Here is a 72,089-nt window from a genome sequence, read left to right as displayed (position 1 = left end):
TATATTTATCCGACGTTTCGACACGGGGATGGTGTCTTCATCAGGGGAAAATACGATATTTGTAGACTAGGAACAAATATCGTATTTTTCCTTTGATGAAGACACCATCCCCGTGTCGAAACGTCGAATAAATATACATCTTGTTTCTATAATTCAAGACGGCGTAGCCGTCCTTAATATCGAAATTTTTTATTTATTTGTTTTTTTTTATTCTTGGTCTGTGGGATTAGAAATTCTACAATCTTACAAATTAGTGATTGTAAAATTTTCTAACAATTCTGTATAAGAACCTATCTAAACCTGTATAAGAACTGGGCATATGCGATCATGCCACTTGCTTAGAATGGATAATATTGCCAATCAACGTTTCAAAGAAAACATAGCGATGAAAAATGACGTTCGATGAATTTTTTGAACAGTTCTAAATTGACACACCAGTGGACACTTTGATAAAGATGAAACATAAGAATCTTTTGAAGAAAAATGTTCATCATAACATCGAATGGGATGATGAGCAAAACACTGAACTACCTGAAAAAGCTAGTTTTTTTCTGACCCTTTTATGATAGTTTGCTAAATTATTGCACTTAATTTTACTTTAATCAACATAAGGTCAAAGAAGTTCAAAAAGCTAAGACAATCAGGCTTTCGTTCTGTGTGGTAAACTAGTTTCTACGACTAATGGTTAATGAGATACATGAAGAAAATTTTGATCTGAAATTAAAACATAGAATTTTGAATAACTCACTTAGCAGTGATTTCCGGAACCAATTTTCCATGGGCACTTTTTCGTGTCTTAGGATGCCCTAACTTCCCCCAAAATATGGACACTCAGGAAACAAACACCCTGAATGTTCGCTCCAAAAATAAATATTTGTTAGGAGGCCCAGCGAGCTAACCTAACATAACGGTCTGCATCACTAGCTAACGTAGGGGAGATGTGTCCTGTGAAATAAATTATTTGAACCTATTAGATTATGATTTTAGGATTGTTACTGCATTATAAACGAAACGAAATAAATTGAATGGTAACAAATCGCTGCACTATGTTGGTTCATTTGATAAGCATTGTTGTAACAGCTCTGCAAACTCAAAACAGTCAGTGCGAACGGTCAGGTTTTTTCCTCAATCTCGAGGCTTTTTTGCGAGCTAATGCACTCTAGGCGAATTATCGGGCTGATTGAACAATATCCACTTTGTTTTCGTCGGCGAGGCGCCCAGCGAAGAGTAAATTATTGCTCATGTGAAGTAGTGCCATTTTTTTGAAGCCTATTTATCAAGATAATTGTGCACGTTTTGATTGGATGATGTCATACCAGTCATTCCGGTTTCGCTGCTGCTCATTGTGAATTGTGAATTTGGTTGGATATGGACCAAACATACAAGAAATACATCAGCCTCGTTGCCGAGCTGCAACTGCACCGATTATGTTGGACGCAGACGGAAAGTCTTGCGTAACTGACTGTCGTTCCCAATAAATCATTTATGTGCGCTCCGACGCAGCTGACACGATCAGATAATATTCAAATTTCGGACCTGATTCGTGGTTCACAACGTGCGAAATGTTAGCTTCGAGTCGGTGAACCATACGCATGCGGTATGATTGGATTGATTCTCAAGTTTTTACTCGCATACCTACAGAGAAGCAAGAGTCACAACATAAAGAAGTGCTTCCTTTTCCCTGTGGCAGTTCCTTCCGTTGGTCGCACCAAGTTCTTTGACCGTGACTTTAACGTTCAACTTCCTCACGAAGTACAACGGAGGACGATGACTGTTTGTGTAGCCGACCGACCTCGCCAAAGCAGCAGCGAATCAGAACTGACACTTTGTTTTCTTGCTGTGTCGCTAATAGAGGGAGGAATTCGTGATGTTGTATTTGGGGCTCCGGACAACGGCCGCTGCGACTCAATTCAGGTAGCTGACTTAAGCGATTAGTCTTGTTTGGGTCCCCGCTCCTCGCGACTGATTCCGTGATGCTTCCTTTTCCTGCCACTTTCAGGCACGAAGACCTAAATGAGTCATTAGCAACGATCTCCTCCACTGCATGAGTCTGGTTTAGTTTTAAGACGTAGTGACATTAGCGGAAAAGATCATGTATGTGAAAGATCTACATCAAGACCCTAGGATACGAGTTTGCCAGGCGAACTTTCACGATTATCGTAAAAAAATATGACCACACGATGTCATCTGATTTCGCGAAGGAATGCTATATTTGTGGCTCTCGTGTGATTTGCTTCAACGATGCACTATTTGCTGACGATGATAATAAGCTGACATAATGACATGAAAGCTCATTACTTCGATTATGGCCTATTCTTGAGCGGTCAAAACGATTTGACAGCAAGTCAATATGGTGCGAAAAATTTAAACCCATATTTCCAAATGTCGCTAATTTAACCATGTCGAAGCCAAGACGGGGAATACCTTTATTATTTTTTTGTAACTTTGAATTGTAACAAATTAAAAAGTTATTGAAATTGGTCAGAAATGTAAATTTCCCTGCGTTAAGGAAGAGTCGAAAATTATATTAAGTTTTAAATAGATATTTATGCAACCAGTTGTTCAAGAACTATATTTTCTGCCATGAATTGCACATTTATGAAACGAAAATAGGCTTTTATTTGATTTCTTGGATTTGCAATGCTTCTGTTTAAAACACTTGATTGAAAATTTATATAGAAAATAATATACAGACAATAAACCCCATTCGATTTTGATAACATTCAGTTTTGACAACTTTCGATTTTGGCAACAAAGCCATTCGATTTTGACAACACATAAATGCATAAAGGGAAGATCCATTAATTACGTAACGGAAAAATTGAACTTTTTCAACCCCCCCTCCCCCCTATGTCACACTTTTTGTATGAAGCTTCTGAAAATTTTGTATGGATCGTCACACTTTACTCAACCCCCCCTCCCCCCTCTAAGCGTTACGTAATTTGTGGACGTTTCCAAATCTCATAATCCACGTAAAAAAACTGGTTAAAAAACCGACGTCAAAAATAGCGATATTTTTTTAAAGGTAAAACGCTTTGATTTAATAATCCGCTTAAAAAAGTGTTTAAATAAGGGGCCAGAGTAAACGCGACGTGCGATGCGTCACGACAGTGAAATTTGACAGCCTGTTGATAATGATTGTTATTCTTTAACGTGAGTCGCGTCGGATCGCTTGTCGTGTTTACTCTGGCTCTCAGGAAGAAATGTGAACCTGGAACCTCCCTAATGAATTGCACATTGTTAGATAGGAAGATGTAGGACCCTTCCTTTTCTATGCTGGTCTAGGAAATTTTCGGGTTGGAAATTATGTCGATTTCCCTGGGCATCATCGTGTTAGCCTCCTGTTATACGAATGCACAATAAGTAACCTGACGTAGAAACCTCGCAGTTAATAACTGTGGAGTGCTTAACGAACACTGAACTGCAAGGCGGCAATGTTCCAAATAGGGAGATCAAAAACAAGCCTGAGAGCACCGGTGCTACATCCGACTAATTCGTTACGTTATATGGATTGATCCAATTTGATATTCAATATAAATCGAGTAACATATCACGATTTAGTCAACACTGCATGTGCACATTCGTTTTTAAGCCAGGAATGGGAATTATAACCCGACTTTTTTGTTTTTATTTTTATTTTTTAATTTTTAATTACAGAGACTTGTAGCCGTGGGCTGGCTCATCAGTAACACACATAAGGCAAAACACCAATTAATGCATAAATCAAACACATATCCAAAAACAATTCATAAACAATGCACAGATTGTGTCAAACCTAGCCGCATTTAAGGCCCATAAAACAAATAATAGTTTGTCCCATTTCACAATTAATGGTGCGTGCTGCAAGAGCAGCACAAGTCATCATTGTTTCCCTGCTTTAAACTTTATTATTATTTAAAATTCAAAACTCTAATTTCATTCAATTCCAAATTTTATTTATAATTCAAATAAAATACATCAAAATTAGCAACGTTAAGTATCATCATTATGCATTGTAAACAAAAATGGCCAATGACAACGACCAAACCCGGAAAACTATAGCGTCGCTTGAGGTCAACTGACAGGAAAAAAGACTCTCAAAGTGGAAATGTGAATGAATTCCATATCAACAACGGGGCCCATTTATCACCATAAAAATTACGACGGCTCTCTTAGTAGAAGCAACAGCCGCAACATAAACACATTAAAACAGTGGGCATCTGAACCGTGAGAGCATCCATCATCACTATTCGCTACTCTGCTGGACTATCAGATGAAGGCGGTTGCTGGTGCGGTCGCTTGAGATTGAAGTGCACAAAAAGTATAGTTCCCAAAATGATAAGTAGAAACGGCACGGTCTAGCTTCAGCCCGGGACTATATTGGAGATCAGAGTCAACGAACGTGCTGCTCGCTGTATCTGTAGTTGCAGGCAGTAGTGTGCGCACTTGCAAAGCAGGACCCACGGAAGAGATTATTTTTATTTACAAAAGTAATGATTCATCCAACAAATAACGTAGTGCCGCGCTATTTTCGATACTTTTTGGGCATGGCATGTTGATGTAATACTTGAAAGCTGTTGAGAGCTACAGAGGATGATGATTAATACATTATCTACTTGCGTTATAATCTTTAAGGTATACGAATCGTACGTAAATAAGGTTCGTTTTTGCCTTTCTCGTATACTCAGTATACGGTAAAGGCTATATGATCGCTCCAAAAACAAACTTTTTATAGAAGGCCCGGAGACCCATAGTGTTATATACCAATCGACTCAGTTCGACGAATTGAGGTGATGTCTGTGTGTGTGTGTGTGTGTGTGTGTGTGTGTGTGTGTGTGTGTGTGTGTGTGTGTGTGTGTGTGTGTGTGTGCAAAACTACTCAAAAATGTCACTCATTTTTCGGGCACTTATCCTCAACCGATTTGCTCGCAACAAGTTGCATTCGACGCAGGATCCTGTCCCATTGTTTCCTATTTGAAATTGGCCAGATCAAACTATGGGATCGAAAGTTATGGCCAAAATACAAATTCATACAAAAAAATCGCGTAAAAAATGTCACTCATTTTTCGGGCACTTATCCTCAACCGATTTGCTTGCAACAAGTTGCATTCGACGCAGAATCTTGTCCCATTGTTTCCTATTTGAAATTGGCCAGATCGGACTATGGGATCGAAAGTTATGGCCAAAATACAAATTCATACAAAAAAATCGCGTAAAAAATGTCAATCATTTTTCGGGCACTTATCCTCAACTGATTTGCTTGCAACAAGTTGCATTCGACGCAGAATCCTGTCTCATTGTTTCCTATTTGAAATTGGCCAGATCGGACTATGGGATCGAAAGTTATGGCCAAAACACAAATTCATACGAAAAAATCGCGTAAAAAATGTCACTCATTTTTCGGGCACTTATTTTCAACCGATTTGCTCGCAACAAGTTGCATTCGACGCAGAATCTTGTCCCATTATTTCCTATTTGAAATTGGCCAGATCGGACTATGGGATCGAAAGTTATGGTCAAAATACAAATTCATACGAAAAAATCGCGTAAAAAATGTCACTCATTTTTCGGGCACTTATCCTCAACCGATTTGCTTGCAACAAGTTGCATTCGACGCAGAATCTTGTCCCATTGTTTCCTATTTGAAATTGGCTAGATCGGACTATGGGATCGAAAGTTATGGCCAAAACACAAATTCATACGAAAAAATCGCGTAAAAAATGTCACTCATTTTTCAGGCACTTATCCTCAACCGATTTGCTTGCAACAAGTTGCATTCGACGCAGAATCTTGTCCCATTGTTTCCTATTTGAAATTGGCCAGATCGGACTATGGGATCGAAAGTTATGGCCAAAATACAAATTCATACGAAAAGAATCGCGTAAATGTCACTCATTTTTCGGGCACTTATCTTCAACCGATTTGCTCGCAACAAGTTACATTCGACGCAGAATCCTGTCCCATTGTTTCCTATTTGAAATTGGCCAGATCGGACTATGGGATCGAAAGTTATGGCCAAAACACAAATTCATACGAAAAAATCGCGTAGAAAATGTCACTCATTTTTCGGGCACTTATCTTCAACCGGTTTGCTCGCAACAAGTTGCATTCGACGCAGAATCTTGTCCCATTGTTTCCTATTTGAAATTAGCCAGATCGGACTATGGGATCGAAAGTTATGGCCAAAATACAAATTCATACGAAAAAATCGCGTAAAAAATGTCACTCATTTTTCGGGCACTCATTCTCAACCGATTTGCTTGCAACAAGTTGCATTCGACGCAGAATCTTGTCCCATTATTTCCTATTTGAAATTGGCCAGATCGGACTATGGGATCGAAAGTTATGGTCAAAATACAAATTCATACGAAAAAATCGCGTAAAAAATGTCACTCATTTTTCGGGCACTTATCCTCAACCGATTTGCTTGCAACAAGTTGCATTCGACGCAGAATCTTGTCCCATTGTTTCCTATTTGAAATTGGCTAGATCGGACTATGGGATCGAAAGTTATGGCCAAAACACAAATTCATACGAAAAAATCGCGTAAAAAATGTCACTCATTTTTCAGGCACTTATCCTCAACCGATTTGCTTGCAACAAGTTGCATTCGACGCAGAATCTTGTCCCATTGTTTCCTATTTGAAATTGGCCAGATCGGACTATGGGATCGAAAGTTATGGCCAAAATACAAATTCATACGAAAAAATCGCGTAAATGTCACTCATTTTTCGGGCATTTATCTTCAACCGATTTGCTCGCAACAAGTTACATTCGACGCAGAATCCTGTCCCATTGTTTCCTATTTGAAATTGGCCAGATCGGACTATGGGATCGAAAGTTATGGCCAAAACACAAATTCATACGAAAAAATCGCGTAGAAAATGTCGCTCATTTTTCGGGCACTTATCTTCAACCGGTTTGCTCGCAACAAGTTGCATTCGACGCAGAATCTTGTCCCATTGTTTCCTATTTGAAATTAGCCAGATCGGACGATAGGATCGAAAGTTATGGCCAAAATACAAATTCATACGAAAAATCGCGTAAAAATGTCACTCATTTTCGGGCACTCATTCTCAACCGATTTGCTTGCAACAAGTTGCATTCGACGCAGAATCTTGTCCCATTATTTCCTATTTGAAATTGGCCAGATCGGACTATGGGATCGAAAGTTATGGTCAAAATACAAATTCATACGAAAAATCGCGTAAAAATGTCACTCATTTTTCGGGCACTTATCCTCAACCGATTTGCTTGCAACAAGTTGCATTCGACGCAGAATCTTGTCCCATTGTTTCCTATTTGAAATTGGCTAGATCGGACTATGGGATCGAAAGTTATGGCCAAAACACAAATTCATACGAAAAAATCGCGTAAAAAATGTCACTCATTTTTCAGGCACTTATCCTCAACCGATTTGCTTGCAACAAGTTGCATTCGACGCAGAATCTTGTCCCATTGTTTCCTATTTGAAATTGGCCAGATCGGACTATGGGATCGAAAGTTATGGCCAAAACACAAATTCATACGAAAAAATCGCGTAGAAAATGTCGCTCATTTTTCGGGCACTTATCTTCAACCGGTTTGCTCGCAACAAGTTGCATTCGACGCAGAATCTTGTCCCATTGTTTCCTATTTGAAATTAGCCAGATCGGACTATGGGATCGAAAGTTATGGCCAAAATACAAATTCATACGAAAAAATCGCGTAAAAAATGTCACTCATTTTTCGGGCACTTATTCTCAACCGATTTGCTTGCAACAAGTTGCATTCGACGCAGAATCCTGTCCCGTTGTTTCCTATTGAAAATTGGCCATATCGGACTATGGGATCGAAAGTTATACCATTTTTTATGGAAAAATCGCTAAAAAAACACACTCATTTTTCGGGCACTTTTCCTCAACCGATTTGCAGTAACCATATAGGGCACTGCACGGGCTGCTTTGTCTCTTTCTCGCTGCATAAAAATTAGAAAACAACAAGGCCAGTAAACGTCAAATCTTATGAAGAACGAAAGAGAAAGAGATTTTTCCGTGCAGTGCCCTATTGTGACTGAATCTGGTCATATATAAGTTACTGTGATTGATGTGCAATATATGTGCTTCTCAGGTCGCTCGCAACAGATTGCATTCGACGCAGAATCTTGTCCCATTGTTTCCTATGGAAACTTGGCCGGATCGTACAATTGGGTCAAAAGTTATGGCGAAAATACTAATTTTAAAACTACAAAATAAAATGCCATTTTTTGCTCTTATGCTCATCCGATTTGTTTGCAACAAATTGCGTTTGGCGATAATTTTTTTTATGGATATAAACAAATATGAAAAATAAGACCAATCCACATATTGGTGTTATTTGAGATTTTTCCAAACCTTTTGAACGAACGAGAAAGGCACCATCACCGCTAGGTGGATTAATCTGGGTTTTCATTATTGATATTTCACACCAGAGAATAGTGTTGAGTCGCAAGATGAATAAATATTGCCTTACACGGATCTGTAAACAGTGTCTCCAACTATAATCAAGCGAGAACCTGGCAAGTCTGCTTCTCGTTTTTTGTTTTGGTTGCACTTGTTTCAGGATACGAAAAAGTTGTTAAGAAAGTTATTTTGAGCGACTTCGAGTCGAGTCAAGTACGAGACACTGAACGCGGCCTTACTGTTGAGGTCGAAATACGTATCTGTCAAGATACAATTAAGTGGTGAAATTCAATGGGATTGTACAAATTCGTCTTATGACAAACGAAAAAGTTATTTTCTTGATTTCAAAACCAAATTTTCAAAACGACTAATCTGCTTTTATAATGTCGATTTGACGAATCTGATAGCACCGGTAGTTGCGGATTTCACGGATTGGAATTTGATTAATTAGTAACAGCCTTGTAAATCTCCTATCCTATGATTATTGTGGAGAAGGAGAGGTAAAGACGGTATGTGAATAACAAAGATCACATACTAATATTCCTTTCCTTTTCAATACTGTCTGGAGGGTGCTGTAATAGATTTTTGTGATTATTGATTCGCTGAGATTTTCCCAGTAAGAATGACTGACATAACCATCCCCAGTCAGCTATTGATACATTGCGCAATTTCAATGATTCTGTTCAAACACTGATTAGCAAATAAGGAAAGCTTAGCTGTTTAGTCAAGAGGAATTTGATGAAGTGCCTATTTTAATTCCTCAACAGTTGAAGAGGTGCAAAATTAACCTGATTTGCATCCAGTGCAATATTCGAAATATTCCACCATCAACTAGACATGTTGTGAAATTCCTACATTTTTATGAAGTTTGTTACGGTTGGTTTTATTTTGTTCGAATAGTTTAAATATTCGATCGAGTCTGTATCGTTTGTGCTATATTGTGTCTGTTTTATTTGTTGATTCGATGTCTGGATTCAAGAAGTAATCCTGAAAGTAGGCAATAAAATGTTTAGTTGTTATTTGTCCCAAGATTGTTCCAGACACAGACATCGAATCGTTCATGCCAAATGGCATTAATTGATTCGAGGTGCCTAAATAGAGTTAGAATGCTATACAAAGGCTCAGCTCTGAATACAGCAAACTAATTGGAACCGATCGGCGTGAAAATTTGTATGCGTCGGTTTCTGGAGCCAGGGAAGGTTCATAAGATAGTACAAGACCCCTCCCCCATTCAAATGAAACATCAATTTCTTCATAATTCGAGAATAAATCAATTTTAGGCGAAACGAAGTTCGTCGGGTCAGCTAGTACGCAATACAAATATATTTGCGGGATTTGGCTGATGGATCAAAATCTCATATGAAACCTCATCATTTCCCGTAATGGGCACCACCTACAGTATGTTCCATAAAAAAATGCGAAAGTTTTCAATACTTATTTTTGGGTAGCTTTAAACATTTTTTTACTGTTTTAATGCATGTGTATAATCATCTGACTGTTTACTCTGAGCTGAGACGATGTAAACAAAACAGTGGTTCGCGTGTAATAAAGTTAAAAAAATGTAGGTAAAGGAGGTTGTGACTAGTTTGCTGCTTGCCCAAAAGCCCGTAAAAGAAATTGCAACGATTGTGGGATGCCACTTGGCTACCGTTTACCGTATCCAACGTTCACTCCTTGATGGACCACGTCCACGGAAGCCGGGATCAGTGAGAGACAAAGTGAGGCGAAATCCTATCAGATCGATCCGAAAATTGGCTAAGGAAGCCAATATTTCGAAAACTACTATGCAACGGTTGGTCCATGATGACTTAAAATGTTCGTCTAGAGCAAGAGTAAAGCGCCACCTTCTAACGGACCGAATCAAACAACTACGGCTGGAGCGCTCGAAACGTTTGGTGTCAGTATTAAAATAGAAGCATACCATCATCGTATTCTCCGATGAGAAAATGTTCACCATCGATCCCGTATCTAACACACGTACAGACAGATTTATTTCGCCGAAGAAGATTGAGGATGTTCCAGAGATGGTGAAATTCAAGTTCGCAACCAAACATCCGGCCGGAGTTATGGTTTTTGGTTCAGTTGCGTCCAATGGCTTGAAAATGCCTCCAGTATTTATCAAAACTGGATTAAAAGTTAATACCGAGGTTTACATGAACATTTTGAAGGACCACGTTCTGCCATGGATGAAAGCCAACTTCGGAACACACCAACACGTCATTTTCCAACAAGACGGAGCACCGTGTCATACCTCAAAAAAGACTCAAGCGTGGCTGAAGGAAAACATGGAATTTTGGCCAAAGGACATTTGGCCTCCTAGCAGCCCGGACTTGAATCCTTTGGATTACTCAATATGGGCATAAGTTCAGGCTAAGGCCTCTGAACGTTCTCACCCCAGTGTTAGCACCCTGAAAGCTTTCATTACCAAGGCATGGAACTCGATGACTGACTCATACATTCAAAAGGTATGCTCTCGATTTCGTCCCCTTTTGGAGAAAGTGATCGAGAAGAATGGTGGACATATTGAGTAATGTAATCATGAAAAGCTTAATAAACGAATTCCTAAATAAAATTGTGTTTTTTTTTATTTTCCCTGAAAAAAAAACTTATTTGAAACTGAGGTATGGATTTTCGCTTTTTTTTGTGGGACATACAGTAGCCGTCTCTCTCAGGGCACCAGGAGAGAACGTGCATTATTTTAATTTGTTATTTGTTTCATGTTAATTGTTTATATTTATGTTTGTATAGAAAATTGTAACTATTGCGTTCAACGTGGGACTCGACGAAAACGTTGTTACACTGCCGCCCAACGTAGGGTGCCAGTGTAACAAATTTATTTTATACAAACATAAATGTACGCAATCAACAAGAAACAAATAACAAATTAAAATAATGCACGTTCTCTCGTGGTGCCCTGAGAGAGACGGCTAGGTGGTGCCCACTACGGGAAATGACGAGGTTTCATATAAGATTTTGGTCCATCAGCCAAATCCCGCAAATATATTTGTATTGCGTATTGCGCATTTTGTCTACAGCAATTAGTTTGCTGTCAGTCATAGCTGAGCCTTTGTATAGGATTCTTAACCCTATTTGGAACAAACTTGGGACAAATCACAACTCACAACTAAACATTTTATTGCCTACTTTCAGGCTTTTCTCTTGAGTCCAGACACAGAATCAACAAATTAAACAGACACAATATAGCACAAACGATACAGACTCGATCGAATATTTACAACTATTCGAACAAAATAAAACCAACCGTAACAAGTTTGTGCACACTTGCACAGTCTAGTACACGCTGAAACGTTTGATCACCCAAATCACTTCAAATGTCAAGAAAGAGTTGCACAGTGCACAAGGTTTTTTTTTCGATGCCTAATGTCTTAAAAATGCATGAAATGTCGGGACAACACCAGATATCGACGTTTCATGCATTTCAAGTTCCAAAAACTTTTAAATTCCCAAAACGTATTTTTTCCTCAAAAATTTTTTTTTCGAGCTCACACCAGTTCTCAACTTTTCATGCATTTCTAAGACATAAGGCAAAAAAATTTTTTTTTGATTTCGAAAAAAATTTTAAGTTCCAAAAATGTTTAAAGTCCCAAAAAGTCTTTTTATTTTTTATTTTTCGAGATAACGAGATAAGATCTCGACGTTTCATGCATTTCTAAGACATTTGGCATCACAAAAAATTTCGATTTCGAGTTTTTACCGCACCCTCTCTCTCCTTTTGGGAATTTTTCGTGTTTCAAAACAGTTAAAATTTGACCGCTTTGATTGAGCTGAAATTTTGCATAGGGACTTTTTCCGAGGAGATGAAACTTTTGAGCACTATCCCTTTTTTGAAATTCGAAAAGTCGATTTTCATTGGCACCCTAGTGCACATGTACTGCGAAGGTTTGCTCGCACTGTGGAACAAAAAGGTCTTCGATCGATAATGTTTTTTCCTCGTCCCACTCGGTCAGCCGCGGTGTTAAATAACATTATTATGAGCCGATGATGATGGTGATTTTTCGTTGATGGTTTTGTGAGCATCCATCATTGGGATTACAGTGGAAGCGCGTATTGTGTACGAATCACAAACTCCACAGTGCGCGGTCGGTCGTTGTTTTATGAGTCAATTAATGCCGCTGGTCTTATCTCATTGGTTTGTGCTGATGGCACCAACCAACTTATTTGGAAGGTGAAACCGAGATGTTGTAGCCTATGGCGGCGGTGTAGTTGCGATGCACTTTTTCTTTTACGTCTGCTGCCACTGCAGTTGGTGTCATTAGGAAATGGATATTAATCGTCATCGGACTCTCACTTTTACCGTGGGCATTGCAGTTCGGTCGTAGCAGCAGACCGAAGCTCACGATTGATGGTGGTGTCAATTTCATCGCCTTCTCTTACCTCGTTGCCCGTTGGGATCTTTCGCTATTAATAAACCTGTGTTCACTACTTCCTCGAAAGTGATATGCCCTAATTCATGATCAAAATGATTGGGCAGCTTCTGATGATCTTTGGTTATCTGGTCATCTATCAAATCTGAATCTCACTGTTACCTTCACAAACCTTCGTTATTCATTGCTTTGATCTGTTGTGGCATCAGTAGCTTGATCGATGACATTTTGCTTATTTTCAATTTTTCAAATGAATAAAAGAAGTAATATATTTTTTCTTTTCTTTACAGGTATGTTTTGGCAACAAAATGAAGGAATGTAGGCAGTAAAGGTTCGATACTAGTTATTACTAACACGGAATTGTCTTACACTCAACCGATGATTGTTAGATTTCCTAACAATGCTGTAAGATACACCGGGGCAAATTGAAACGATGTTTTCAAAGTTAAATTTTGAAGCGCTGTAAAAAAATCAACTTTTGATAAATTTTGAATCAGTTTGCGATGTTTACTAAGTTGGACCGAAGATTACTCATAAAAAATAAGCAACCTTGCCAAACTTCTTGAAAAATATTTTGTTTTCAGAAATTATTTTTTCATATGCATCGTTTCAACTTAGAACAGTGTAGTTTTCCCTTCAGGGGCCTGCAGTCAGCCTGTGAGCAGCTCTTCCCTTGGCACCGACCACTTTGATGCGACTTGGATCCAAACAAAAGTTTCGTCGATATTGTAGATTCTCTCTGGAGGAACGTTACGGGTAACCTCTTTGAGTAGCTGAAAATATTCGGAGATTACGAACGGGTCAGCAGCTCGTTTCCTGGCAACTTCGACCGACTGTGGCTTTTTGTGGGATAGTCCGTGCCGTCGTTTGAAATTCAGAAAGTAGTCGTCACCTGGAATGTCGTCCTTGAAAGGCGTCTTGATAGAGTTTTTCTTCAAAAACTGAGCCATATCAAAAATGATTTCCTTTTTGCTAAGACCGTATCCCCACTTCTCCATAGTTTTGATACAAGATGCCATCCTTGCTTCCACTTCGAAGGGAATGGCAATAGATCTGTCTCTGGAGCTGCTTTTAATTCCGCTCAGCCCTTTGATGTGCCGGAACAAAGTAGGTTTGGGTATGTTTGTAGAAACGAGCCGATTCTGCTAGTGACATTCGGTGGTCCCGCACGGCAGCTGCAGCGTCATTCAGTGCTTCCTTAGAATATGTGGACAACGTTTTACGGATGTATTTACGAACCATGTTGAATTCTGGATTGAAATATTACTTTTAATTGCAAGAATGACGTTTTGATTCGTTGTTTCAACTTGCCCCGTATTACTCATTTCTATTTGCCCCGATAGGATGAAAATTCGGAGCAATTTGAAACGCATAAAATCTAAGGAATTAACCATTTCTTCCATCGATTTTTCATAAGCATTAAGCTTATATAACATTGAATGATGACTTATCGTGAAAATTTGATGAAAAATCACTTCCAAACAATAATAAAAGACTTATTTCATTGGCAAACTTAAAAGGTGGGTTGAATTTTACAAAGGACTAAAAGTAAACAATGGCAGGAAGTGGGTTTAGTAGTTGCAATCTTCCGGGAATGACAGTCAAAAGGTGCGTTTAGGGGATCCGTATGTTTAAAAAAAATAACCAGAGCATTCGGCCATTTCCGGTGTAAATTACAGCTTCCGTTTCAACTTACCCCGCATTTCAACTTGCCCCGGTGTACCTTATAAGTACCTACCAAAACCTGTATAAGAACTGGGCATATACGAAAATGCTAGATTCTTATGCAAATAATGTATGAGACCTTACAATTTTGCAAGCTTTTTTAACAATATTTGTTTGTGAGCTTTGTATCGACCCGTACCGCTGGGTAGACACCTTTACGTGGTGTGTTACGGGGTAAGATCTACCACGGTTACATTGCCAGCTACAGGCAAATCCTGACCCAAGGAATACCTTCCTCATTATCCAACTCCGTGGTACTTATGAGGGTGTCGCTAAGTCGTTGGCCGCTCGTTAAGTAAGTACCACATCATCACTTCCTTCCTTTCCCTAGTTACGGTGAAGATGGGCGTGGCCAGGAGTAGTAATCGTCATGCTTTTGTTATTTTTGTTTAAGACTGGAATCAAGGACCACTCCGCTTCTTGATTTCTGATAGCATTCTAGATGAGGATCTCAAAAGTAAAACATGAGCATCACTAGTGTCCCACCTACGAATTATACCGTAACAATGCTAAATATTTGTTTGTGAGCTTTGTTTAATAATCTAACCATCTTGCATATGCCTAGTTATTATACAGATTTTGGTAGGTTCTTATACAGAATTGTTAGAAAATCTTACAGTCGACTGCAGTCGCTGGTTGAGTGTACGAATAACCAGATATACGAAATAAAATGTTTAACAATCCATAATAATTATGATAATAACAAAGCATTACACTGTGCGCAAGTTTTCCCACTGTTCTCTTTATTGTAATCGGGGATTGTATTCAGAACCTTTCCCTTTTCATTGGCTTGAATTGGTACAAGAATGATTAGATTCGGAGAGTTATGATTCAAACGAAAACCCCTCAAACTTTTGCAATTTGGTGCTGTTTGGAATTTGATTCAATTTTCACAGCGTGTTTGGTCATATCCCGAGCTGGAGAAATTGGCTCAATAACACTTAATTCTGTTATTGATACCATACTATGTTATGAACTAGCCCTGCATACTAAATTCTAATTCAATACCAAATGCATTACAAATTATTATTCGTTAGGTATTGAAATACCTAAACATGTTATGCCTCATGTATTCGGCATATAAGTTTTTGGCATTATTTTTTGGTATTTTACCTCTTATGCAAGGCTAGTTTATACCAATTTCTGTTATCGAGGTCATCGCTCCTGCTCGGGATTAGACACAAAATCTATCTGAAAAAAAAAAACCAATCTTGATAGTTACAATCAGTAGAATAGCCAAATTATCAAGTTCAGTCGTTTCGCCTTTGAATAGAAACAACCCGTCCATTAAAACTTTCCAATACACGTTCTTCATGAAATCGAAATTATGCTTAAGTTAGTGTATTATCAATTGCAATTCAGTAGAAAACCGAAATGGGCGACTAGCGAATATGGATTATTCTCACAATCCATACGTTAAACGTAATTTCGGACTGGTGCGCTGTATAGCGCATCAACAAATGAAAACAGTGCACCACTTCCGAAGTTTGTTTTAGCGTACAGACTGTGAGAAAAATCCAACTTCGCTAGTAGCCCATTTCGATTTTCTACTGAATTGATAATAAAATGATTCAAAACGGTACTTCACGGTAAAAACTCTTAAATAGAGATATTGTCTATTTAATTTCTTTTGTCTATTTATTTTTTACAAGATTTATTCCACCAAAGATTTGATGTTAAAAGTATATTATATGGACGAAGTACGTATCTCCAAACATCCGCGTTGATGCTGTCTAGTGACCACGCGGCTCTCGGACATGACTCGACCACGCCATTTGTCAACACAGACGACGACAGCACAAAACTCGTTCCCCGAACCACGCATAACAATCGTCATCTGCCAATAAAGTCGTCGAGTTCGAGTACCCTGGTGAACTGGTTTGTAAGCGCAAAATTGTATAAGTCCAATAGAAGGTGAAATTTAAGATCCCCCATAAGTGAATCTTGTCGCTTCTTATAATAGCAATGCCTCACAAACAACCGGAACCCGTTTTGTGCGGAGTTGAACCTGTTGGGTGCCGGTGCATGCATGATGCATGCGAGTGCGGCAGATGCAACGTTGCTGCATTTACGCCTCTTCGTCACTCTGTGGTTTCACTTGTGTGCCCAAGCCCTGTTAGGATGATGGTTTCTCTACCGAATATAAAAGTCCTCACTATCAGGGCCCATTGATCAGTTGAAGCTGCTACTGCTGTTATAGCATGACGCGCAAATGACTGGCTAAGCGCGATGAGTTAATGGTCAAATAAGAGAAAAAACCGGCTAATCTTTTCGTGGGCACTTGCTATAACGTCTTCGAAGCCTATAAACAGTGTACTTGCTTGCCGGATATTCCCGCCTTGCGCTACAGGGGCTTGTAGATAAACTTACAAACTTTAAGATCTTTAATCATAAAAACGTTCATGTGAATAGGGTAAAAAATTTCGCATACTCGCGATTTTATCGAAAAATTTGAAGAATTCGTAGATGTTCGTCTATATTTTCCAATAAATTGATTTATAATTGTCCTTCTATGGAAAAGAATATAAAACTTTCTCATTTATACAATGCTATTGTTGATAAACTGATAGAATTAAAAGCAAAACATGCTAGATGTCTAAGTGAAGTAAGTGCAAGGAAGTTTGATATTCATTGATTGAGGAATTCGAATCAACACCACGGTGCACAACATGAAGACCCCTGTTCAACTGCTGCTTATTCCACTAACGATTGGCCAACACTAGAAACTTTAGCGTTGGACACATATTGTAGCTAGCAGATCGGCAGCGCACATATTGTAGATTTTCTGATTTTCCTTTCCGTTGGATCTAGTTTTGCGGAACGAGCTCTCCTCCACGACGATGATCCGCTGATGATCTTGCTGCACAGTTCCGTTCAGTTTCTCCGATTTAGTTTGTTTTGGAACGTAGGTACGGGTCGTCGTTCGTTTGCGTTCGCGTTTCACAAAAAAAAAAAGCATGGAGTCAGAACCTGTCGTGGAGATAGCCCGGAGGCCAGCTTCGTCGCGACTGGATTACCTCAATCTGGGTAGGTCCTCCCTTGAGAGTGCAAATTTGACATATTCGACCATGCAAAGGCCATACCGTCAAGTGCTACACAATGTGTCACTTTTGAAAAGTGCGAATCGGTCGATCAATCAATTCCGCCAACGCGCAATAAATTAGAATGATTTGCGTTCGCGGGTTATGTCGTGTTGATTAATGGGGCTCGTTATGACTTGATCGGGAGTGATTTGCAGTTTTGCATTTGCTAAATTTTCGACTGTTCCACTGACTGACTGACTGGTTCGATCGATTGTGCTGGAATGTGATTATGCCAACAGTTGTCGATTACTGTGCACGGAACCGGTTCCCAACTGGTTCGTTTCATAAACGTCGATATTCGTGGTGTTTAGAGTGTAATCAAAGTGAACGAGAACCGAGATCAACATCACCAATTAGAGAACAAATCTGCTTTATCTGATCTTGTAGGTTGTGCACTTGATCAGACCAGCTCGGTAGTTTGTTAATCCATGAGCATTCCACATAGTGATATTTAGAATTATGAAGTACAGGGATGAATCCATCTTCTGAACTACAGTTTGGGAATATATTTGATATCTATTATCTACTTTCGTGACCACCGTTTTTATTAGCAGTCTATCTTTTGTCATGCTGAAGTGTTTTCATTCGCATTTCCAAAATATTAAAAAAGCTTTATATGGCATGTGTATTATGTAGTGAGCAAATCGAGTATCTTGCCCACTATACCATTACAAAAATTATCCGATCCACCAAATAACTCATTTATATTCTCATGGAATTTAATTGAATTCCTTTCATTTTGATCACATTCCCAACAACAAAATCATATTGATATTCGATCGATATTATCATTTAGTACTACAAAGCGTTGGAGCTTTTCGCTTTAATCGCTTTCCTCTCAGCGATTTGCGATTACTTAATTGCATCAAGTTGGGAACTGTCTCTTCGCATTTATGTCGATTTATATATTCATGATTGTTTGTATTGTATCTAAAATGCAGTTTTATCAATTAACTCATTTTAGGATTTCTTAATGTTTGTTTTATTCTTTATTCAAGTGAATTTTGGTAGGGAGCCAATTATTTACTAGTAAAATGAAATAGCTCGGAAATCAGACAGGCTCCTGAGCAATGGAGGAAAGGGTCGAGACAAGACAACTCCACAGCCCAACCGAGGTTAAACGAGAATAACATGAAAATTAAGCCCAATACTGAGCACAGAACATACTTTAACTACACTTTATAATACTTTTCGGGACTCGTTAACAAAGTAAAATAACCTGGTCGAAAATAACCTGGTTTTCGTGTTATCAGGGCTGGTATTTGGCATCTAAGGGTTGTAGATGGACTTCGTTAGTTGCGCCGAAGAAGACCTTCTTGGTCGATCGATAAGGAGTTTGGAAAGAAGTAACCTCTATCTATAAGTGGATCTCCTTCATGTACTGTTTTATGGAGTAATTTGATTCGCAAATTCCTTCCTTTGTTTTGACCGATCAGTTGTGGATAGGTAAAAAAGGTGGTTCAGAAATTCGGAACATTCTCATGTGAAATCGATCTCGATATCTTCTAAAACTTAAGAAGGAATCAAAAGTATACAATGATGTTAATAGTGTATCAATTCGTAATCGAACCGAACGATGGTACTAACCAAAACGATTCCGGGTAAAGATGGACAGGAAGGCAGGTACTTGGGGAGGATGAAGACCCCCAGCTGACATTTTGGGTAATACAAGTTAACTACTAAGGGCGTGGAAATCATCGGCCTCATCGAGGCACAGTACGAGGCCTTTTCGTGTAGAGTGATGCACAATGGGGTCTTGTCCGACCCTATCCGGGTCGTAGCTGGTGTGAGGCAAGGATGTATTCTATCATCGTTACTGTTCCTCATCGTAATCGACGAGATTCTGGTGAATGCGATTGACCGTGAACCAAACCGCGGGCTGTTATGGCAGCCTATAACCATGGAGCACCTAAACGACTTCGAATTGGCTGATGACGTTGCACTTCTCGCGCAATGGCGCTTTGATATGCAGAGTAAGCTCTACGACCTTGCCGAGCGCTCCTCTTTGGCAGGTTTAGTCATCAACGTCAACAAAACCAAATCCTTGGATGTAAACACGGCGACTCCTTCCAGTTTCACAGTAGCCGGGCAACCAGTAGAGAATGTTGAAAGCTTTCAATATCTTGGTAGCCAAATGGCGTCAGACGGCGGTACCAAGATCAACGTAGGCGCGCGGATCAAGAAAGCAAGGGCTGCCTTTGCGAGTTTAAGAAATATCTGGAAAAACAGGCAGATAAGTGAACGCAACAAAATACGAATTTTCAACATTAACGTGAAATCTGTGCTGTTATACGCTACCGAAACATGGTGTGTATCAGTGGAGAGCACTCAACGGCTGCAGGTGTTTATCAACAGAAGCCTGCCATATATAATTCGGGTCTAGTGGCCTCACAACTGGATCTCAAACAACGAGCTCCATCGTCGTTGTCACCAGAGGCCGATAGCAGAAATTCGGGATCGGATGGCTGGGTCGGCCACACTTTACGTAGGGGCGGAAACAAAATATGTAAACAAGCATTAGACTGGAACCCAGCGGGACAGCGCAGCAGAGGCAGACCCAAAGGCTCATGGCGGCGAAGCCTCAATAAAGAAATAAAAGAAGTCGACCGATATCTAACCTAGCAACACGTTAAAGCGATAGCTGGGCAACGCTCAGGGTGGAGATCTTTCAAATCGTCCCTTTGCACCACCGGAGGTGTACAGGATCCATAAGTAAGTAAAGTAAGGGCGTGGGATTTAGGAAGTTGGTGTAATCAAGCAAAGCCCGTTCTCTTTCAAGAAAAGGACTTAAAACCCGGTTTGGGGTCCCCGAGATTCCCATGTTATTAGAATTTTTAGGTTGTGAGGCAGACCCAAAGGCTCATGGCGGCGAAGCCTCAATAAAGAAATAAAAGAAGTCGACCGATATCTAACCTAGCAACACGTTAAAGCGATAGCTGGGCAACGCTCAGGGTGGAGATCTTTCAAATCGTCCCTTTGCACCACCGGAGGTGTACAGGATCCATAAGTAAGTAAAGTAAGGGCGTGGGATTTAGGAAGTTGGTGTAATCAAGCAAAGCCCGTTCTCTTTCAAGAAAAGGACTTAAAACCCGGTTTGGGATCCCCGAGATTCCCATGTTATTGGAATCCATTTTAGATTTGGGTTTGGGTGGAGAGTCCTCCATGCTTCGGGAACTGGATGAGGGCTGCAAGAATGGTAGGATCGTCTCCTAGTGTATCGCTAATGCTACAAGGAACACGGAAAGGGCCGCTTCCAAAGTTGTGGGAGGCTCTAGTGTGGTCGATACTAAGTCGGAAGGTGCTGATTTTTACCGACTGGCCAAGTCGCTCCAAGGTTGCCAAGTTCCTTTATTTTTCCACAGACTTTCCTAATCCTGGCTGAAGACTTTACTAGTCCATTTTTTCATATCAGGCAGGAAAACGGAGGTGGCAAAAGGCCGACTTCGATACATGACTCCATTCAGTAGGTTCGCTGCGTTATTGCCAAGCCTCCCGCAATGCTCCGGAATCCACAGGAGGATGGATGCTCGCCTCTGATAGCAGCGATCACGCTGGCAGAGTCAGTGAGTACCGGTTGGTCCTACGTCTCTGCAGAAAAAATACTGCATTTCTTTGAGAAACGTTTAGATTGGTCCTGTTAAAAAAATCCTAATTGTGTATGCAGAAGTGCTGTCACCGACCTACGGAATGCGTTTGTGATTTCTTCTCTGTTGAAACGTCTCGAAATAGTGCCGTTAGTGATTGTTGTGGGTGATTGCCAGCTCCTCGCACCTTACCAGTGAAATCTAGCTACTAGGAGGAATCCGACGCTGATTATCGTGCGCAGTATTCGATCCCCTTGAATACAGAGAGGGATCTTGTGTTCACCGGATGTGGCTGCAGTAAACCTGGCGCCTTTGCGGCATATTGTCGCTTGCACGCGATGACATATTCAGTTGTGTGGAAGAAGCAGATCGGACGTATTGTTTGAATGTCGGCGGCAGAATATCTGTTAGAATCCTGTGGTCAAGGCAGGTGAGCTCAAGTTCGTACAGCAGGCCACAGTGCACTATCGCTTGCCCTATACAGGGTCCTGTTGTTTACTCTGTGGGACCGGGAGAACGTCTGTACCATGTTGACCCGTGTATGGCAGATGAACTTCACGGACCGAAAATGGGGCAGGAACGCCAAACCCCAAGAACCATGACGATCTTCCGGTTGGGAATAAGTTGCTCACCAAGCCTGATGCCTTCCTTGACATACGTGCCACGAACGCATGTGTTGGTCAGCAAAAGACCGAAATTAGCCGAAGGTTGGAAGCGTCCCGAATAGGGTGTAACATAACTCTGTCGGTTTCCCGATTTCTCGGATGAGTAATATCCGACCATTTCATGTTCTGTTGAGAATCGGAGATGGTAAGATTTTGAAAGTTCAAATAGATAGAAATAGCCCTCTGCTTTCCGATGATGGAGTTTACTTTTCTCCAGAGTTCGGCAACGGATTGAGACGGGTTTACGACGGAGACTGAGTCAATGAAATCCTTCCATTGTATTCAATTGACCTTATTTTGTTTATATTCCTCTAACGCGCTTACCTTGTTTCGGTCCTCATAAAGTAGTTGTCCGGTCATGGACGGTTAGAGGAGAGCATATACTTTCGCGTGGTGGGTGTTTCAGAGATACTGATTTACAGATACTGAGATACTGATACTGATACAACGTGGTCGGAATATTGGCCTCATCAGCGACAACCTTCCCACTGAAGTATTGCCTGCACGAGCCTCCAGTTGGCTCGTTGGGGGTGTGGACTGTATTCTATGCCTTTCGGCTGAAGGGCCTTCGAGTCCGTACGATAGCGACCAATAAATTATTCCTTTATTCTGCTTGTAGCCTAGAAAAAGGCTGTTTGGTTTGCCTTGTCAAGAAATAAAAAAGCGGTTCTGATTTAACACAATGATGCATTCTACGTGATAGTTTACAACAAACTGAAAACTCTATGAGCGAATGCACATTTCTTATATACAAAATGTTAGGTCATCTCTGCTTCCTGATTGGCCAAGCAATCAGCCCGCCTCATGTATTCCCACTACTCTGGCAGGTAAAGCGTCATTATAATCGACGCGTTCTTGATGGGCTACTATTTATTCACTCTAGCTGCTGGCGTCGAATTCATAACGGAACCTTCCGCTAACGGGACTTTGCGCTTACGGAACTTCGCTGGCCAAGCATGCAAGCTATCATTGCCGTTTGGATGAGGAGTGCGTGTTCATTTTCAAAACGTTGTTGTTAGTAGGTCTACTCGGGGTTAGTATAATGGGATGTGGGGCTTCTGGTGATAAATTTAAGGATTGATAACTCGGGACAAACATTCAATTACGTTCGCTTTGGGCGCGAACAGTAGCCTCCTGAGCACTCGTAGGGTCTCTCCCCTTGCTTTCGCTACTCGCCGCGTTTCCGCTGACCACCTTCGGAGAGCTCTTCGTCAGGAGCGGGAACTTCTTTGGGGTATGGCAGCTGTAGCGACATCGAAAACAGTTTGGTGAAGTTGAAGAAAGAGGTCGGGGTTTGAGGTTTACAGCGAATTTCTCATCAGGCGACCCCCCTCCCTTTGCGACGATATAACCCCAGCGAGGCCTTCTGGAAGTAGTGGATGGGGAGGCATGTGCGATTACCAAGATTTGGAAATGACGGATCCCGCAAAAGGTCGGAACTGATTTATCATTTCAACGCCGGAAAGACCCAAAGGACTTACTGTGGTAACGTCTATTATAGTAGCGAAGTAGCTGTTGAAGAAAATCGATCAACTATCAGCCACCATGTCGACTGCTTTTAAGGCCTCTATGAGTACAGTACTTTGTTGTTCCGGGCTTTCATGTCTCCCAGAAGGAGTTCACACACCTTGTGTTTGACTGAGATTTTTGGTCGTCGGCATGGGATGTAGACGTTGACCACAAAGATTTTTGAACTATACCATAGAAGCGAACTCCCACAACCAGGAGATCCGCACTTAGCTGGATGTTTTCGGATATTCCTTCCTACCTTACCCACCCATGCATACTTTCCTCCGAGGGAGCAATCCCAGAAGATTGGGGAGACACGGTTTTTTCTTCTGTAAACAAATAATCCAGGGGTAGCTGTTACTGGTAAGCAGCTCCAGATTGGTAGGTTGCTCCTGTAGCCGTTGATGATCCACCGAAGGCAAAATTTTGCTTCCAGTGGAAGAGAAGTTGGTAGGGAGGAAGATGTTGTAGGTAAGGAAGCGAGGTCTCTTGAGAAATTATTTGCGACGAGTGGAAGAGGTTCTCATGAGAGTTCGCTCTTCGATCACTGGATCAGTGTTGGTAAAAACTCAAATTCTCAAATCTCATCCACGATTCTAATCAAGCGCGAGGCAAATCCCACCCAACTCATGGCCCAGAGAATCGTTCATGATTCGACTCGTGATTTGCATCATTTGATGATTTTTGCGTGTTCTACTTCGTTAAATTCATCGGAATAACTTTCTTTACTTAAAACAATAGATAATAAATCCATGCGTAAACATAAAATATGCTTCGATTGGGTTTTGACACTTTTTGAAGCGAAATCATTTTTCGGCGAATGAGCGAAACGATGCGATTCTGCGTGAAAAACTCATGCGCGATGCTCTCCCTGCAAAATCGCAAACTAGTCAGCTCGCGCATGAGGCTTCGGTGAGTGAGATTTGAGCATGATTCTAACAACACTGCCCCGGAGGTCCGAACATATGCATATATGTAGCCAGTTCTCAGCTTTCAGTCTAAATAAGGATCGTAAACGGATGTCCGTTCTGAAACTGGCTAAGAACGGATATCTATTTACGATCCTTATTAAGGTGACCAACCCGTCGTCCTCTGCCAGGGACGACCGGGTCGTTCCGGTGGGGTTTTGGTACGTCTTGGCATCTGGTCTACCGGTGCCGCGACGCCCCGGCTATTCTGGGCATCACACTTTGTTTCTTCGTCCGCTGGTGCCGGAGTTCCAAACGTTCCGGTTGGGGTATGGTTTCCGGTTTTAAAGTTACCTGGATCAGGCGTAAGGTGGTCTAACCGGTAGTACCGAAACCGGTAATACCGGTATTATCGGGCAATTTTGAGTACCGAAAATACCGGTATTAGAGAAGGAAAATACCGTTTTTTCGGTAATTCAAATTTTGCTCTCAGTTTAAAAAAATCTCGATATTTTCAGTATGCATGTAATCGCATAACTGCATGTAATCGCATAACTGCATGTAATCGCATAACTGCATGTAATCACATAACTGCATGTAATCGCATATCTGTCCCATATAGATAGGAAATCCAATAATCATGGTACAAATATGCGATTACAGTAAGTAAAGACACTCCGTGCAACTAACACTTACAACAATTGAATGAACATTTGCACAAGTACTCAATTTGCACTCAGCGAACTGGACTAGTAAAACTCATAACTGGCGCCTTATGAATCTTCGATTGATTATTCTTCCAACAGTGCTTCTTATACGCAGTTACTATCCCGATTATCCATGCGTCGATGGGCATGTGGTCTACACTCCGGCTTCTCGACCCCGACGTTCATGGTTCGAACCCAGTCGAATCCATTGGTAACCACTTTACTATTTTTTAAATGAAAATTACCATCCATATGGCAATATATTGAAATTCATACCGATTTCTTGTGGCAAATTTTCATAAGGCGATTGATTGAATATCATACGTCCAGTTTCCTCAGTGTATGCATCATTGACGACGTTTACGCTACATTCGTGTTGCTTCATTCTCTTAGCCATCTGTCAAATTGCTAATGACTTTTTTTTTTCAATAACCATTGTTTACATCGTTTTCCAGCTATAGGGCACTACACGGAAGAATCTTTTTCTCTTTTGTTCTTTAGGAAATTTGACGTTTACTGGCCTTGTTGTTTTCAAATTTCTTTGCAGCGAAAAAGAGACGAAGCAGTCCGTGCAGTGCCCTATATATGAAATTGTGAAAAAGGTACGTGTCGTAGTAGTTTTCTTCCGCAGATAACCTGTGAAAAAATATTTGCTGCTAAAATATGTCCGTTCTGAATTCGGGAAACAAATTGTTTTGGTGGCTGATACCCAGACACGCTGGAATAGCATGTTATTCATGCTCAAATCTATTAGTTGAAGGGATCCGTTTAAAAAACTCCAGTGATGATGACTGTCGGTTGTGAAATAATTCAAGCCTTCGAATCTGTTCAATCAGCTGTCGAACCGTGAGTTCTGACCTCATATGAAACTCCAAATTATGTTTGATAAATTACCAAATCAAGCTACAGACATTTCCGCCAAATTATGTGATGCCCTGAAAAAATGAATCTAAGGGAGACGATCAGAATTCGCTAATCTTTTCGTTTTTTTTATATTTTTTCTTCAAGACATCCATTTTATTTATCGGATAAAGAACAACTCGTGAAGAGACTTCAGCAGAGCAAAACACTTGCGTTGCCGGTGGCAACTACGTTGACGCCAGGATCCTTGCAAACAATCCGTAAAAAATCCTTACTTAATTAACTTACTGGACACTAATTTTCGACACTCTTCGAATCATTTGTCCAACTTCGGTTGAACTAGAGAGGGCATTCTCAGCAGCTGGCAACATTGCCAACAAAATTCGATGCGGTTTAGGAGATGAATCGCTCATTATGTTATGTCTTATAAACTATCACTTTACCAGCTCGAAAAGCAATGGTTTTAGCATTTGAAGTTTGTCCAATTTACCCAATAGTCCAAATCAATTTTTTTTTAATTCCTGAAATTTTCAAAAATACCGGTATTTTACCGGTATTTACTCCACACTCCACTCCACTGTCAAAAATGGCCAATACCGACCACCCCAATTCAGGCATCAGCTCAAAAGGGATAGTAGCGTTATTTTTAGTTATTATTAATTGTCGACTGGAATTGAAGTTGCTTATGGATGTGGCTTTCTCAGTCTGAGGATAATCAAAACGGCTAGATTTTGAAATTACCCGACGTTTCGGCCGAATGTATTTGGCCTTTTTCAAGGGAAATTATTTGTCAACCGTTTTTCGTTCGCGAAACGTCGGGTAATTTCAAAATCTAGCCGTTTTGATTATCCTCAGACTGAGAAAGCCACATCCATAAGTTATTTTTAGTAGTGTTACTTTTTGGTACTTTGGAGGCATTGGATTGGTGGTGGTTGGTGGTTGGGTTGCTGACAATGAGATTGAAAACGATGTGGAAAGCGGGAATTGAATTCTTGTTGATCAACCGCAGAGTTTTTGGGGTAATAACGCCGGCGCATGATCTCTTCGGTCTTTAATTGTAGTCGACCTTGATTTGGTGGTTTTTATATGTATGTAGTGTTTTCAGGTCTTCAGGTCATTTAGTCCAGTTCAAAACAAAGCGGACTATGCTGAAGGTGGCTGAATTCAAATATTAATCCCAATCCCATCTAGGCCATTCTTGGAATGCGAATTTTATTGAAGGGCCTAAGCATAAGGTATTCGTACTATCCATTTGATACATATATACAAACATCCTGCAGTTAAAAATGTGGGCAAATTTGTTGAATATTATCAGCGAAGCGGCATTGTCCTATGTTGGGAAGCAATACCACTAGTGAAAGATTTATCTTCATTCTACTGTTTAAAAAAACTTACACCTAATCAAATCGTGCGAATACCTATCATGCTCTAGAACGGACGCATTACTTACATTAAATCCCAGCCAACATTTAGTTATTGCCTGATTGCCATACAAAACGTTCGACAATTATCTTTCCCTTGTGCAACCGCAGTTTAGCGCCTTGGCTTGCACCAAACAACTATGATTACACACGTCGACGGTCACCGACCGGTCCTGCCTAAACCTGAGCATCAGGTGCCAAGGTAAACCGCGCCACCAAGACACTGCTATGCTGAGCACACAGCGCTGGGCTTTCGACGCTCAGAGTCATGTGTCTGCGGGTCCATGTTCGTGCATCATACCAAAGATAGATTTAATGCAGAGCCTTAGACAAAATCTCTGTCAGTCAGTAGGTCCCTCGCTCGGAAAGCACAATCTACTAATTTCCCAGATACCTACTAGCTGCAACAGGTGGTAGGCTCCAACTATTAGCCCAAGCTCAGGTGGTGCACCAATCGTCAAGCCATCGCTGAATGTGTGATCTTTCGCGGTGACCTCTCGAGGGGGTTTGCAAAACCCGATTTTTGTTGATTGTTGATTGTAATTACGTCAACTGTCTGTCCGTGTGTAGTAGAATGTACCGGTTGAGGGGTGCTATTAAAGGTTGACAAATATTTGCTTGGTTGCGGGTTAGTAGTGTTCATATTTTTTATTTTACTCGACGGCTTTATTTTCCAACCAGTTTCATCCGATGCTGGACGGCTTAGTTCGTATATGGTAGGTACTTGATGTTGAGGCGCAGTGCAAGTTTTCTCCGAAAATAAAACATGGAGGCGATCTGGAATATTACTCAGTTGCCCCCAGACAGCCCCAACTGTATTGGAAGTAAATTTACTATTTTATTATTGCATTGTAAAAACGTTTCGTTCAGGATTAAGGTGCTTTTTTGAAAATCACGTGATTCACTCTCTGTTTTCTCTATAGTGTTTATACTTCCTTTTCCAAAATACGAAGAATTTTTGAAACTTGCCGCTCGCCAGGAATCTCTGGGTCTGCTTCTGCTGCCATGTTCTGCTGGGTTATCATCATATCCCTTGTTTGCAGATTTAGTTTCTGCCCCTAAGTAAGGTGTGGCTAACAAATTCTTGATCCATTCTCGCATTTCAGTTGCTAGCAGCCATTGATGAAACCAACAATGCAGCTCGGTATTTGAGATCAATGATGAGGACACCAGACTCGTTCGAATTAAAATTTCGTATTTTGGTTCATTCACTTATCTGGCTGTGTTTCGGAATATTAAACTCGCAAGCCCTTGCCTTCTTGGTCAGTGCACCTATGCACTATGGGAAATTCTCATACAAATGGGCGGCCAAAAATATGTTTTCAATGAAAACTGTTTCTATACAACATATATTATGTGAAGAAATATTTAAGAACCTTTTTCAACCCTTTCGCTAATCCTTCAAAAAATGTCACCCATGAAAAAAAAACTTTTTAATTTTTAAAACAACAGCAAACAATCATATTTCTAGTGATAATGTTATTTATTTTCTAATTAATATTACGAGGTATAGAGAATAAAACCCACAATTTTCAAGAAAACTTATGAGGAAATGATGATGCAATCACTCGCCCATTGCAAGCCGAATATACCTCTGCACTTGCCACGAGTTCATGCAGAATTCGCTGGAATTTTTGGGTTAGGTTCGAGAGGAAGAGGTTCGTCTTGGTTAACGAGCTGCCAATGTGACAGATAGGGGAATACAACTGATAGAATTTCTTATTGGATGTAGGAAACGAGCTTTTCCAATTCTAGCAGCTACTACTAGAATAGTCAAGTTGAGTATAGCATTGAAATGGAAACGGTATGGAAGTCCATTTCCAGTTCTAGCGATTGCTAGAACATGAGAAATATTGAGAAAGATACAAAGTAGAAGAATGGGACGGACCTGGGATTGAACAACCCATGACCTCCTGCGTATGAGGCAGAAGCAGTAGCCATATGACTACCAAGCCCGTAAATAGTAGATAGTAAATTTTTCGATTAATGGCCACCCTTTTCCCCATAGTGCTATGTCCTATCTTGGTACCGACGTGTGACGCCATTTGGCTGCCAAGATATTGGAAGTTTTCTCATTCTCCAATGACTGCCCGGCTACTGTAAAGCTGGAAGGAGTTGCGTTTATGACTGATGGTGCCGAAAAGGGAATTTCGGCAAGATTGTTGATGTTAAGCTTACTCTGCATAGAGCGCATTGGGTTGGGAGTGCAATTGCAGGATGCCATAACAGCCTACACTATGTTTCAAGGTCAATCGCACCTACCAGAATCAAGTGATTGGGATGAAGAACAGTAGCGTTAATAGAATACATCCTTGCCTCACTGTAGCTACAAACCGGATGGGGTCGGTCAAGACTTGCTATGCAGCACTCTGCACAAGAAGGCCTCGTTACTGTGCTTCTATGAGGCCGATGATTTTCTCAAGAGCCCTCTTGCACGTCAGCTCGTCCCACATATTCTCGTTATTGTATTAAGTAGACCTGTGCGCCGATTGAAATTTTATTGGCGGCGGCGTAGCGACGTCACGCCGTAGGTGATCAGCCATTCTTACATCTCATATCCTTAACATTTCCCTTTTTTTTCAAATGTAAATAGTACAGCCCGATGTTTCTGGCAAATAAAATATCCATTTTTAAAAAAGCGTGGCATTTCACCCGGATTTACCTTATAGTTGAGTTGATGGGCTAAAACTGATTTTTGATCGCTGGCTCCTAATTTGTATCGATCTATTGTGGATTCAGCTTCTCTTCGCTCTGGGAACAGAATTCGGAAACGAAATGAGAAGTTTTAGAGAATACACAAAAATTTAGGAAAATATCCGGACAAGTTTCGTTCATGCACTAGGACTAGAGTAAATATGGAAACATTCGAAGTGATTTTTAAATTAATTATGGCAAATTATGTGAAGCTAATTTGACTGGTTGATGGTTCTCAAAGAGATTCTGACATCCTTGGCTACCTGAGAAAGACTGAAGTAAAACCTGCCAAAGCCGTCTTTTCCCCTAGTAATTTAGGAATACAAATTTTCTGTTCGATATAGCGCTCGATTCTCAAGAGAATGATTGGGCGAGTGGTGTGCAAAGGAACAATATCATTACCATTCGATCGTATATGCTGCTGGGCTTTGTGGACAACATTTTATCTGGTTCTTGATAAATCGACATGCCACGGAGACGGTATTTACACCTGTTATTAGAGGAAATGAGAATTAGACTCAGGACTCAGGTCTCATTAATAGAGGTAATAAACTATAGAGAAAGATTGTCATTGGTGTCACTGGCGAAACATCTTTTGCTGGACGCAACTAAGGACATTTAGAGGTACCTCGCCATGGTAATCCATCGCTGATAATTAGATGCGGTGCCGCTGGACGATGTGATGAATCTTTCCTGTCTTTAAACGACCTTAAATCACCGCTGCCCCCAATGAAGCGAGGCGAGTCCTCTGAAGTAGACTCAGCCATCCCCATCTCCTGGAGAGTAACGTACACAATACGGTCTATCTTAACTACAGAGAGGTAAATAGTTCTAACAAATCACCAATCGAAGGGCTGCCTAGTTTCATCAACCTAAACTATCTTGACGGGTAGATGCTTTCAGACAATGTAGTGGTAGATCACCACAGTCGTCAGGCATAAAATGCACCCAAGACATTTCATCGAAAGCAGATTTCCCGAATGGAACAATTCTTGAAAACCATTTCTCCGAATGAACCAATTCCTTGAAAGCCAAATGTTAAGCCCACAGACTCAGTTTTTATTTCTGCAGCTCAGCAAAAATCCACACAGCAGTGTGCTCAGCAAAATAACAACTGATATCCATGATGTTTATTATCTGATTTTCGAAAAATTATTTGCTTTCAGCAACTTTGATAAAAATCTTAGCAAATATGCAAAATATGCTTGCTGGGGCCTGGCTGTGCGATTCTCGGTAAAGGTTAAACAATTTGCTGAGAAGGCGAGGTGTGCAGAAAGCAATGTGGATCGATCAGGTGGAAGCTGATTTGCGGGCCTTACACACTTATACTCCATACAGCCATGGGCCGAGCTGAATAAAGACGACTTTATGTACTGCAGCGGCCACTCCGGCATGTTAAGTTCATCCAGACACCTAGCAAACTGATAGATAGATATCAACATTTTACTTGAATATCAGGCAGACTTGTCAAATTTAGCTATTAGGTATGGCAAAGAGTGTACTGGAGCTTTAGTAACATGTTAAGTTGCAGTCAAGTTTATTCAAGAGCTTACTCGGTATAAGTATATGTAATGACCATTTCCTACAATGTTATTTTTGAGGAAATATTATTTTTCTAGGAAAACATTATTTTCAGGCAAATAGTATTTTCGAACAAATATCATTTATTTACCATTATTTTTCTTGAAAAATGTTGTAGTCCGGGAAATGTCATTTTCGGGAAAATGATATTTTTGGAGAAATGTTTTCAAGAAAATATAATATTTGGGAAATTGTATCTTCGGACACTTCCAATTTGGGGAGTTGTTCAATTCTAAAGAACCTGGAATCCTAAAGAACCTCGTATGATAAAAAGATGGTAAATTTTAATTATGTCCATCGTACATTATTCACAACGTCTCGCACTCATTCATAAGTGTTTGTGACTAGTGTGTGGTGCTGGATGGGATAGTTAACAGGTGGCCACTAAAAAACTGGTATTTCAACGCTTTTCTATGAGAACATTATCGCTGTCAGAGAAATATTTCATTATGTGATTCATTCGGAATATTCAGACAATTGTCGCTCAAACACTTTTACTCCAACATGTTCAGTTGTTTACAACATTCCGTCAAACAGGAAGTACTGCGGCACGTATTATACAATTCTTTCAAGCGAATAACGATCGGTGGAAAAGTACACGGTGGACATGAAAATGTTCAGAAAACTGTTAAAGGATTTTTGGTCTACTGAGCTCCATTGTATACAAAGGTGATTCGAAGGCCAAAGACACGAAGCAAATCATCAATAGGATCAGAAGCATCATCCGGCAATAGCAGCCGTCCAGCGGTCATGTGATACCTGCAAGATTAAACTACGCCGCACGGCGGACCAAGGATTATATGCTATTATTCATTAATCTAAGTTTAAAGACTAAGGCTAACTCTTTATATAACGTATATCAGATTGAACTGTACTTCTTTGTAGTTTTATTCCCGAATCATTCTTTCCTTTCCCGCTATTTAGTGGCCACCCGTTAATACTAGACGCATACAATATTGCAGATTTCGGTTATCGGTATGCTGGAAGAGCATCAAACAAAGATAATATTCTTTAGAGAATCCGGAAGAGGCCATAGACTTCGTGGTCGGCAGCATATGTGAAGCCTTGTTACAGTTAACAAGAACCTGGTGGACGCTATTTTGTGACTATTTGTGTACGTTAAGGATACCGATATAAGAGGTTCTTCCTGTACAAATCTCTGAAGCTGCCAATGCACTACGGGGAATTCTCATACAAATGGGTGGCCAACAAGGTGTCAGGCCATTTGGCCGAATGCCGTCTGGCCGAATGCCGTTTGTCCGAACGGGTCGTTTGGCCGAATGCCGTTTGGCCCCTCAAATTACGAGTAGCGAAGATGGAGAAATGAAACGTGAGTAATGAGAAGTAAGAATTGAGAAGTGAAATGTGAAAAGTGGGAAGAGAGAAGTGAACAGAGAACTTCTTCCTTCTTCTCCTTCTTCCTTCTTCTTTCTTCTCCTTCTTCCTCCTTCTTCCTCCTTTTCCCTTCTCCTTCTTCCTTCTTCTTTCTTCCGTCTTTCTTTTTCCTTCTTTATATTTTCTTTTTTCCTCCTTTTTCTTTCTTCCTTCTTCATTCCCCTTCCTTTCTTCTTTCTACTTACTTCTTTCTACTTCCTTCCCCCTTCTCCCTTTTTTCTTCTTCCTTCTTCATTATTTCTATTCCTTCTCTCTTCTTCTTTCTTCCTTCTTCCTTCTTCTTTGTTCCTTGTTCCTTCTTCCTTCTTCCATTTTCCTTCTTCCTTCTTCCTTCTTCCTTCTTCCTTCTTCCTTCTTCCTTCTTCCTTCTTCCTTCTTCCTTCTTCCCTCTTCTTTCTTCCTTCTTCCTTCTTCCTTCTTCTTTCTTCCTTCTTCTTTCTTCATTCTTCCTACTTCCTTCTTCCTTCTTCCTTCTTCCTTCTTCCTTCTTCCTTCTTCCTTCTTCCTTCTTCCTTCTTTCTTCTCCCTTCTTCCTTTTTCCTTCTTCCTTCATCTGTCTTCTATCTTCCTTCCTTCTTCTTCATTCTTCCTACTTCTTTTGTTTTTCTTTTTCCTTCTTCATTCTTTCTTCTTCTATGGTTCTTTCTTCTTTCTCTTCCTTCTTCCGTCTTCCTTCTTCCTTCTTCCTTCTTCTTTTATCTTTCTTCATTCTTCCTTCTTCCTTCTTCTTTCTTACTTCTATCTTCTTCCTTCTTCCTTCTTCCGTCTTCCTTCTTCCTTCTTCCTTCTTCCTAATTCCTAATTCTTTCTTCCTTCTTCCTTTTTCCTCATTCCTTCTTCCTAATTCCTTCTTTCTTCTTCCGTCTTCCTTCTTCCTTTTTCCTTCTTCCTTCTTCCTTCTTCTTTCTTCCTTCTTCGTTCTTCCTTTTTCCTTCTTCCTTCTTCCTTCTTCCTTTTTCCTTCTTCCTTCTTCCTTCTTCTTTCTTCCTTTTTCCTTCTTCCTTCTTCCTGCTTCCTTCTTTTTTCTTCCTTCTTCCTTCTTCCATCTTCCTTCTTCCTTCTTCCTTCTTCCATTTTCATTCTTCCTTCATCCTTCTTCATTCTTCCTTCTTCCTTCTTCTTTCTTACTTCTACCTTCTTCCTTCTTCCGTCTTCCTTCTTCCTTCTTCCTTCTTTCTCTTTCCTTCTTCTACATTTTTTTATCATTCGGAGAATTTCAACTATTCGGCCAAACGGCATTCGGCCAGAAGGCGTTCGGCCAAATGACCCTTTCGGCCAAATGGCATTTGGCCAAACGACATTCGGCCAAACGGCATTCGGCCTAATTTCCCTAAACCGGCCAACAATATGCTTTCAATGAAAACTGTTTATATGCAACATATATTATGTGAAGGGACATTTAGAAACTCTATTTTAACCTTTTAAGGGCCACCGTTAACCCTTAAAAAATTCAAGCAAAAAAAAATTATTTTAGGTTTTAATCAATTTTTTTTTGTTTCTAATACAGCATGCATGAAATAGCAAAAAAGCTTATTTCTAGTAATAATGTTGTTTATTTTCTTATCATTATGAGAAATAGAGAATTAAAACCATAATTTTCAAGAAAAATTTGATTGCCGTGTTCTTGTAAAAGTCACTACAAGGTGGTACTAGGGTAATATTTCATTCCCCCACTAACAGATGAGGGGACATTTGGGGACATTAGGTTTGTGGGACCATTTTATAGCAAAGAATAAATGAACCGTTTGTTTGAGAAACTGCATATGTAACATTTTTGGCCAAAATGAGATTTTTATATATTCTGAATCCTCGTCCAAAAATACGTATTCTGGCAAAAAATACGAAAAAAAAATTTTTGTTCAGGAATGTATGAATTTTTTTTCATTTGTTTGAGAAACTACATATGTCCACGCACTTTGAAGAGCAATTATGGAGTACTGCTTACAGTTTTTGCACTAGAAGTGCCCTAGGGTGTTGAGTTTTGCCAAAAACTATTGATCTGTATCGAAGAAATCGAAAGATTCCTTGCTAATTTGTTCAAAAACAGTTTTTTGTTGTTTTCTCGAAATTGTGTAAAATGGACTTATGCAGTTTCTCGAACAAATGATTCAAATATAATGATAGTTTTTCTTCTACAACTTTTTGATAATAATCTTTACGTGCAAAACAAACTAAACTATCGAAAAGCTGAGGTTTCAAGATTGGAAATGGTATATAAAACCTAATTTTTGGAGAAAAGGTGTCTTTATAATATACAAATCAAAGTTAGGAATGATTTTTTTTAAATTTTTATCGGCTTTTTCCATATCTTTTGGCTGAATAAACATAACGCTTCAATATTTTCCGGTTCTCTTATCTAGGATATATGCTCTCATATGATATGTGAATTTGATAAATTGGATAGAGTTAATTTTTCGATTAACGGCCACCCTTTTCCCCACAGTGCAAAGGCGGTTCGAACATCTTAGCCAATATATACATACATAGGCATTCATGGCACATTGAACTTCGAGGCTAGATTATTTTCGGAACCTAATAATTTCCATCTGCTATCAGTAGCTGTCTGTGCTATTTTCAATTAGGTTTTGCACCAATCAAATGTCTGTCTGTCTGTATACAAAAAGAAACATTTATCTGTCGGGCGTCTGCTTGCTGGTAAAGTAAATATTTTGTTCAAATTTTGCACCGCACGTACATTTACGAAAGGCACCGAATAGCAACTGGAAGCATGACTCAGGATTCAAAGTAAGTTGTGCTAGTTGCGAGTATACCAGTCGAATTATTTTTTAAATTTACTCTGCATACGAGGGATCAAAGGGTTCAGCACATTTTTATCACACTCATCATGACATTTCCGCTGATGTGTACATCATAGTACAGGAATAATAATAGAATGTTAGTTCTCACGGTCTGTCTACGGTGGTCGGCGATCGCCCGCTTAGAGCATGTACCAGTGACTCACTCTTTTTCCTTTGAACCATAAACGCTGTATGGTGGCCATACTCGTCTTCTTCTGTTTGTGACTGACGCGATGATGGCCGAATTATTTACTAGTCAAGTCGTTCAACCTAGTTATGACTAGAGTTTTATTATTCGAGTTCTTTGTACTGGCAGATGAATGAAAGGTGCGGTCAATTTTGTTTTTTTTTTCTAAAATTAGAAACTATGATTTAGTAGATCATATCGACACGGTTGTTTCATAAGGGCCAATGTCGCAAACGTAAACAATGCCTTTTCCTGCAAATTCCTCAACAACTACGACCGCTCCCAGCTAACAACCACTTGGAACTGGTGGCGCTCCGCGCCTTCTATCGAGCGGAAGTGGAAAATACCGCCATAAGTCTCTAATCTTCCTGAAATTAGCAGAAGAAGTCAATGTTTACGTTTGCGACTTTCGCCCTTTTGAAACAACAATGTCGATATATGCATATAATGGAGTAATGCAGTTTGGTAAAAAAAATGGTATGGTATTGAGATCCATTCGTTCTAGATCACGGGTGAATTATTTGCGTCCTAAGTTTAATCACAGACGTTTAGCAAAAATAGCCTCCGTAAGCCGAAAGTAGCTTTCATTTTCTTTTCCGTAGTAATTAACCTATTGATTGGTTGGGCAGCGAAAATGAACCAATGACTTAATGAATGAAGATAGTGGCACATGGCAGAAAACTCAAACAAAACGAAGACGTAAAACGTAAAGCTACCATTCAAAATCAATATGTATCAGAAAGTTGAAAAGCCCTGAGACGTCAATAAAATTATACGCAAATAAAATTATAGAGTCAGCTTGCCGCTGCATTAGCGTTGCATTTGTAAAAGTAATACCCGTCGCACGAAGGTTTACAAAGTGTGGCGATGCTCCATGTAACAAAAAAAAACTACGTTGCGTGGCGTAAGCGAACGAATAATGTTTGGATAGATTTGTACGCAACAAAACGTCTGCGGAAGAGGTGCCCCAGACTTATTGCAATGCGCGATGGGGTTTGTTCCACACATAAAATGCTAATTATTGAGAGTAATCGGACGACTTTCACTCAGGACTTTGGCACGGTGTAAGCATTTGTCTAGATAGATACAAGTTGATTTTAGCGCAGGTGTGGCGTTGTTATAATTGTTATTCGTTTGTGACTACAATCAACTTAACCGATAAGGTTAAATTGGGTTCACCATGTGATCATTTGTTAAGCACATTTTTGTTTGAAATGGGCTTTCCACAGATGCGCAGCAACAGTGCAGACCATGCTGGAACTCGATATGGTTGGCAGGAATAGACAATCCACAATTTATAACTTGCGCGAAAGTGACAACTCAGGAACTTGATTTAGTCTATTCTTAACAATGAAAATAGGAATGGTAGATGTTTTATCGGTTATCGCTAATTAAGCTTACACAGTCTTTGGCAAAGCTGTAGTTTGATTTCATGCAGTTTTTTTGGTAGAAGACCCAGAATTTATGGACGCTTCTTCGTAAATAGACCTTAAAATAGGTTCAAAGTTTCAGGTCAATGAAATGATCTTCAAATGTAAGCAAAATAGTCTACTTTCTAGTAGATTTTTTTTATTCCGGATGAACTACTACGTTCAAAGCATTGAACTTTTGTAGAATTCCTTTTTCTTTCTTTTAGTGCTTGTCTATCTACTCCATTGCTTTTGAAAAGATTACGATACCGCTAATATACCCTTTGAGAGGTGGCTTTTCCAATAGAAAGGTGAGATATCATGCATCGGTACTAAAGTTTAAACAAAATCTTATATTTTCTCATGAGGTCCGAATTTCTGTTTAAAAAGATTCTCCCGGTGGTCTAGTTCTTTATCTTAAGTAGGTGGCTAACAAACCATCCTTTCCCTTCCTCAGCATTCGCAAGGATGTGGTCAGGAGAGATCTCGACTGTTGGGTGGAGTGCTTTACTTCCATCTATTCTAAGCACTATTACTGCTAAATCAGTATATATGGAACCGTTTCCATGAAAGTTATGCTACTCTCATACAATATTTTATGAGCTTTGTCTTCTTCTTCTTCTTCTTCTTCTTCTTCTTCTTCTTCTTCTTCTTCTTCTTCTATGGCTCTCAATTCCAACTGGAATTGGAACTGGAAACCGAACCGAGAAACGAAATCTTTATCCAAAATTATCCACAAGGCCACATGGAGATCACCTAACCAAAAAACGGAAAACCAAATCGACTATGTTCTAATCGACGGTAAATTCTTCACGAACGTCCGCACTTACCACAGTGCGAATATTGAATTCACTACCTCATTGAAGTATGCCTGCGCTCAAAACTCTCGACGGTGTACAACACGCGTCGAAGTCGAACGCCGCGGCTTAACATTGGGCGGCTACAGGACGGTAGACTAGCCCAAGGATACGCACAACAGCTGAGAATGGCACTCCCAACGGAAGAGCAGCTAGGCGCAGCGTCTCTTAAAGATGGCTGGAGAGATATTCGATCCGCCATTGGTAGCACCACAACCGTTGCACTTGGCACGGTGCCCCCGGATCAGAAAAACGACTGGTATGACGGCGAATGTGAGCAGTTAGTGGAAGAGAAGAATGCAGCATAGGCGAGATTGCTGCAACACCGCACGAGGGTGAACGAGGCACGATATAAACGGGCGCGGAACAGACAAAACTAGATTTTCCGGAGGAAAAAGCGCCAGCAGCAGGGTTTGCAGAAATTGCTCTCAATAGATAACGCACAACGATAAAAGAGAGGCAAAAGCTGTACCGAATCATTACAAGCCATGATATCAAATTTATCAAACTTGTATACAAGGACGAAAAAACAGAATCGGTAGGCATCCCCCACAGAAATATGGTGATTCTCGCTTTGTGTTTGCTCATTTCGTGTTGGTTACTGCACAGCTGTGTAAAACAAGTTGAAATGCATCATCAGAGCCAATGCTCCCCGCATTTGGAGCTTTCTAAAAGAAATTTATCATGGGGTATAGCCTCCCGAATCAGTTCTCTATCATGACAACTTGCGAAAAAAGTCTCTCGCGGGATGCTACATATCGTATATGTATACAGAGATGATAAGTGAGAGACTTGCTCATTCTCTTTAGGATTCAATCCCTGGCCAGCAGGAAGATCGAGACCGTGGAGAGACGGAGCAACTGTACCGCGCTAATAACACACGAAAGTTCTATGAGAAGTTGAACCGTTCACGTAAGGGCCACGTGCCACAGCCTGATATGTGTAAGGACATAATTGGGACCATCTTACGAACGAGTACGCACGCACGGTTGATCAAAGCGACGGTGGATCGGGTGATGTGCGCAGTTCGAGTTTCAGGGGCATTCTCGAGTCCCTTCGAAACCCGCAGATGGTTACGGCAAGGTGATGGTCTTTCGTGTCTGCTATTCAACATCGCTTTGGAAGGGGTAATACGAAGAGCAGGGATTAACACGAGTGGCACAATTTTCAATAAGACCGTCCAGCTATTTGGCTTCGCCGACGACATAGATATTATGGCACGTAACTTTGAGAAGATGGAGGAAGCCTACATCACACTGAAGAGGGAAGCCAAGCGGATCGGACTAGTCATCAACACGTCGAAGACGAAGTACATGATAGGAAGAGGTTTAAGAGAAGACAATGTGAGCCACCCACCGCGAGTTGGCATCGGTGGTAACGAAATCGAAGTGGTAGAAGAATTTGTGTACTTGGGCTCACTGGTGACTGCCGAAAATGATACCAGCACCGAAATTCGGAGACGCATAGTGGCTGGAAATCGTACATACTTTGGACTCCGCAAGACGCGAATAGAGTTCGCCGCCGTACCAAACTAACAATCTACAAAACGCTCATTAGACCGGTAGTTCTCTACGGACACGAGACCTGGACGATGCTCGTGGAGGACCAACGCGCACTCGGAGTTTTCGAAAGGAAAGTGCTGCGGTGCTGCGTACCATCTATGGTGGGGTGCAGATGGCGGACGGTACGTGGAGGAGGCGAATGAACCACGAGCTGCATCAGCTGTTGGGAGAACCATCCATCGTTCACACCGCGAAAATCAGACGACTGCGGTGGACCGGGCACGTAGCCAGAATGTCGGACAGTAACCCGGTGAAAATGGTTCTCGACAACGATCCGACGGGCACAAGAAGGCGAGGTGCGCAGCGGGAAAGGTGGATCAATCAGGTGGAAGATGACTTGCGGACCCTCCGTAGACTGCGTGGTTGGCGACGTGTGGTCATGGACCGAGCCGAATGGAGAAGACTCTTATTTGCCGCACAGGCCACTTCGGCCTTAGTCTGAATAAATAAGACCACCATAGGCCCATAATGATAGTTATTCTTGGTCGATAATAAAACACTGAAGAAGTTTTCAAATAGAAAACGAAATATGTATCTGTTGATACAAACAAAGTTGATTATAGTGGAAGTAAATGGAAGAATTGTAAAGTCTTATAACTGTGTAACATCTCCCCTATGAAGCTCTAAAAAAATAATTAAAAATAAAATTTTGCCAAAAACTCTCGTCTGAAAACTGTGGTGTTTAAATTTTCGGACAAAGTGTATCATTGTAAACTTGGGTTGTGATCAACTCAGATATTTTTGGGATTGCTAAAACAATACAGAGATGTTAGGCTACAATGAACCACTTAAGGAATAAAATGGAAAGAATATAATTAAATTAAGCAAACAAAGTAAGTACCGCGGAGCGACCATCTGTCGACTAAGTTTAAACAATTCACGCCAACTATTGGGTGCTAAGAGCATTCAATTACTCTATTAGCTAAGAAATTAATCGCTCCGTTGCGGTTTTTGCGCTTGCATTGCAACAATTAGGTATATGTTCGTTTAGCTATCAGCCCTGCAATATTCCACCCATGCTACTGGTGCCCTATCCAGTCGAACAATGCGATCTGCGTTTATCTGAAGTGAAGTTCATGCACGATGTGGAATTTACAATATTTTTTCAACTAGGGGTACATAAGTATGTTGAGTTCTCCAAAGCAATTAGCGCGAATTTAGCATTCTTTTCGCACCACACTGTTCAATTACTCTTTTCGTTGGTTAGGCTAGGTTAGACTTATCCGTTAAAGTAAAACATTGATTATTGTGTCATGCAGTTATTTTTTCATGTTTCGTAGCGCTATACACATTAATACAAAACGTCATTACCTTTTCGCCCAATCAATTCTGCGTCTTTGGACCTATGTACATTTTCCACCTTCGATCCCCATATTCTGTAGTCCTTCGTGTTTATTTTCACTCGATTGGTTAACGTTCCATGGATTATCATTGTGTTATTGATATTCGAATATGCAGAAGAGATTATTAAGAGATTCAACCTTCTGGGGCTTTGTATGATATGCATCGAGATCACAATAAAAGTGACGGTGTTAGAAACACGGCCTAGTTTTTTTTAAATTTTCTGTCCGTAGCAGTAAATGCCTTATGGGCACAAGTCTACGTAGTATCAAGCAAAATATAAGGATAAAAGGTTTGCCAAAAACAACTCGCCCTAATTAAGTCTAATAAAAACAAATCGAAACGAATGGCAGACGAAACGTGAACACCTTTTTGCCTTTCTCGTTCACAAAAAAGTTGCACCGAAAGGTTATCATTTTACTCCAAAATCGAACTTTTTATAGAAGTCTCGGAGACCCATAATGTCATATACTAATCGACTCAGCTCGTCGAGCTAAACTAATGTCTGTCCTTCCGTGTGTCTGTGTGTCTGTGCGCTCGAAAACAGAAAAACACTGGCCATTTTTTTCATATAGTAATTCTTAACCAATTCTTTCGCAAAAAGTTGCATTCGATGAGAGGGGAGGGGGAGTTCAAATTTCTCGTTGATCACTATTGAATAGTGATTATAATGACGATCGGTCATTGCGTTCAAAAGTTATGAAGAAAATGGTCTGTTGAACCATATCCCGAGTAGTTGAAAATAGCTCAATAATATCAAATGTTGATAAGATAGCAAAATGAGATATTGATATGATTGATATAAGAGATAAAAGATCAGTCGACAATATCAATATTTTGCACTAAAATATCATAAGAAGATCAAGTTATGCTATTTGTAAGAAGTAATCAATATCATGTGCCATTAGTTTGTTCTTATCCATAGCATATCTTGATATCTAAATGATATTTCGGTGCAAATCCTTGATATTGTTGCCTGCTCTTTTATCTCTTATATCAATCAAGTCCATATCATGTTTTGTTATTCTGTTCATAGCTTCTGCCCGGGATATGGTTGGTTGGTTGATTCGCCTTACAGCATTTGCAAAAGATGTAATGTATACATTATTTATATAGGCCATTATTAATGATGTATATCACACTAGAACGAAACCAAACGATTGAATCTAGAAAGACATCGTCACCGCAAGGTGGATTAATCGGTTTTTAATAGCAATTTTTCCCGCCCACGTTGACAGGTGGAGACGGCGCCTGCTGAAACTCTGCTCACCTTGGTGTGAGTGCGGGTTCACCTACTTTTTATGCATGAGTTTTTTTTTTGCGCAAAAATAAGCGCTTGAAATTATTATGTCCGTTTACACCACGATTAGTTGGGGCCGCCTCTTGAGCAACAAAGATAGTACATTTTAATTATCAACCATGCGTATAAAAAGTACCAAATTCAACCTTGTTTTTCCAGCCGATGTGTGTCTGATTTATTCAATGAAAACAATCAACGATTCTATAAAATAATTAACTCAGAAGTTGAAAAACAGGCGAAATTTCAGTTGGAATGTACATATAGCCTTTGCAGAAGAAGAAGAAAAAAATGTTAAATTTAGATACCTTGTATGTAATAACTGCTGCTCATCGATGATTTAAAATCTGAGATGATAAGTCTTGGAATGAAAACTTCAATAATAGAAATGTAGCAATAATTATTAAACAATTCCTAAGTCTCGTTCTACATTAATGTGTGGAAATAATTTGTGCTTTTTGTTTAAATTGAAGCTTTCGTGTTGTTTAAGCGTGACATTTTTTTTCTTCTCTCGTCTGTAACCGGCTGTATGTTAGTGGGATGTACAAGTTTTTTTGTCGAAAAAGTTCGTTGCGTTTTACCGAATGTAGGTGAATTGGCTGTTGATTGCCGGTAATCGGTTTGGTGTATTACGTTATTGGTCAGAGAGAGAGGTGATCACCTTCCTTTCTCTCACGCTTGCTACCACGTCTCCTTACATTGGGAGTGTTTTACGTAAACGCGTTTTGGGGGTCTTTTTCACATGCAGATATAAAGCTAACCGGTTACGGTTGAATGGGGCGTGCTTACTTATTATTTAGTTACAACCAATCAATCATCCAATGCGTTTTACCTTTTCCGTACAATTAAGTTGTAATCATTTCACTATAGATATAGATGATGCTTTGATAAAACATGTTGTATTTGCTTTTGTGAACAATAATTAAAACGTCGATTTTTCGATTATTGATAGTACACTATTTCCAAAGTCAGTATTTAAATTATTCAAATTATTTAAATTAACTAAATGGAATACAGTATTGACCCGATTTTGTCACTCCCCGATTTTGTCTACCCTCGATTTTATCACGTTTTCGACCCGATTTTATCACGTCCCGATTTTATCACGTTTTCAACTCGATTTTGTCACCCCAAAAAATTTTGAAAATTTCAATCATGTTTTTTATTTTCGTAAATAATACCGCAAACAACGTTGATTCCCATGAAACATCCTTCACCGCCTGTAGTTAATTATAAATGACTTCTGAGTACCTGGGAAGGATTCTGTAAGCATTTTCGACAAGAAATAACGGCTACCGTTCACGCATTTTGCCTTTCTAAGGCATAACATGATTCATATTTTGTGAAATGAATTAAAAAATTTAAAATATTTTTTTCCCGATTTTGTCACCCCAAAATTCACCAGAGGGTGATAAAATCGGGATATTACTGTAGTACTAAACTCGTCTTATGACAGGTGAAATATTCTTATTTTTTTGTTGCTCCTTATTGATTTTTGTGGAAATTTTTCATTTTTCTGTGGAAAATTTTGTAATTCTTTGTTGCTTTCTAGACCAACATTTGAAAAGGGCGTAACAGCCAAATTTTATTTCTTCAGATTCTGTGTCTACATATATAGCTATATATGTGGACGAAGAATCAGAAAGAATAAATTTTGGCTGTTACGCCCTTTTCAAATGTTGGTCTAGTTATAATGTTTTATTCATGGAACTTTGTATTTTCTCAATCGTAATTTTTGTTTTTTTTTAAACGATATTATACGATGTTTGAAATTTTAAAACTGCTACATAATATACTTATGTTTCTTGGAAAATTCTTTATTTTTTATGGGTAATTTTCCATTATTTAGGAAAATATTACAGGTAAACTTCGATATAACGTACATAACGATGTCAAAGTTGTACGTTATATCGAATTGTACGTTATATCGAAGCATGAGTAATCATCTTTATTTTACACTACTTTAATGTACTATCATGTACTTTATGGGCGAATATTATTATTTTTTATATAAGGCTCAGCTAGCAGTGTGAAACGGTTTTTCTTGTGAACAATTCCTACGAACTTGATCGTTACTAAGAAAAATGACCCGAGGAATCTGTGTTGAACTTAATGCAAAATTTTAAAAAACACATTAATAAAGATACAAAAAAATACAGTCTGCAGAAATAAAGGATTTTTCATTCGAAATTCCTTTGTTATTTTTTCAGAGATTCCTCTAGGAATTATTTTCTTCAATAAAACCATACGAAATACCTGAATTCTATCCGATATTCTATGTTCTTCTAGAAATTTTAATACATCCTTGAAGGTATTTCCAACAGAATGTTTGAAGGATTTTTTGATGAATTTTTCAACGAAATAGTCAAAGATTTCCTAAAGGGATTCCCAAGAAATTCCAAATGGTATTTCCAAACTATTTCCCAAAGAAACTTCCTAAAAAATCGAAAGATTTTCCGCTGGTATTACCGAAAAACATTCTAAAGGAATTTTCTCAGAAATGTTTAGGAAATTCTGGAAATTCTGAAGAAAATTCCAGAGGAATTTCCCAAGAAATGTCTGAACGAGTTGCAGAAAAAACTGAGGAATACTCTAAGTAATTTCCTGCAGAAAGTTCTGAAAGGTTTGTTAAAGTAATTTCTGGATGACTTCTTAGATAATCCTGATTTTTTTTTAATTTTTATTAACGTCTTTTTGCCTTTCTCGTACAACAAAGTTGTACCTAGGGATCCTACATTCAGAGATATGCGAAAGCGGCCATCTTGAGCCAATCGAGCATTGAGAGCTGTCAGAATCTGAGCCAAATAAACATTGTTATTGTTGCGGACTGAAAGGTATTGCGATTGTAATGAAAAAGATTTTACGAAAAGTTTTGTCGAATAAACAATTTGTTTTACATTGGCAAGTTGAAGTAGTCTATTGCCAATGTAAAACAAATTGTTTATTCTATTGTTGAAGTGGTTTATGCATGGTACTTTGTTCATTTGTATTGCACTTTTTTTTAGTGATAATGCATTGTTGGACGTTAGATAATGGAATCTGGAAATGCCATTGTACTCAAAGTCATGTTCAAGCTCAAACATTTTGCGCCACGGCAAGTGCAGGCAGCTTTTGTTTACGAAAGTAACAGCGTTGCTAAATCGTCTGGAAAAGTATTCGCACATCTCTTAATATAGGATCCCTAGTTGTACCGAAAGGCTATCATTTCACTCCAAAATCGAACTTTTTATAGAAGTCTCAGAAACCCATGATGTTATATACCAATCGACTCAGCTCGTCGAGCTGAACAAATGTCTGTCTGTCCGTGTGTATGTGTGTGTGTGTGCACACGAAAACCGAAAAACATTAGCCACTTTTTCATAGAGTGATTCTTAACCGATTTTCTCGCAACAAGTTGCATTCGACAGGGGACAAAGCCTTATTGATCACTATTGAATTTAATAACGATCGACCATTGCGTTTAAAGTTGTTAGGAAAATGGAATCGAACTATATAAGCGCCATATAAGGTTGGTGTCTTGGCTTTAGAAATTAAGTTCAACGCTAACAGGAATTTCTGAAGAAATTTCTTAAGGAATTTGTGAAAGAATCTCCTTAGAGATTTCCGGTGGAAATGAATTCCTAAAAAATAAAAAATCTAAAGCAACTTCCAAAGAAATTCCTACGCCTTCATAATTTTTCTAAGAAATTTGTAAATGAGTTCCAGAACGAATCCCCAATAGAATATCCGAAAGAATTACCAAAATATTTTCCGTACATATTTTCAAAGGAGTTTCGGAAGGTATTTCCAGAGAGTGTTTAAAAGGAATTCGTGAATATATTTCAGAATGAATGATTCGAAGAATTTCCGAAAGAATTCCAGGAGGAAGTTTTGAATTCCGAAGGAACTCCTGAGGCAGATTCTGAAATAATTCTTAAATTTCATTCTTTCGAATAAAACATTGAGGAAGAATTTGAAAATGATTTCAATATTTATTTCCGGAGGATCTTTAAAAGAAAACCCTGGGGGAATTTCTGAAGGAAATTTTGAAGCAATGCCCAAAGAAATTCTTGGAGAATTCTAAGAATGTCGGAAGCTCCTTCAGGAGTTCAATTTAAAAATCCTTCAGGAATTTGTTATTATCGGGAAAGTATGCCCAGCGCTCGCGGACAGGAAACTCTCGCAAGCAAATGCAGGGAAAATCGCAAATTTTTATTTTGCGACACTTTATTTACTTCTGTCTTCTATCTTAGAGTTAGTTAACCTGTATTTAGAGCCCCTCTTCCTGGCAGCACTGCACCACTCCATTTTTTTCCTCCCTTCCTTCTGTTGCCGACGACCCGGCAGCGAGCAACTTCGTTCGCTGCGGGCTTACCGGTAGTATCGCAGGGGTGGCTTGTGGATCTTCCTCACTCCTTGCTCCGTTGCAACTCGATCAATAAGAACGCCGATCGACTATCGGCGGAAATAATGCCGGATTAGGCCGACTACGGAACCATGGAATGCCGGCGGTTCTTATTGGGATTTTCAACCCAAAAACAGTGGGGTTGTCCAAAACCCTTCTCTTGTTCCTCACACTTTCTTCTCTACTGTTCAACTTCCAACTTTGGTAATTTTATAATATCCGTCCGCTTCGAAGTACTTTGAAATAGTGACCGTATCCCAGGGTTATGACCTCCTTTTCCAGGTCAGTCACCTCGTCTCATAGTATCGACCTAATTACCCCACCCCTTAATGGCTAATTAACGAAGGTGCCTCTGGTGTTGGGTTGGAGGACTATGGTGAGTGGTTGGATGCGGTCTTATAGGGTGGAGGAGGCTTATCATGCCCTACACTATTGCAGTTGCTAAAGTACTAGGAAAATCTACATATAAAGACGAGTTTTACCTGCCATTCGAAAAAAATAAACGCATTAGACTGAATTTTCATGAATATCTCGGCAACACTCATCACATAACATAACCAACACAGAAATCTAGGAGTTCCTCCTTCGGATTTTTTTTAGGAATTCCTTCAAAAATTCCATTGGAAATTCTTTAAAATATTCCTCCGGAAATTACTTTACGAATTCGTTTCAAAAATTTGTTCAGTTTTTTTTTAATTCTTTCATGAATTCAATAAAAAAAAAATTTCAAGAAATTATTCGGAAATTCTTTCTGAAACTCTTTTAGAATTTTCTACAGGAATTCCTCCACAAAATTAGCACCAGTATTTTTTTTTAGGATTAATTTAAAAATAATCTGGTACACAATTCAAGCCTGGTTGTAGATCCAATACTTTACTCGACATTGGCTGACTTTACTTTACTTCACTCGACATTGGCTGACTTAGACCTGAAAACAACCCGTCATAAATTCTGACTTTGACTAATATCAACTAGACATTTGTCCATAGAATATGCCTAAAACCTCATTAACTCAATATCATGCAATACTTCGGGATAAGTCTGAGGATAGTGCAATCTGGGGAAAACAGTAATTGATGCTTCTATCTTATAAAATTAGACTCCATACAATAATGTCATCCCTACATGAATGATCATAACAATTTAGTAAATTATTTTGTAATAACTACCCAAATTTAAATTATTTTTCAAAGTGTACGTTATACGTACGTGGCGACTGTAGGAGAGCTTTTCATCCAAAACAACTCCTAGGTCATTAACATGATCAACCCGTTGAAGTTGAGAATCAGTCAAACTGGATGAAATTAGTCGTTCGTCGGAAACTTATGACACAGCACTTCGGGATGCTCAGAACCATCATATTCCGAGTACACCAGTCATGGAAGATTTCGAGAAGGTTCTGTAGCTCATAGCAGTCAGTGAGGCCTCGGACGACTACATACATTTTAAGGTCATCGGCAAACAACAGCAGCATACCTCCACATCGCAGAATAAGGCTTACATCGTTTATGGAAAGCGAGAATAGCAATGGTCCAAGGGTGTTACCTTGTGGAACTCCAGAAAGGTTCAAGCGTCCAACCAGAGATGATCTGAGCCAGGTGCATAAAGAAAAAGAACAGCCCATTTTTTCTAGTTTTGCAAGCAGCAAGTCATGATTAACTTTGTCGAAGGCAGATTTGAGATCGGTGTAAACGGCATCTATTAGAATTTTTTTACATATGTTCCCCATGCAAAACGAAGTAAAACTGGTTAGATTCGTTTCCACAGAGCGGCCGGGAAAGAAACCATGCTGATAATAGGGGCTGATGTAATTATTGCAGGAAGCGAACATTCTATCGTTCATCAGCGACTGATGTAATGCCACGGTACATTCGGCAAATTATTTGCTGATTTCCAGCAATTTTGACAGAAATCTCAGCAAAAAACATGTTTGCTGGGGCACGGCTGTGCGAATCTCGGTAAAAGTTGACCATTTTGCTGAGATCCCGGTAAAAAAAATTAAGTGTGTAGTTTCTCACATCACGTTTGTCGCCTTTCTTGAAAACTGGGAACATAGTAGAGCATTTCACAGGAAATTTACTCTGCTGGTGTAATAGGCTGAATAGTAGACAAAGTAGAACAGCTAGAATATCAGAGCATTTCTTCAGCACGGCCGATGGAAGAACGCTAGGTCCAGGAGAAAAGGATGATTTGGTCTGATGTATAGCTGACAGAACCATTTGAACGTCTATATCAAAGACATCCACATCCACTACATTGCTAGGTACTGCACTCACAGCTCTATCAGTGGCATCCTGAGAAGGCGAATAGCTCGAGAATACACTTGAGAAGTGTTTAGCGAAAAGGCTGCATTTCTCCTCAGTATTCTGTAGCATCAAGGTGAAGTTGTATTACACTGCAATCATGTCGTCGGTCGGGAGGAATGTACGATGCACCGATGAAAACGCTGCGTCTAGAGAGACTTATTTTGGCCCAAACAGTCTCAATTGAACTGAATTGTCCGACGGCGATCTGGCAGGAAACAAGCTCATAGGAAACAACAACTAGAACATCGCCACCACGCACGCGAAACTATTAACTAAATTTGAACAAGTCAATAGAAAAAAAAAAGTGTGAAACTTTTCGTATCCGCTGAGTGATGCTCTGTTCATGTCGGAAATTAAATGATGAATCGGAAAAATGACCACTAAGTGCTTTTTGGTTCGGAAGTTGCTCTTAATTTCTTCGTGACTTCATATTCGCTCTGAAACTTGGCCAACCATTTAACTTGATGTTCTTATGAACAGTCTGGTCTCTCTCCCACCATGGATATATGTTTCCTGATCCGCTTTTGACTGCAACTACACCTGCTAGTCGCCAACTAGTCGATGGAATTGCTTTTCATGGACTCAGCCATATCAACAGGATTTCCAACTTTCAATCAAACAGTAACTTATTGAAGGGGTTTAATGTCATAGTTTATGAATTGGAATATGGTGATGCAAGCAGGATGCGCACCGAAATTTGCTGATTTTATAATCTGTTTTCAAAACCTATCAAACTCTATATCGTATTAATTGAACTGTTGAGGGTTCAGATCAATATTTTCAGGTTTATATACACTTCCTAGATCGAGGGGTTGCTAAAATGGTCATTACCGCATACATAAAGTAAACATGAATGTTTTTCTTTTATTATTACATAAATACATCAATTTTGTAACATAAAATGAATCGAAATATTGAAATCTGCATCTGTGCTTGATAATGTAATGGAAATTTAGGGCGGTTTGTTGATTACGTATCAATACTTGTGAACTTTCCAAAATATATTCAGATGATAATTTAAAATCTCTGAAACTGCGTAAATATTGGATAGGGTAGGTGTACCAATTGTCGCCATACATAAGAACAACTGTGTTTTTAAATATAAGTAAAAGGCATGCGGGTTTACTTTATATATCAAGCGAAAGGTTTTACTTCCTGCTCCTTAGAACAGCTGTGAAAACCACAAATTTGTTATAATCCTCAAAATTGATTAATCCATAATAGGAACGCATGCACCAGTTGTGGCACTATTCTTAATTTTGGTTCCTTATTTGGCAAATCCCATTGTTTTCTTATGGGATTGGCCAAATTGGGACCACTAGTGCGACAACTGGTGCAAAGGACGTCGAAAATTAGGCAAAATCATTTTTTACAATTATGCTTTGCTTGTTTTGGAGGAGATCAAAGGTGTTATCGTATCATATGAATATGCTTTATCGATCTGAACTTGCTTTGTGGTGATTTGGTACATAGATGTACCAAATATTGCAGTTTTGTGATGGGGGGAGGTTGTGGTTAAAAATTATGATATTTTGTTTAATAAATTAAAATTTCGTTTCTCGTACAAAGTTTTTGGAATGTATAAAAAAGTTTTGTGATTGGTTGTTGGTGATTAGGGTCAAATTTCTTTTTAAATTGCGAGCGTTACATAAAAAAACAGTGAATAACATAAACTATTTTAAATTTTGACCATGAACAAAAGAAAAATCAAAGATAAAATATGAATATTTTTCGACATGATAAGATTTTTTCCCTTTCCCATTTTTTCATGGATTTTGTAATGAAGCTTATGAGTTTCCTTGATATTTTCTTGAAATCATAAGAGGACGAACCCTTAATTGTGCGTGCGTGCCCATTCTAACCCCCACTGGCTGGCAGTGATGTTATGGAAGAAAGCTGTCTGTTTTACAGGCAGATTTAATCCGGGAGTTAGAAGGTGTTAGCTCTACTGCAGATCCAGCGACCCATTTCAGACTGCCTGGTATTTCATGACCAGTCCGAGGCCACTTTCACTTACAATAAGCCCCGCCTGTTTATGTTACCATTATCAATTGGACAATGGATCCATAAACAAACTTCCGGATTATACAATCCAGCACGTATCTAGTGTCATATGTAAATAGGAATCATTATAAAAACATATAGCAACAATCTCACCAAATTAATACATTCCCTGATGGCGGAAGCGAGAAATCTTGGTAACTACGGAGGCAAATTCGTTCGAACTTTGGCCATCGGCAATCAATCACTCTCACTATTCTATGCTGTCGACATCGGCAATCAGTCTTATCGGCGCCAATAATTTGTTGAACAGCGATTCCAGAGTTTCCTATTGAACCGTAATTACTATTTCTCACTGCACTTATAGCATTTCTACCACTCGCGAAAGTTACAAGTATCCGTTAAATATAGCACTATTTCTGGTGGTAGTCCACGGGTCCAAGTTTGGCTTATCTACTTAACTCCCTTCTGTTACTTCTTGTTAAAATAGTATTTGAGGGATTAATAATTGCTCAGTAATAACAACAATACAATTTTAAGGACAAACCCTTAAAATTGTTTACCAAAAATAACTAACATGCTTCGCAAAGGAAACCGCCGAAAAACCATCCTGGTTTTATTTTATTGGAAATCCTAAATTTTCTTTGCCCGCTATGTTACTATGCTTACTACAGGGTCCATATTGTATAACATTTTTACATTTCTTATCAAAGGGTGGTGTAGGGCAACATTGCTCGAAGGTTCATACATCATATTTCACCTGATGCTGAATACTAAATGATAATGAAATGATAAGTTTAATTCCGCTCAAGGTTATTACTGTTTGCCTTAGGGCTTATTCTATGAGTAGAATGATGTGACGTGAATCAATTTCAGCTCATTCTCACGTGAATCGATCATGAAATCCAAAAGCGAGCGTACGACTACATTCGAGCAATTTCACGTCACTCTACTTGTAGTACAAGCAAACTTGTCTCAAAACGGCCAATGGTACACAAGCTGGATAAATTAGCATGATTGAGTTTCCCGCCTTCAATCAACAAATTTGTCAACAATTGAGTAGTTGATCTAGTCATTACCCAAATACATGACAGCAACTCCACCAGAAAATGTAGTTTAGGTTGCCCAGTGACCGGGGCGAGTTCATCATTCAGAATCGAGCGTAGCATCATTTCAAACAACAAACAATACCCACAATGCACTCCTCTCATATATTGTTCAAAACTGACTGCTGCTACCCGATGACCCGGTTCTCCACTTTCAACTGTGTGCCTATGCAATATTCATGACCACCTCCCAATAAAAGAGTTTTGAGTTTGAGTATTTTTCAAATCAAAACGTTCAGCTTCCAGTCGGCCGCATAACGTTAAACCAATTCCGGTATGTATCGATCCATCCACATCGTCGCGTCGTTCGTCGCGACGTGGGTGGCAAGTGGCAGCTCTATGTACGTAGGCGTTTCAATCGGCTCTGGTTTAGCTGGGCTACTGCATCCCTATCGACAGGACAGAATCGCCGCGAGCAAGATGAACAAACTTGCTTTGGAGGGCTATTCCGGTGTGAATTTTATTTGACAACAACGTTTAACGTGATTTTTTAATATATTTTTTACACGATAACAATATGGTTGTTTTAAACTAAATGCATTATTCTCCGTGAATCTATTCTATAACAAAAACAATGCTAAATTCGATTCGAAAGCTCAAAAACCCTGAGCCATTAGTCCCACTATTATAGCTCTCTTAGGAATCAGTTTATAGACAAATTTCATGACATTTTATTTTCTAAACAGCCCTGCTACTGGAAAATATCAATGATTATAGCACCGTGTGAAGGGGAAGTGGGATAAGATGTACGTTTATTACCTTTTTTTGGTTTATATGGATAACCGCTCGGAGTAAGACGACCAAGGACCATGCTGCCACCATAAACATAACTTTTCTATATTGATATGGATTCAATATTAATATGATCCAGTTGTTTTTTGTACTTCTTGAAATAATGATGCTGTGCAATTTGTACTTTGATCTCTCAGTCATTATAACAGAAATTCCAAATCCTTTTGTTTCAAATTATTTCTATATCGGGGGAAATATATTTCTATAATTATTGCATATAATCAAATATACTCTATTACCAATATAGTCCACTCTGGCTGATTTCGAAAGACAACACAGTAGCGCCGCTGTGTCACAAAAGGCAAGCAGTGTAGTGAAAAGACATGTCGAGGGGTGTCCAAACGTATGATGCAATATGTAGTATGACAAGTTTAAATGATGTGCTAGAAATCATCGTATGGGTCCATTTTGACATCTGAGTTTGAAAATATAATTTTCAAAAATGTAATTCAAACTATTAATAATTGTTAAACTATTGTAATTTTTCCAATTATCACACCCCTTGGCTATCGTTTGCAGACGTTAGTTGCCTTTTGTGGCGCAAGATGGTATGATTGTGCTGTCCGTTGCCTAATATATGGGGATACTCGAAGTGGACTATATTGTTAATCTACTATATTTGATATAATCAAACAAATAATTCGAATGAAAGTCGTATTTCAAATGCGATTTTCAGTCACCCTTTCATTGCCATTCATGTCTTGTAATTAAAATGTTAATATGATACTCACTGATAGCTTAATAAACGTTGGCTATACCGCCCAACAGAGCGATTTCAACCCACTATCCCCTATAAAACAAATTAGATTATAAGCTAATTCATCAGACTTGCTGCTCGTTTGAATGGGCTTGGCGGAATGAATGGAATACCTATGAAGTGGCACAGCACATGATCTCAATCATAATAATCGCTGTCGTATTGGTATCGAGCGATGATGCTGATGTGAGGATTGCAAGAACGGTGATTCATTACTGATGAGCGATGGCACTCTTTCGCTCAATCTCGGATCAAACTAGCGTAATCTAATTGATTCTACTGTGAACTGCTGATGGTGATTCTGTTGAACGATATTACATGAACTAGTATTTTGATATCAATCTTTGTTTCTTCTACAGATGTCGATGTGAGGACAGAGTCGCGAATTGATCGCAGAGGCATCGGAAGCCCGCACCAAATAGAGCAGCAGGGTTCCTATCAGCATCACCTTTATCAGAACACACTATCGCGTCGGAACTCCACCGGAAGTAGTGTGCTGAACAGCGGAATGAACAGCCATACGGCGGCCATCAATCTGCAGTCGTCCGGTCAAACAGCAGTCGTTGGTCATCATCGAGGTTTCTCGTCAACCGTCGTAGCCGCAGCCAATTCGGCCGCCTCGGGCGATTGTCCATGGTTCATGCCGCATCAGATGCCACCGACAGCACCGGCGCGGCAGCACAAAAGACCGGCGCCACAACCGGGGGTTGGTGTCCCCGGTGGTGGCGGCGGTGGCATGGGACACGTGGGAATGCAACCACCACAGTTCATTAATCCACCGCCGGCACCGCAGCAACAGAACCAACAACAACAACAACAACACTCGCCCCAGCAACATCAACACGTGGCACCACCGCAATTACCTCCTCACAGTGTTACTGTAAGTTACCTAAAATATATGTGACAATCGCCTATGAAAATAACTTATCTTACACTCTTACAGAGTAATCAAAATCTAAATTCCATCCTTCTGCCGCCGGCTCAGCAACAGCAGCAACATCACCAACAACCCCCACCAACAATGCACTCCGGAGGAATGATTCCTCCTGTGCATCACATACCAAAATCCCCCAACCAGCACAACATGCTAGGGCCCTCGGGTCTCCAGCAAGCGGCGCAACATCACCAGCCAACGGCACAACACGGTGCCCTGGGTAGCCATCAATCGAATCTCATGTCCACTTCTATGAACAGTGCCCAGCTACAGAATCACATCCTTACCGGCCAGCAGCAGCAGCAGTCTGCGTCTACAGTTCAAGGGGCGGCGGCGGTAGTTATTCCACCACATCCCGCTCAGCAGCAGCAGCAACCCCAGGTGCCACCGGCACCACACGGGATGTCCAACTCGATGCATAGCCAAATTGGTTTGCCCCCGCCACCGTCGGCGGCGGCAGGTGGGACGGCATTCGACAGCAATGGAGTGAGTTGGGTTGGGCCCGGTGGCGTGGCTACGGCGTCCCTTTCGCCCACAGCGGCGGCGGCCGCTCAAAGGAGGGCGGAAGTCAATGCCAAGCTGAATGCGATGCCGTGAGTATTTTCTTTGGGTTTTATTTAGATTGAATTCATTTTTTAATTTTGTACCGTGACTTATTTCGACGAAATATATATCTGTAAAGATTACAGGTGAAGACCAGAGTTGTGCTGAATCATTTTCAGACAATAATAATTGCAATTTTCATGTAAAAACTTTTCACGTGAAAAAAGTCAGCGAGTTGTCGCCGGCGACAACTTCTCAAATGTTTTACTCAAACGATAATAAACACAGAATTTTTATTCAAACATTAATTTTTACTATCAACAACTAATTGTCAACAGTCCCGTTATATCTTCTATTTGGCGTTATGGTTTCAAGGTAGTAAGGAAAAAGAGTTCAAAATGTAACGGTAAATGCTTCAAATCAAGATTCGATTTTCAAACGATTCTTATTCGGAGAGATTTTAACACTTGATAATTTGAAAGTAAGATCACGGGTGAGTTTTGATCTAGAGATGGTCGGGTTTTACATTTTCCGTCGGGTTCGGGTTCGGTTCGGGTTTCGGGTTTGAAAACCCGACCATCTCTATTTTGATCATACTAGATTTTTTGAAAATTTGGTTTTTCCCGTCCCTGGTGAAGACATTCTTCTAAAAGAGTCTAATAATTTTATTTCCCTTTTTTGTGCTTGCTAGAAACAATTTCTTCAATTTTTTAGATGAGCATATTGAAATACTCTTTCTGGCAAAACTCAGATTCCTTCACAACCAAGCAAAGCAGAGTTTTTATCAGCCGTTCGATCTTGATCCACAAATGGTCGAATTTATCGCGGAGGAATATTTGGTTTGTTTGATTTGTAGACCTTTGACCTACCATAGCTGAAGAATTAGAGGATCATCCATTTCTCCTCTCGAACGGAGAGCAGCGTGAGCTTTACAAGCAACTTGTGTTTCAGTGGTGAAGATAATCGGCTTTGTTGGAAGCTTCTGGAACTCCAGAAAATAACATACCGTTGACGCTTTCCCGCGTATTTTGTTTATTTTCTCGTAGTCCTTCTGATCTACATAAGGTGCACCTTCTGATGGAACTCCGATACCTTCACCAGCAGGTCCAGCTTATTGAAACTTGGTTTATTTTCTCGTAGTCCTTCTGATCTACATTAGGTGCACCTTCTGATGGAACTCCGATACCTTCACCAGCAGGTCCAGCTTATTGAATCTTGGTTCAAAATTAGACGGTGATCATTTTTCTTCCACGAAAACTAGCACGTGACTATTCAAATTTTGTATATTTCGTATATACGATATTTTGACGTTAACCTGGCCAATATTTTTCAAATGATCTATTGGGCCAGTAAAAATGCAAAAAGCTCTCTTATTGAGCTTCAAGAACTTTTCGGTTACCGTCAAATGGGGTGACTTACAACATTTTTTTTTTAATCTTTATGTAAGTGATTTTTGAGTTTTAACAAAGTTCATCACTCGACTTGCAACACTTCTCAGGTTTCTTTCACCATAATTCTAAAATAGGAGCATTTATTATGATGAATATGATATGAATATCGGCTTTATCGGTCAGTTCTACTCAGAGTATGAGGGAGTAGATAATCGAAAGACAATTGAAAATCAACAGATTGAAAGCGTGTTGATTAAAGTCAATGAGTTTATTTTAATTGTAAAAAATCACAAATTAATCTACCTAGCAGTGATGATGCCTTTCTCGTGCATTATATAAAATATATTGAAAAAATCACTCTTTAGCTCTTTAGGGGAATAGTTCCCTTTTTTCATTCATTTTGCATTTATTAAAATTAGGGTGGTCTAACCGGTAATACCGAAACCGGTAATACCGGTATTACCGGCCAATTTTGAGTACCGAAAATACCGGTTTTAGAGACGGAAAATACCGGTATTTTCGGTATTTCAAATTTTGCTATTGGTATCTCAAATAGTTTTCAGTTAGGCTAAAGATTCACCGTGCCACAAACACTTACAACAATTGAATGCGCGCATAAATGAACATTTCAAGACAAAATTTTCAAAACGACTTATCTGCTTTTGTAAACAAAGATTTAAACGACGATTTGACGATTCTGATAGCTCTCTCACGCAACCCAGCACCATCAACAGGTAGCGGAATCCTTAATCTACCTATTGATGGTGTTGGTTTGCGTGGAAGAGCTATCAGATTCGTCAAATCGTCATTTGAATCTTTGTTTACAAAAGCAGATAAGTCGTTTTGAAAATTTTGTCTTGATTTACACAAGTAATCATCATTGACGACGTTTACGCTACCGCAAAAATCGATCATCATCCATCGTCATTAATCATACGTGTTGCTCCATTCTTTTAGCCATATGTCAAATTGCCAATGACTTTTTTTTCTTCAATGAATTTGTGAAAACGGTAAATGCCGTAGTAGTTCTCTTCCGGAGATCACCGGATGTGAAAAATGATTCGCTGCAAAAATTTGTCCGTTCTGGATTCGGAAAAGAACTTATAGGTATTGATGGCTGACACAAAGCCACGCTAGAATAGCATGTTATCCATGCTCGAACGGTTCTAAGAGTTTCAGGGGACCGTTCAAAATACTTAGAACGATTCTGTGGTTATGATTTTTGTTTACGGTAGGTGAAATAATTCAAGCCCTCGAACCTGTTCAAGCTGCTGTGGAACTACTCTGCCGACGTTGCAGTTATCGAATAAAGCCACAGATATTGCCGCCATTGTGATGGTCTCAAAGAACGAATCCTAGAGACTATCAAAATACGCTGATTTGTTTGCTTTTCTGAATTATTTTGCCGAAAAATAATTGATCAGACATGATTCTGGGAATTTTTTCAAAACATCCATCTTTGATTAAGCAAGTGGACGAGATCTTGAAACGTCTAATCACTCGTGCATTAAAGCAGAATGCATAGACAACGACCAAACCTGACGACCGGTGCATAGAAGATACCTCTATATGGACGTTTTTGCTGGTTTATCAGAGACGAACAACTCGTAAAGAGACTGCAGCAGAGCAAAATAGCTTTGCTGGTGGCAATTTCGTTGACGCCAGGATCATTGCAAACAATTCGTAAAGATTTCTCCTACTATGAATCTAAAGGGCTTAAGGGCAAGTACTTGAGCCAGTGTTGTAAAATGTCATTTGCATTCGTTTGTATAATTTTCCCAGAACTTTTTTCAGAAGTTAGCTATTGACTCTTGATGTATGACGAACTTATAGCGCTTAAATGTGCCTACAACTTTGTCTAACAGTACATTGCTGTAAATATGTAATCTGGGGCGTGGGAGGCAAAATGTCATTCAAATGACATTATGTCAAATAACACGTGACATTTTGGAGAGTTTTCACTCTCCAGCCTTAGAAGTTATATTTAGAGCAATGTACCCTTGAACAAAAATATAGCCCTACTCTAGCTTTATGAGTACATCTAAAATTATGATGTGAATTTTACTTCTGAAGAAAGTTATTAACAAATTAGTCAAATGACATGCAGTTGGCATTTTACAAGCCTGCTTGAGACTGATTTTCGACGCTCTTGGAATCATTCGTCCAACTTCGATTGAACCATAGAGGACATTCTCAACAGCTGGCAATATTGGCTGGCAATCTGATGCGGATTGGGAAATATTATGTCTACTTAAATTTCACTTTGCCCAGCTCAACAAGCAATAGTTTTTTCACACTTGAAGTTCATCAATAAATCTCGGGTACTTATTCAAAAGGAAATATGTGATTTTGTAAACAAAGATTCAAACGTCGATTTGTCCAATCTGATGGCACTCCCACGCAAACCAACACCACCAACAGATAGCCGAAGTCTTCTCCCAACTGTCTGTGGTGATGGTTTGCGTGGAAGTGCTATCAGATTGGACATATCGACGTTTGAATCTTTGTTTACAAAATCACATACGTCCTTTTGAATAAGTACCCGAGAAATGTTGTTTTTCGCCAAAAAGTTCAAACCCAAGGTTTTTCTTTATTTCTGAAATTTTCACAAATACCGGTTTTTACCGGTATTACCGGTATTGACTCCACCAAATACCGAATACCGGTATTTGACAAAAATAGCCAATACCGACCACCCTAATTAAAATGCATTGCAACCATTCTTGAAAACAATTTTTTTTTCCAAAAGGCAATGATTTTCCAATAATTCAGAAATGCAATGACCGATCAGGCCAATTTTCAATGGCAAACAATGCACGATGGGCCACGCCGGGAAATTAGAAGGAAAAAATATGTTCACCTTTAAGATGATATTTTAGGAACAAAGTATCTTTAGCAAAGTCAATGCTTATTATTTTAGCTTTACTTTGAAGTTTGTTGCAATAGGGAGGTCCCACTACATTTTGGAAAAAAAATAGCTTCTATATTTCTAATTTTAGTACTGTACGATGTTCTAGAAAGTTGTTCCTTATTTAATTTTGATGCACTTTGCTGAAGAAACCATTGTTGTACGTCGTTTGTATAATTAGTTATGATAATTTCGAATAATAATGTTAGGGTGACCCTAAAAAATCAATATTTTGATTGTAACTATTTAGTTCGTAGGCGTCTTCTACAAAGTTTTAGAGCATAAAAAATGCATGTTTTGGTTACATAACCAAGTGAATACATTTGTAAATTTCAGAGATATAATTGTTTTATGTATTGTAAAAATCCGACATTTTCAAATCCATATATTTTTGAATGGGGGATCCATTTCTTCCTGGATTAGGCAGAGGAAGAGCTAAGGATTGCTCTGCATATTTTGGAACTGAAGAATTTGAGGTTTTTTCATCGTTTTGGATTTTGGTCCTCGTACGAGGAAATCAAAATGATCAGTTCTAAAAGTATTGTAAAACCGAAAATTTCGCCGAATTAGTCAAAAACAAAATGTTTAAAGTAATTAGGAGGCGTACTCTTTACTATCTCCGGAATATGGGTGTGCACCGCTGCCGCCGTCGATATTTTTGCAACAACGTCGCATATCTTTTTTATTTTATTTATTACCAGACTAAGGCCGGAGTGGCCTGTGCAATACATAAAAGTATTCTCCAGTCAGCTCGGTCCATGGCTGCACTTCGCCAACCACGCAGTCTGCGGAGGGTCCGCAAATCGTCCTTCACCTGATCGATCCACCTTGCCCGCTGTGCACCTCGCCTTCTTGTTCCCGTCGGATCGTTGTCGAGAACCATTTTCACCGGGTTACTGTCAAACATTTTGGCTATGTGCCCGGCCCACCGCAGTCTTCCGATTTTCGCGGTGTGAACGATGGATGGTTCTCCCAACAGCTGATGTAACTCGTGGTTCATTCGCCTCCTCCACGTACCGTCCGCCATCTGCACCCCACCATAGATGGTACGCAACACTTTCCTTTCGAAAACTCCCAGTGCGCGTTGCTCCTCCACGAGCATCGTCCAGGTCTCGTGTCCGTAGAGAACTACCGGTCTAATGAGCGTTTTGTAGATAGTCGTTTTGTAGCGTCTCCGAATTTCTCTTATGGTATCGTTATCGGAGGTCACCAGTGAGCCCAAGTACACGAATTCTCCGACCACCTCGATTGCGTCACCACCGATAGAAACTCGTCGTGAGTGGCTTACATTGACCTCTCTTGAGCCTCTTCCTATCATGTACTTCGTCTTCGACGTGTTGATGACTAGTCCAATCCGTTTAGCTTCGCTTTTCAGTCTGATGTAGGTTTCCATCCTCTAAAAGTTACGTGCTATGATATCAATGTCGTCGGCGAAACCAAATAACTGAAGGACTTCGTGAAAATCGTACCACTCGTGTCAATCCCTGCCCTTCGTATTACTCCCTCCAAAGCGATGTTGAATAGCAGACACGAAAGACCATCACCTTGCCGTAACCCTCTGCGCGTTTCGAAGGGACTCGAGAATGCCCCTGAAACTCGAATTACACACATCACTCGATCCATCGTCGCCTTGATCAACCGTATCAGTTTATCCGGAACTCCGTTTTCGTACATTAGCTGCCATAGCTGGTCCTGATCGATTGTATCATATGCGGCTTTGAAGTCGATAAATAGATGATGTGTGGGGACGTTGAATTCGCGGCATTTCTGCAATACCTGACGTACGGCGAACACCTGGTCTGTGGTAAAGCGTTCACCCATAAATCTCGCCTGGTACTGCCCCACGAACTCTCTTGCAATTGGTGTTAGTCGGCGGCATAAAATTTGGGAGAGTACCTTGTAGGCGGCGTTCAGCAATGTGATTGCGCGGTCGTTGCTACTATCCAGCTTATCGCTCTTTTTGTAGATGGGACACACGACACCTTCCATCCACTCCTGCGACAGAACCTCATCCTCCCAAACCTTGGTAATTATTACCCCGTGCAGCGCTCTAGTCAGTGAATCACCACCGTGTTTAAACAGCTCTCCTGGTAGTTGGTCAACTCCAGGGACTTGATTGAACTGTTTTCATTGTTAAATGGAAATTTACCTTCTACGCAGACTTTATTGAAGATGCCCCCCCCCCTCACGTAGACGAATGTAGACTTTCATAGCCCCCCTCTCTTCTCCTAAAAGGTTATTTTTTATATATTCAGTCGTAAGGCAGTAGTGGTTCATGGCTGTACGTCGCCAGCCACGCAGTCTGCGATAAGGCTCTGCAAATCATCTTCCACCTTATCGATCCACCTTGCACGCTGTGTTCCCCTCCTTCTGATGTCCGTCGGATCGCTATCGAGAACCATTTTCATAGTATAGTCCGATTATAGTCGGACATTCTAGCTACGTACTCGGCCCACCACCGCCTAGCTCTTACGGGTTCTTCAAGACAAATGTTCAGACATCTAAATCAACACCCGCACGTAGTGAGTAGCGGAAGAGACCCCAAAACGCCCTGCATCAGCTAGATATATTGTTTTACTGCATGGGGTAAACATACTCATGAAAATCGTTACAGCTTGAGACAAAGAATGTAGTCTTTGCTAAGCTAGGGCATATTGCCCCCCCTTTAACTAAGCAGTGAAAATAAATGCGGGCTTGATTCGCTGAAAGTTTAACTCAATTAACATGTAGCTGAACAGGAACGCCAGCATACAGATTTATTAGATTTCTATAACCGTATGTTATTCGTAGCAAAAAAAATCAATGATATCTTATTCTTTTTTCCAACGTTCAGAACCCATTCTCTCCCTAATTTTAGCTACAGAAATCCAAACTTAACTCGTTTTCAATTTCAAAATTAGATGGTTCCACGGACGGATAAAGCGCGAGGAGGCGGAAAATCTGCTGAAACCCCGCGAGGACGGATTGTTCCTGGTGCGCGAGTCAACCAACTTCCCGGGCGATTACACGCTGTGCGTTTGCTTCAACGAGAAGGTCGAACACTACCGGATTAAATACGCCGAGAATAAGCTAACGATCGACGACGACGAATACTTTGACAATCTCGGCCAACTGGTGGAGGTGAGTGGAGAAGCTGAGCGCATCATTATCCAATTTGGGACAGAATTGATTTTGATTATCTGTCAATTGTGGCTTTTTGTTTCATTCAGCACTACACACTGGACTCGGACGGACTGTGCACGAAACTGATGAAAGCCTTACCTAAGGAGGAGTTTTGCGTCAAGGACTTCCAGGACAATGGCTGGGAGATCAAAATGGAAGACTTACAGTTGAAAGAGAACATCGGCAAGGGCGAGTTTGGCGATGTTATGCTCGGCATTCTGAAGGGTGAGAAAGTGGCCGTAAAAGTGTTGAAGGACGCCGGTAGGGCGTCCAATAAGTTCCTTGCCGAGGCGGGTGTTATGACGTGAGTGCAATGACATGTTGTTTAATAATGTGTTGTGTAACTTTTTCGGATATTGCAGAACCCTCGAACACGAAAATCTCGTCAAATTCATCGGATTAGTGTTTCACGATAAGTACATATACCTGGTGACAGAATACATGAGTAAAGGTTCCCTAGTGGATTATCTTCGATCGCGAGGCAGACAGCACATCACTCGACGAGATCAAATCAATTTCGCTTTGTGAGTGTTCTTCACACAGCACACACATACTTGAAGAATACTTTAATGAATAATATTATTTCTCCCCTAAAATAGTGACACCTGTGCCGGAATGGAGTATCTCGAGATGAAGAAAGTCATCCATCGAGATTTGGCAGCCCGGAATGTACTTATTTCGGAAGAGTGCGTCGCAAAGGTATCCGACTTTGGATTGGCACGGGACGAACGGTACACGGCTGACATCAGCAAGCTGCCTATCAAGTGGACGGCTCCGGAGGCGCTCAAAGAGGGAGTGAGTTATATAATATCGTGTTTTTATATTAATTCATTTTTTTAGTCTATTTAGTCTAGAAAGCAAAATAATTTGAATTTTAAAGATAAATTATAGTTGTTTCATATTGTAATATCCAAAATTTAAAAAATAACTTTTTTTCAGAAATTCTCCAACAAAACCGACATGTGGAGTTTTGGAATTCTTCTGTGGGAAATCTACTCATTCGGTCGAGTACCCTATCCCAGAATCGTAAGTGTCTCTTTCTTTTATAATTCCAACATCTTGCTCAAATTCAACCTAATCGTGTACCATTGAACCCCAACTTTTCATACACGTACAGCCTCTCGCGGATGTGGTTAAGCACGTTGGCAGCGGCTACAAGATGGAAGCCCCCGAAGGCTGCCCGCCGGAAATTTACGAAATGATGCGCCAGGCGTGGGATCTAGTCCCGGAGAAGCGACCCACCTTTGCCGAGTTGAAACGGCGGCTGGCCATCTGCAAGCGAGAAACGGCCAATAACTACGTGACGTAGAAAGGTAATATTGTCCCAGTTAGGTTTACACCGAGCTACTGCAGCATGGCTGCAGAAGTGCTGTTGTAGACGCCACTTATGTTTAAAACGAGTCTGAGCGAGTGCTTCTCTAGCCGTTTTCCCCATCCAAAACCACGCTGCGCAAGTAGTAAGTACTATTATATTATGATAGTGGATGACACAGGAAGAACATAGATGCCATTTAAGTAGGGAATACTATTTCTGGTAGCCTCTAAAGATACCTAAAATGACTGTAGCGGAATGTATTGGGGAATCTGTTGATTGAGGCAAAGGTTCGAGGGAATTGTACAGAATAAGTGTTTCTTGTTTTCGTTAAGATGGTCTTTCGTTCACGCTGGCTAGTTGCGCGTGTTTTATGTAAGGCCGGCATTTCTTTTTTATCCTTTGGAGGATCATACTTCCGTTCCCTAATCATATGCTAGGAAGCAAAAGTAACCGTAACACAATGTATATAATCAGCAGGAAGAGTCGTCTAATCTGTTAATAGACATGTTCAGAAAAGTGAAAAGATTTGGTGATTAAGAATTAACTTATTAGCCGCGGTCGGAATGAAAAGTTTTTTAATAGTGGCATATAAATAGTTTGCGTTTCCTGAAAAGTATGGATGAACGATTTCTTTGTTTGTTTGTGATAAGTTATGATTAAGCAAGGACAGGATAGTAACAAACAGTCAGTTAGTTCCACATATCATCAGTTTATTTTGAATGAAATCTAGTATTGGTTTTAAACATAATTTTTGTTTAGTATTTGGGCTTCTTGAGATGCAAGTAAGATTGGACGAAAGAAAGAAGAAAAATCCCCGATGTGTCGTTTATTTATTTCCATTAATCGCCCAATTATAATGGTGGTCATTCGAATAATAGCACAAACACTCACTCAAAAAATGTGATCGTGTGCAGCTGTCGATTACTAGTTTTCCTTCCCTCTCAAGTGTCCAATGTTTATTTTACATAGAAACCAGTGCAAAAACGTCTGCACAAAAAATAACCAAATCTGGACAATCAATCAAACTGCGCTAAACTCTAACCGTTTTATAATGCACAAATGCGTCACAGTATGGAGGATAGCTTTTCAACAGTGAGTTTTTTATCGGATTTTATAAACAAAGAGTTTTTGGTCAGCCAACCTGAATCATAGCACACATTTTTTATTTTTACAATAAATGCTTAGTACGGTAGGTCTTTGTTGCTATAATTTCTAGACCAACATTTGAAAAGGCCGTGACAGCAACAATTCAATCTTTGAGGTTCCTCGTCTATAAATAAATTTAGGCTGTTATATCCTTTTCAAGATTAGACTTCTATTTCAGTTATCGTTGTCAGTGTAAGTGTGAATTTATTTTGAGAGGTGCTCTTTTTACCACTTCCTTTATTTCCCATCCTGGACTTATTCCTCCCAGTTTGGTGAAAAGGCGCGAAAATCCGGCTAACAACATGTAAACATTTCGTACACAGGAATGAACGTTTCAGCAAGACTAGACTCAATCTAATGGAGCAAAAACATGCTGGAACTTTGTAGCATTTCTTCTGACATTCGCACTAAGCGATCAGCTCACTGAACTCGGTCGTATTTTATACGATTCACTTAATTTTCTTCTTTGTACATTTGATACAACTTGATTCATACGTCTGCGTCACACCGTCACATAGTCACCGGTAAAATCAAAGATTTATACAGAGCACATTTCGTTTCCGTCTGCATTTTGCGGGACATAAGTTGTTTGTGTAATCCTAGGATAGGATGTGCCAAGAAGTCAGTAAAAATCGTACCGATTTGCTGTCACAATCGTACCGGTTGCTGATTGGTTGAAAACGACAATCGATTACTTCTATTGGTGGCGGCGTGTTTTTCGTAGGGCAGCATGTTGTTAGTTTGGCCGTGTTGCAGGTTTATAAAGTTGACATTAAGCAAAATACATAAATGTTTGAGTTCCAGTTTTTCGGTAAAAAATAAATTTATATTGAACTGCAAACGCCATATAAATTTTTATCAAGGGCTGTAGAGGTTGAAAACTGTTGATTTTAAGTATTTTGATTCACCTTTCTGTTATTTTCAATCTCAAAGTCATATTTTTATTAGCAAAAACTTCTCTCTGTTAGTCTTTCGCTTCTCTTACATAAATAATGGATGGAACGGAAAGAAAAACATTAAATTTTGATACTTGATATTTGGAAGATTTTGTAACAAATTACTTTGGCTGCACTGGCGACCACCTCGTCAGAGCAACAGAATAAAAAACAACAAGGCAGTTGTAATTGAGTTGTCACATCCTATCCTAAGTGTAATCCATGAAAGACGCTATTCGCAACCTCAATACGTCTTTTGATTTCACGGGAAACGTCATTGACACATATTACAAGCGTTGCAAGGTAAACAAATTATTCAACAACTTCAAACGCAACCCCATCCAACAGTACCACAGCACCAATACCACAAATTCTCCCTCTATCTCTACCCGCAACCATGTACTTTATCTTGGTAGAGTTAAAGGTTAGGCCTATCCCCTTTTCTGCGGGACAAGGTTAGGCCTATCCCTTTTCTCCGGATTCCAAAACTAAATTCACTCGCGTTTTCAAGGGCACTCTATTCAAAGCGGAAGTCACGTACAACTGTATTTTTTCTTATTTCAGCTTTGCTGCGTCGCAGCATGCGTGGAATAATAAAAATGACAGTCATGCGAGTTCAAAATTTGGTTGCCAGGATTTCTTTTTAAAAAAGCTACATGCTACACACTCCTCAACTAAGACTAATTTCTTTGCTACTTTCAATATTTAAACTTTGAAAAGCACACGTTGCGAATACATTCAGAGGAAAATTGATCAACATCAAAACAACAGCAAAGAGTTATGGAAAATTTTAAAATCTTTAATGAAACCTAGTTCTTGTAAACCGCGGTCCATAACCTTTAATGGCACATTAGAGCAATCAGAAGATGTAATTGCAGATAGTTTTAATAAATATTTCGTAGAAAGTGTTTCATCAATTAACCAATCTATCGCATTAGTTGATGAGCCCGACGAAATAAAGCAGCCGATTAATGTTAATTGCAGATTTGAAGGCTTTCACCCAATAACAATGGAAGAACTTAGGGAAATTTGTTTTAATATGGGAAAAACGGCTGGAGTAGATAATGTAAATGCAAATGTTATACAAGATTGCTTTGAAGTCATCGGACACAACTTGCTGGACCTTATTAATGAATCATTGCAAACTGGGCACGTGCCACAAGTTTGGAAGGAATCTCTTGTGATTCCTATACAAAAAGTTGCTGGAACGATTAAAGCCGAAGAGTTTCGTCCCATCAACATGTTGCACACATTAGAGAAAATTTTAGAACTAGTTGTTAAAGGCCAGCTATTAACTTATTTGAATACCAATAGCTTGCTGATACCGGAACAATCGGGATATCGAGAAGGTCATTCTTGTGAAACCGCATTGAATTTGGTATTGGCAAAATGGAAAGAACAAATGGAGCGTAAAGATACGATTGTTGCTGTGTTTTTGGATCTGAAACGCGCTTTTGAGACAATTTCTCGGCCCTTGTTGTTGAAAACAATCAAGCGCTTTGGAATTTCGGGTTCTGCATACAAATGGTTTGAAAGCTATTTGGCTGACAGAACTCAACGGACTGCCTTTAATGATTTTGTTTCGAGTCCCGTGGAGAACACCCTAGGCGTGCCACAGGGAAGTGTATTAGGGCCCATTTTATTTATTATGTACATCAATGACATGCGGCGAGTTTTACGATTTTGTGACATAAATCTTTTTGCTGATGATACCGTTATATTCATTGCAGCTAAGAATTTAGATGACGCCGTCCGACACTTGAATGAAGATTTACGTTCTCTAAGTAGATGGTTGAAATACAAACAGTTGAAATTAAATATTAGTAAAACCAAGTTCATGGTAATTTCACGGAATCGATTAAATGCAGACGTCTCTGTTGTAATGGATGATGATACGATTGATCGCGTGCTGTAAATTAAATATCTTGGTGTGATTATTGATGATAATCTTAAATTTGGTACCCATATTGACAATGTCATCAAGAAAATTGCCAAGAAGTACGGAATGTTATGCCGATTGAAAAAAGATTTAACGATTGCTAGTAAAATATATTTGTATAAATCAATCATCTCCCCTCATCTCGACTTTTGCCCTTCCATCCTTTTTCTGGCTAGTGAAACACAAATATCGAGATTACAGCGTTTGCAAAATAAAATAATGCGTTTGATTTTGAGATGCAATAGGTTCACTTCCTCAACATTTTTGTTGGACGCCTTGCAGTGGCTGTCAGTGAAGCAAAGAATTGTATATTTAACTATGGTGTTCATTTTAAAGTAATTAATGGTTTGCTGCCTCGATATTTGTGTGATCGAATTGAAAGAGGAAGTGACATACATAGGTATAATACAAGACACGCGGATGAAGTAAGAACGCCTTTCTTTTTACATGGTGCTTCACAAAATTCATTGTTTTTCAAGGGTATAAATGTATTCAATTCGATGCCTACACAGATCAAACGTGCAGCAACACTAACACAGTTTAAGAGACAATGTATTTCACACATCAAAGCTGCTTTTTGAACGGCTACTCGACAAGTTTTTATAATTGACTAACTTTAAATCTTGACGAAGTTGTGACCAACGGATGTTTAGGTGTAATCTGTATTATTTATTATTTATTGAAGCATTATTTGACTACAACGATCGCCTCGATGATGATGAAGGATTTTATATTGTTGACATAATTTTAAATGTGTAGTCTACAAAAGATTGAGCCTCGCGCAATCCAGTTATAAGTTGTTTATATATTTTTTTCAATCATTTACATTTTGAGCTGTTTGCGTGATGGATGAAAGTGAATTTTGAATGACTAGTAATGAGTGGAACTAGATGATTGGCCTTGGCTACCTGGTAGATTGTCTTTGTACGCGATAGAAGACGAACTTTTGATATCGACGGAGAGGTATCACAAGTTTAGGCGTTTTGTTGTCGAAAATCAAAATAAATGCTGAAAGATACTTCCGAGATGTAGAACGCGGTTTTGTTGATAAGACGTAAAGCGGTTCCTGGCGAAGCTTTTGAAATCTGTGCGAGAGGTATCACGGCGGTGTTTGTAAAGTGGTGAATTAGAACTTCAGTTCATTTTTTTAAATTTAGTTTTTTGCTGTATAGCGATGTACAGTATTAGAATTTATATCTGTAAAATAATGGGATCGTTTTTTTTGTTGGCAAATCTGATTAAATTGATGTTAATTAATTATCTAAAAGATAATTCGTCTAGCTCAAACCTTTGATGGGGTATGTGGCGGGACCATCATCATCATCATCAATTACACCTCGCTCATTCACTGTCTAATCAGCGCCTGACTCCATGTGTCCGGAGTCCAAAATCCTCCATGTGCTCTCGATGCCGATCAGTGGAACTGCTGATGATGCTCGATGCCATGCCATTCTGTTGCCATGTGTCGCCCAAATTGTTGACGATTGGGCAAAGTTCGAGGAATTTGCCAAGTCTAGTTAACTTGCGTTTTGGATTCCGGAAGCCTTGCCTTAACACTTCGTCTAGTTACTTGATTTGGAGCCATCATGGTTGCAAAGCATCCCTACTTAAATTCTTTGGATTACCTGTTTTGATCCTGTCTTAGATTCAGGGCATAAAGTAAGCTGCACACATCTTGAGATCAATGAAAAACCATTCTAACTAATGCTATATGCTGCGTTATACTGAGGAGGAATAGTGATCATTATTGATAGTTATCCTAAATCACGTAGGCATATGCAGTAGTAGCCATAAAAGGGTATTGTGTCAATGTTCACATTTTCCATAGATGTATTATTATTTAAATACATACTATGTATTATAGCTGACAACGATAATTAAACTTTTGTGTAGATTTATCCATTCAGGTATATTTGCTACCCGTTCCGGTTCGAGAAGTTGGGTGGTAAAGCAAGTATCCTTCTGAATTCAACTAACATAAAAGAATCAACATGGAAATCGGCATCCAAAAATGGAACGAAAGGAAACAGCAAGCAAAAATTAGAAATCCATACAATAATTAACGATATGATATTCATATTTGTAATTTATTACCTTACGCCCTATGCATTATTATACTTGGATTGCGCGAGCAGAAAAAAGGAAATATCGAGTAGAGGAAAAACTTCTCGAAAAGAGCAGCTGAAGTGTTGAGTGTAAAAAATCAACTATGTAGTTTGTATGCAACGGAAATGGAATACATGAAATCTATTCAAACAGTCATTTTCAAATAAATATGTTACAATAAAATTGGAACACAAAAATAAGCATCAAGTAATTCGTAATTCTTGTGAATTGAGTTCAAGTTACAATAATTACAAACATTGAAATGAAACTAATTGTACTAGTTTCTTTTTTGAGAGTGAATGCATTTCTGTGTGTCTTTGTGACAGTTGTGAAAAATGTAGGTGTACAGTTGTATGTGTGAGGTGAATTTTGGTTGATTCGAGTGCATTGTTTTTAGAGGAATTTTAATGTGTTTCATACAGTGGAAATGGAAAAGGTTACTTGTTATACGATGTAAAAGAAAATAGTTTCTCCTATTTCGACATTATTCCAACTGCGAATCTACAGAATTAGGCGGAAAAGGAAAAATAACAATTTCAAAACATTTGATTTTGATCGATTTTTCTATTTGGTTGAATTCCCTCCATGATTGTTGTTTTCTTTTTATTTGTTTAGAGATTTTTATTGTTTTATTAATATATTTAAATTAAACTTCTACTACAGGAGGAACAACTAAGAAACGTGTAAAAGTGTTTGTAAATGTACATAAAAAGCAAAAATAAAAGCTAACGTTTTATTCAAAAATAACATAAAAGAACATAAATCTGTTTGAAAGTACTTAACTTTGGCTCATACACACAAAATAACAAAAAAATGAAAATAAATTACAAAATTACAGAACAACTGGAGAACAAGAAAAGTAAGTCGAACACTATCACAGCCTTTCTCGCTCGTTACCATTCCAGTAAACTGTTTCCTTCAATCGAAAGACGAATAAAATCATTCTAAAAATGTTGAATTTATTGAAACAAACCGAAAGCTTTATGAACAGCTAGCCATTCCTATTTTTTTTTTTCAAGCATCCAGTGAAGCCAAAATAATCTGATGAAACGTCATTTCTCTAGTTGTAGTTAAAATTTTGTTCTAGATACTGCTACTACTTTCAATAGGAGCAGCTATCTAACTCGAAAAATATCATTAAACAGAGAAAGCGATAGTCCAAACATAATTCCTAATTAGCAAAAAAAAGGTAGTTTGTTTTAACTTTCATAGAAATATTGAAAAACAATCAACAAAGGAAAGAGTTAAAATTTGGAAGAAAATATCAGCTATGAAACAATGACAGTTCAAAACGAAACACTCAAATAATATAGCGAGAAAAACAAAATCAGCCAATTATAGAGGAAATAGTTATTCTGGAAATAAATTAAAATCAAAGGTTCATGCAAAAAGAAGCAACGTTTACAAAAGAAACAAAAACTACGAGCTCAACTAAAATGTAACACAAAGCAAACAAACCAATTAAAAATCATGCGGATAATGACGAGAGTGTAGAAAGAAAGAATGGCATACGTGCATATTTCCTTTACTTTTAAGTAATGCCAAATGCATACCGAAAAACAGATTGCAAACATGTTGACCATAGGCAGACAACAAGAAGAAGTGAAAAAGGAAACACACATAACTCGAAACTTAGAATAAAAAAATAAGCGAAACTGAATAAACGTCCCCGATGCTATAGGAAACGAGGGAAGAATGAAGCTGCAACAATTTCAACCAACCAACTACAACACAACTAGCATACAATCTATAAAATGAAGCATATGATTCAAAACTGAAAGGAGGAAAAAGCAAACATAATAAAACAGAAAATAAGAAAAATCAGCTGTAGTGTTTTTGAAAATAATAACATTTTCTAATTAATGGAATAGTGGAAAAGAACGTAGTCCCTTAAAATCAATGAGTTCACCTAGTGGGCAGGGGTCTTATCCATGGGCGTAGCCAGGATTTCAAGTAGAGGGGGGGAGGGGGGCGGACAACTTTTTTAGGTCTTCTG

The 72,089-nt window shown here is 39.4% G+C and overlaps 1 protein-coding gene across 1 annotated transcript; it reads left to right on the top strand.

Annotated features, from left to right (window-relative positions):
• The first annotated feature begins 17,427 nt into the window (after positions 1-17,427).
• LOC134203418 (trithorax group protein osa-like) lies at positions 17,428-64,785 on the top strand. Its single transcript, XM_062678301.1, has 9 exons — positions 17,428-17,536; positions 54,074-54,594; positions 54,658-55,241; positions 62,391-62,610; positions 62,700-62,956; positions 63,015-63,176; positions 63,252-63,447; positions 63,592-63,678; positions 63,770-64,785. Exons 1-9 carry the CDS (start codon positions 17,467-17,469, stop codon positions 63,959-63,961), a joined length of 2,289 nt encoding a protein of 762 aa, XP_062534285.1. The 5' UTR covers positions 17,428-17,466; the 3' UTR covers positions 63,962-64,785.
• Positions 64,786-72,089: the final 7,304 nt, after the last annotated feature.

Source organism: Armigeres subalbatus, unplaced genomic scaffold (genome assembly GCF_024139115.2).
Source record: "Armigeres subalbatus isolate Guangzhou_Male unplaced genomic scaffold, GZ_Asu_2 Contig1847, whole genome shotgun sequence".
In the NCBI taxonomy this organism is placed as follows: Eukaryota; Metazoa; Arthropoda; class Insecta; order Diptera; family Culicidae; genus Armigeres; species Armigeres subalbatus.
Note: the sequence above shows the minus strand (reverse complement) of the source record. Positions and strands in the feature narration are given on the sequence as shown.

Excerpts from the sequence above, each read along its gene's own strand:
- LOC134203418 (XM_062678301.1), top strand. The coding sequence starts at position 17,467 with ATGGAGTCAGAACCTGTCGTGGAGATAGCCCGGAGGCCAGCTTCGTCG. Across the intron at positions 17,537-54,073 it reads ACTGGATTACCTCAATCTGG|ATGTCGATGTGAGGACAGAG; the intron begins GTAGGTCCTCCC and ends TTTCTTCTACAG. Across the intron at positions 63,177-63,251 it reads GATCAAATCAATTTCGCTTT|TGACACCTGTGCCGGAATGG; the intron begins GTGAGTGTTCTT and ends CCCCTAAAATAG.